We start from the raw sequence: 72,089 nt of genomic DNA, 5'->3' as shown, positions 1-72,089 counted from the left end.
AACCTTTTACAAAAAATAAAATCATCCAAGAGTTTTTTCTTTTTCCTTTTTATTTTTCCTTTTCTTTCCTCTTGATTGAATCAATCATCATTCAATGGTTGAGATCAATCCTATTTGGTTTAGGATTGAATTTGGTTTAATCCTATTGGTCGGCCCTTGCTTGGGCACCAAGCAAGGTGGCCGGCCACAATTAAAAGGAAAGGAAAAATAATTTTTAAAAAATTTTACAAGAAGAAATCCTCTTATAAAATTTACAAGCTCTCTTTCCTAAAGTATGAGTTAAAAAAGGAAAGTTTCTAAAAATTAAAACCATGTTTTAAAATTTAAAAACTCTCTTATAAAATTTCCTTTTTTAACATGGTGATAGAAAATTTAAATTTTAAAACTTCTTTTCCTTTTTTTTTCTTAAACCATAAGGATGGTTAAAAAAGGAAAGTTTTAAAATCTTTTAAACTCTCTATTTAAACATGTGGCCTAATTCAAATAAGGAAAGTTTTAAAAATTAAAATCTCTCTTTTAAAACTTATAGTTTTCTACAAAGAGAAGATTTTAAAAATTCAAAACAACCCTCCCTTTTTAAATTATTATGGTCGTCCCCTACAAGCTTGGTCACCAAGCTATAGGGTCGGCCCCTTCAAGAGGATGTGGCCGGCCATTGCTTGGTCACCAAGCAATGGTCCGGCCCCCTTCTTGGACACTAAGAAGAGCCTTACATTTGGATGGACTTGAGGCTATAATGAGGCTACGACAGGGACCTAGAGGAGAAATTGGTTTTGGCCTTCCGATGAGCTTGAGTATCCCGTGTTCGCCCCGAACACACAACTCAAGTTCATCGATAATAACTCATTCCACTAGAGAGTTATTACCGCACTACCGCACTAATCCCAAATTACATTATGGGCTCCTTCTTATCATGAGTGTGTTAGTCTCCCTGTGTTTAAGATTACGAATGCCCACTAATTAAGTAAGTTACTGACAACTCACTTAATTAATATCTAGCTCCAAGAGTAGTACCACTCAACTTTATTTTCATGTCGGACTAGGTCCACCTGCAGGGTTTAACATGACAATCCTTATGAGCTCCTCTTGGGGACATTCTCAACCTAGATAACTAGGACACAGATTCCTTCTATAATCAACAACACACACTATAAGTAATATCATTTCCCAACTTATCGGGCATATTGATTTATCGAGCTAAACCTCACCCTTTGATAAATCAAAGAAATAAATATTAAATATATGTGCTTGTTATTATATTAGGATTAAGAGCACACACTTCCATAATAACTAAGGTTTAGTTCTTTTACTAAGTCAGTACAAAAGAACATACCTAAATGATCCTACTCAATACACTTAAAATGTATTAGTGTAATTTATTAGTCAAGATAAACTAATACTTAATTACACTACGACTATACTGATAGTTTGTTCCTTTCTATCTTAGTCGTGAGCAACTGTTTATAATTTATAGAGAACCGACAACATGATCTTCTGAGTGTGACACCACACTCCATGTTGTCTACCATATAAATTAATTGAACAATTATATTTAATAAATACAGATATTAACCAATGTGATTCTTTTATTTTAACAAATAAATGTTTACAAAAGCTAGACTTTTAGTATACACTCCAACACATGCCACCATAATCATCCAATCTCTCTTGAGTTGTTTCCCCTTGCTTGTGACCGACACTTCATCTGTTCTTTTCTCTCTTTTCTTTTCTATCCTCTAGGGCCGACGCCCCTCTTCTTCTTCTTCCCTTTTCTTCCCTCTAGAACCGGCACCCCATCTTCTCTTGGTAGCCAGAGCTTGGAGGAAAGAAAACGAAGAGACGAAGCACCTTGGTTGTCGGCAGTTTGGAGGAGAAGAAGGAGGAGGAGGCACTCCTCTTCTTTGCATCTTTTGGTGGTAGGCGCCTTGGAAACAAAAGAGGGTTCGGGTGGTTTTTATCTTGGTAGATCGTCGCCCACACGACGTCCAAGAAGAGGAGAGGAATACGGCAGAAGATCAAGAGATCTTTGTTTACGAATAAAGGTACAACTAGTTGTTTATTCCGCAGCGCAACTAGTTTTTGTTTTCTTTGTATGGATCCTGAAATACCAACACAAGAGGCTAGCAATTTTGTGTTTTCATTTTTGTGCTTCGATTTTATGTTTCAATCTTGTGCTTTGATTAAGGTCGCTGTAGTTAAACCTAAGGTTATTGTGAGAAGTTTAAATATTCAATTTCTTTGAAAGGCTTTGTCTAGGAAGTGGTGGATGATCTCATAACTAAGAAGGCCTAGTGCCCCGCCAATGACCTGGATGTCAATCCTTGAAATAAATATTTAATAAACTTCTTTAATATGATTTAACTTCAGAAGAACATAAAGGTTAAACTTGCAATAAAAATATTAAGTTTCATTTCCAATCCAAGTTTAACTTTGAAGAACGAAGTTGGAGTAAAAAAGTTATGTTTCGTTTCCAATCCAAGTTTAACTTCTGAAGAGCACATGGGTTGCTAGGAAAAGTTCTATACTTGTACAAATTTTTTGTACAGGGGAAACAGAACGGTATACCAAGTAGCACCTAGCACGACTCCGCTTACTTGGGTGATTTCGGCCAACCGAAATAAGGCTCATCCGAACCCAATGTCTGTTGGTGCAGCGGAGGCCGGTAAGAGGGAGGTGAATTGCTTGAAACAATAAAGTATACCCTCCTCGTGCTTTCAACTCAAAAATGCAATAGTAAAATAGATAAATTAACAGAAACGAAAAAAAGACTCAGCTATTTACTTGGTTACAACCAAGAAGGTTGTTAATCCAAGGCAGTAAGAAAAAGTGCACTGAAGAATCTCCTTCTCTGAATGCGGAGAAGCCTTTTACACTTTGGAAGCTTAGAACTATTGCTAGGAAAGACTACACAGTTGATTGTTTGAGTTGTACCTTAATTCCTAACTTCAGGGGCCTTTATATAGCCTCTGGAAAATCTATCTCGAGGGTCTAAGGCGCCTCCAATAGGGGGTCCAAGACACCTCCATCGAGTGGGCGGATAAAACTTTATCCGAAAGCTCAACGACCATTTTGGCCTGGTCCAAGGCGCCTCCAACAACCATTGAAGGCGCCTTCAAGGTGAAGGCGCCTTCAATGCCCAATGAGGGCGCCTTGAGCTTGAACTCCAGCACACTTGTTCCTTCGCTTTAACTTCCGAAGCTCCGTTCTTTTGGGTGATTCAGGTCAATCGAAATAGGGCTCACCCGAACCCAATTTCCGACCTTCTCCTCGAGCAGTCTTCCTCCCCGGCTTAACATCCCTCGAACGTCGCGCACGTTCTTCTCGCCCACTGATAACCCTGATTTTGGCTATATTATTTTGAATCATAATGCATGTTTTTATTAGTTTATTCATAGCTTAATCTCACATTAGCATCATATCTCAATATTGCATTTGATTTTGGACCTAATTACAAATTAGCTAATTTTCATGGTATTTGGTGCTAATATTTGATTCTTATTTTGTAGGCATCAAAAGGGTCATGGACCCGATCAAATCAGACCACACTTGGGCTCAAATCAAGGGCTAATCAAGTTGATCAAGCCTCGGAGCATTATAAGTCGTTCATCCAAGATTGAGTAGATCTGAGCCATCCGTTGAAGATATGGCCGATCCAACTTAAAGGGGAGCAGATCTGAGCCATTTATGAAGATCCAGAAGTTTTGATCCAGATCTGAGTTCATCCAGCCATTGATCCAGCCGGATTAATCTGGACCGTTCATTGAAGACTGGGCTGATCTGGACCATCCAGTGATGATCTGATCGATCCGACCTACAGGAGAGTAGATCCAGACCCTAGATCAACATCAGTACATTCAGATCGGATTTTGGATGACTTTCCACCGTTAATCTAGCCCAAATGAATCTCAGCCGTTGGATCTGAACTGAGGAGGTTTAAAAACCTGCGTGAGAAGCTACAGTAGCTGGGCTCGGGCGTTCGCGATTTCTTCACTGTAGCATCGTCTTCTTCCTTAGCGGCGCCGAGTTCCCGTTCCTTAATTCCATATCTGAGAGCTGGCTTCTTCACCGACGGCGATACCCGAGCTGTCGGCGTCCATCTTCCGTTGATCAGAGAGCTTGAGGGAGGTCTCCCGATTGCGATTTGGGATTTGTTTCATCGCCGCGATTCCGATTGTGGAGGTCTCCCAATCGGCGATCTTCGCATCCACCAGAGCTTAGAGGGAGGTCTCCTGAGAGCTACTGGACCTTTTCCGATCTCCATTCCGCAGCCAAACTGTGTTGAATTGGCCATTCGATCTTGTTTGCAACTTCACAGATCCTGAGCTCTGTTCTTCGGTTGATGGGATTACTAGATGAATGTGAGCTCGAATGGAGGTTTCCAAGAGCTATGAGCATTCCCTGGTAATAGAAGGTAGCTTGTTGGATTGTTGTTGAATGCTTATAGGGGTCCCGAGGGCATTTCTGTTTGTGTTGCAGCAGATTGGAGGAGTTTGAGCTTGGATACGGTTTAAGGAATGTTTAGGGTTTTAGTTTCCTTAACTTTGTCTTTGAATTGTCCATGAATTTGCTCAGATCATCAGATCTGATTCTATTCCTTGCTATCTTATTTTGTTTGAATTTCAATTGCAATTCTATTCTTGATTTCTTGTTCGTAACTTTGATTTCTTTAGATTTCAACAATTTAAGCCCCGATTTACTTACTTGATGTTTATGCAATTTCATTTCTGAGTTTCTTACTTGCATTCTGGATTTGTTGAGTTTTTGGCAATCCAAATCTTGTTCAGTTACTAACTTAGTTTGCAACTTATTTCTAGTGTTTAAGTCATGTTTTGGTTTCAACAAGTTAGAGTTTAGTTTCAATTCTTGAGTTTAGTTTCATTATAAATTCTGTTAACCTTGTTGATTGTGGAGTGAATTCAAGATTTGGTGATCAAGTAAGTGTTGAATTTGATTGTGATAGAGAATGGATTGTTATTTTCGGTTCTTGTAACTTTGATGAGAATTTGAGTTGAGTTATGGCTACTAAGAGTGTCAATGTTAAATACTTGAAGGCTCTATTTCTGTGAACTTGAATGGAAGGGAATTCAATTGATTTATTTGATGAGTTGATACTTAAGAATTTGAGTTTAATTGTTGTTAATTTGATGAGGAGAAGTTTAATCATGTTGAGGTGAGAATGGACATTCTTTGATCTATTTGTGATTGTGTAAGGATTCAGTTTGAAGTGTTAATTAAATGAAAAGTTAAATTGATCTTGTTGATGTAGGAATTTGATTGGAACTAATTCTAGGATACACACACATTCACTAGTTAACCTTGGAAAAATACGACTTGGGACTCCTTATTACACGCATTTTCTTTAGTTTAAATGGGTTCCAATCTTTATTAATTTGGAGCGCCTTGTGACATGCAAAAAGGCCGACACCAAATTTTGGCGCCGTTGCCGGGAAATACCTGAATCTGATTGCTTCGTTGAATATCTGTAGCTTTGAAGCTAAATCAAATTCCAATTATCAGCAGCAATAGATTTTTAAAACTATAAATGATGTATCAACTTTGACATGTGGCGTGCCAAGTTTTTGTGGCAAAGTTCTGATAAGAGGAAGGACCAAGTGAAGTTCTTGCTTACTCATGGATAAATGGCAATTCATTCTCCTCAAGTCTCATGTGATTAAAAATCTGATTCTGGAATTTGAAAACCTAAATTCCTTGCTGTCCCTAGATTCAAATTCCAGAAGCTGTTTGAAATGGATTAAAGTTTAACTCTTGTATGGTTTAAAGCATGCAATTTCAATGGATGAAAATTCTGAAAACGAGGCAGTTTAACTTAGTGAGATAAGTGCAGAAATTTGTTTGTCTAATTTTCCAACAAGTTGTAGTTGTGGAGCTATGAATTGATTTTAAATGTTGTGTGTCAATTTATGGATGCAAGTTCCTTATCAGCAGGAGGTTTAAGTACAAAACCAAAGCATGAAATTTCAGTGATTCACACCAATCTGTTTGTTGAACTTTACAGATTTTGCAGAAACACTAGGATTTAGTGCTGTTATCAGAGGTTGAAAGCTGGATAGCAGTAAGTGTATAAGAAATATAAAGGAGTGGCTGCTAGGATACTGAGTTGATCTGTTGAAGAGTCATTCAATAACCATTTAAAATCTTGAGAAGATAGCTATTGCAGGAATAGAATTTAATCCTTGATTTTGGAACTTGTTGTGTTGTAACAGAATTCTGTAAAACTCTTTGAATTTGATTATTTTGTTATAGAATTGATATCTGTTGATGCTGAATTGATATCTTAATGCTAATTATGAACAGATTAGTTATTTTAAACTGCTGAACTTCTACAATCTGAAAATTTTCTGCTACAATTGTGTGACATCTGTAACTAAGGAATAACCACAAAAAGGAAAAAAAAACTGCAGAAGTTTTTTTTTGGATATCTATGATGCTTTCTATTGTCCGAGACGGCCAACATTTTAAGTGTGGGGGAGGGTGTTGGATACATGATGTGAGATAAGCTTCCAAATGCTGAAATTTAAGTGGAAAATGCAAAAACAGTGAAGAAGAAAATTGAAAAAATGGCACATCAAAAGAGTATCAAATATGGAAGATAGAGTATCAAGATTCTATGTTAGCCATCAAATTGAAGGGGAGGTTAGCTTGATACTTTGAATTGGTAACAACAAATGGTATTCATCTCTTTTTACATCAAATTGGTCAACTCATCAAGTATACTCCTCCAATACTCTCATCTTCTCATTTTCTTCATTAAATACTTTTTCTTTTGCCTATTTCATTCACTTTCATTGTTTTTCTTTTCCATTTCAATTCTTGATGATAAAATCCTTTTGATTCATGTATGCTATGTTTATAGTGGTGGAGAATTAGAAAATAAGCAAGCTTATGGTAGTGAAATGTTGTGAGTGACATTGAGTGAGCTCCACTAATACATGTTTTGAGTGTGAGGGCTAGAATAGGTGAATACCTTGTGAGATTGTAACTTGCTTAATTCTTCAATTGGATTGAAACCACCATACCTACTGATTATTGTTTGAATTATATTCATGAATGTTTGTGATCTTTAAGATGATCTTAGTTAATTACCTTTTACTATCTTCTAGGTATTGCTAGGGAATTTGTGTGGAGATGATTTTTAGTTTTCTTGACTTGAACGGGACGTCCAAGATTAAGTGTGGGGGATTTGATAACCATGATTTTGGCTATATTATTTTGAATCATAATGCATGTTTTTATTAGTTTATTCATAGCTTAATCTCACATTAGCATCATATCTCAATATTGCATTTGATTTTGGACCTAATTACAAATTAGCTAATTTTCATGGTATTTGGTGCTAATATTTGATTCTTATTTTGTAGGCATCAAAAGGGTCATGGACCCGATCAAATCAGACCACACTTGGGCTCAAATCAAGGGCTAATCAAGTTGATCAAGCCTCGGAGCATTATAAGTCGTTCATCCAAGATTGAGTAGATCTGAGCCATCCGTTGAAGATATGGCCGATCCAACTTAAAGGGGAGCAGATCTGAGCTATTTATGAAGATCCAGAAGTTTTGATCCAGATCTGAGTTCATCCAGCCATTGATCCAGCCGGATTAATCTGGACCGTTCATTGAAGACTGGGCTGATCTGGACCATCCAGTGATGATCTGATCGATCCGACCTACAGGAGAGTAGATCCAGACCCTAGATCAACATCAGTACATTCAGATCGGAATTTGGATGACTTTCCACCGTTGATCTAGCCCAAATGAATCTCAGCCGTTGGATCTGAACTGAGGAGGTTTAAAAACCTGCGTGAGAAGCTACAGTAGCTGGGCTCGGGCGTTCGCGATTTCTTCACTGTAGCATCGTCTTCTTCCTTAGCGGCGCCGAGTTCCCGTTCCTTAATTCCAGATCTGAGAGCTGGCTTCTTCACCGACGGCGATACCCGAGCTGCCGGCGCCCATCTTCCATTGATCAGAGAGCTTGAGGGAGGTCTCCCGATTGCGATTTGGGATTTGTTTCATCGCCGCGATTCCGATTGTGGAGGTCTCCCAATCGGCGATCTTCGCATCCACCAGAGCTTAGAGGGAGGTCTCCTGAGAGCTACTGGACCTTTTCCGATCTCCATTCCGCAGCCAAACTGTGTTGAATTGGCCATTCGATCTTGTTTGCAACTTCACAGATCCTGAGCTCTGTTCTTCGGTTGATGGGATTACTAGATGAATGTGAGCTCGAATGGAGGTTTCCAAGAGCTATGAGCATTCCCTGGTAATAGAAGGTAGCTTGTTGGATTGTTGTTGAATGCTTATAGGGGTCCCGAGGGCATTTCTGTTTGTGTTACAGCAGATTGGAGGAGTTTGAGCTTGGATACGGTTTAAGGAATGTTTAGGGTTTTAGTTTCCTTAACTTTGTCTTTGAATTGTCCATGAATTTGCTCAGATCATCAGATCTGATTCTATTCCTTGCTATCTTATTTTGTTTGAATTTCAATTGCAATTCTATTCTTGATTTCTTGTTCATAACTTTGATTTCTTTAGATTTCAGCAATTTAAGCCCCGATTTACTTACTTGATGTTTATGCAATTTCATTTCTGAGTTTCTTACTTGCATTCTGGATTTGTTGAGTTTTTGGCAATCCAAATCTTGTTCAGTTACTAACTTAGTTTGCAACTTATTTCTAGTTTTTAAGTCATGTTTTGGTTTCAACAAGTTAGAGTTTAGTTTCAATTCTTGAGTTTAGTTTCATTATAAATTCTGTTAACCTTGTTGATTGTGGAGTGAATTCAAGATTTGGTGATCAAGTAAGTGTTGAATTTGATTGTGATAGAGAATGGATTGTTATTTTCGGTTCTTGTAACTTTGATGAGAATTTGAGTTGAGTTATGGCTACTAAGAGTGTCAATGTTAAATACTTGAAGGCTCTATTTCTGTGAACTTGAATGGAAGGGAATTCAATTGATTTATTTGATGAGTTGATACTTAAGAATTTGAGTTTAATTGTTGTTAATTTGATGAGGAGAAGTTTAATCATGTTGAGGTGAGAATGGACATTCTTTGATCTATTTGTGATTGTGTAAGGATTCAGTTTGAAGTGTTAATTAAATGAAAAGTTAAATTGATCTTGTTGATGTAGGAATTTGATTGGAACTAATTCTAGGATACACACACATTCACTAGTTAACCTTGGAAAAATACGACTTGGGACTCCTTACTACACGCATTTTCTTTAGTTTAAATGAGTTCCAATCTTTATTAATTTGGAGCGCCTTGTGACATGCAAAAAGGCCGACACCACCCACCGGTGTACTCTTCCGCAGCTCTCTCGTCCTTCGGACGCACCGAGTCTGTCAGCTCCCTACCCGTGCCGTCCTTCTCGCTAGTTGCGTCTTCCGCTCGACTTCCTGCGCTCCTAAGCTCCTGCACACTCAGACATAGGGATCAAACACAAAGCAGGACCTAACCAACTTGGTTGATCACATCAAAACACCACGGGGTCCAACAATCTCCCCCTTTTTTATGTGTATCAACCCAAGTTCAAGTTAGGGTTAAAATAGACAAGTAGTAATTTTTAAATAAAATTACTTAACTAACATGTTAAGCATCAGTTTGCAATAAATAAAATTGCAACTACTTAATTAAGAGTTAACCATAATTTTTCAAAAATATTTTTAATTTAAAAAAAAATTCTCTCCTCCTAAACTTGTACTTTTCTCTCCTCCTTTGATCACAACAAAAATGGGGTAAAAATAAGAGAATATGATTTTAAAAAAATATTTAAGAAATTTTAAGTTAGAAAAATTTCTGAGCAAGATGAATTTTTCAAAAAATATCTAAGCAAAAATGAATTTTTAGAAAAAAAATTTTAAGTAAACTAAATTTTTAGAATTTTTCAAAATAATTTCTAAGTCAAAATTAATTTTTAGAATTTTTCAAAAAAAAAATTCTAAGTAAACTAAAAAATTTCTAAGTCAAAATTAATTTTTTGAAATTTTTTTTTTAAAAAAAATTCTACGTAAACTGAATTTTTAGAATTTTTTAAAATAATTTCTAAGTCAAAAAATCTTTATAATTTTCCAAAAATGTTTGAAAAACTTTCAAAGCATTATTTAATTCTCTTTAATGCTTTTTTAGAAAGTTAATTAAACATTTTATTTCAATATTTTAGCTTCCAGGTCGTGGCGAGGCACTAGGCCTTCTTGGTTATTGGAGCAACAACCACTTCATTAGACAAAGCTTCATAAATAAATTTTAACGTTTAATTTTTCTTCTGAAAGCCTTAAAAAAAAAATTTTAATCTAGCAAGGATTTTGGAATCCAGTATAGATTCCTTCCTACTAGGTTATTCAAAAATTTAGGGGGTACATAATCTCTGGAGACTTTTCTAAGTTGTCCCTGATGTTGTCTAATATACCAATTCAATTTTCCATAAGTTCTTAATTTTGATTTTGAAAATTTATTTAAGCATGCATCATAATTCTTCAATTTCTCAATTTCAACTTTTAATTTTTCATTTTCTAGTTTTAGATTATCATACATTTCTAGTAGACATGCTTTTGCTAGGTTTAATTTCAATTCAGCATTTTTTTTTCTAATTTGAATAAGTCTTTAGAAAGAGACTTAATAAATTTAAACGACTAAGTAGGGGTTAGAGCACGTACCTTACTTACCTGACTTGGTGATGCTCCCCTTCATCGTCGCTTTCTTCGTCTGAAGTTCCTCCCCCTTCATCTTTGCTCATTTATGAGCTTGACTCTTTTTCCAGCTGATGGTTAGCCATTAGTGCTAACCCAGAGAAGGCTTCGACGTCTGATTCGGAAGAAGATGAATCTGACCAAGTGGCCTTCAGGTTCTTATGCTTGGAGGATTCTGGTTTCTTGTACTTTATCTTTTCCTCCTCTTTCTTCTTTTTCTTTAATTTTAGGCAGTCATCTTTGATGTGCCCTTCTTCGTTGCAATTGTAACAACGAACCATTCTTTTTCTTTGCTGATGTTTACTTGACTGCGATCTAAATTTGTTAGATTTAAAAAACTTATTAAATCATCTTACCATTAATGCAGCTTCGGTTTCGTCGATCGAGGCTTTGGAGTCAGAATCGTTTGTTCTTGCCTTCAAGGCAATGTTCTGACTTGCTTTCTCCACTTTATTGGGCTCTGCAATCCGAGATTCGTGAAGTTCGAATGTAGAAAACAAATTTTCTAAAGTACTTACCTCGAAGTCCTTAGAGATGTAGTACGCATCTACTAAGGAGGCCCACTCTGGAGTTCTAGGGAAGGCGTTGAGCGCGTACCGGATCGAGTCCCGGTTTGATACTTCTTCTCCAAGATTACTTAGTTGAGTTATTAGCTCCTTAATTCTTGCTTGGAGTTGCGCTACCTTCTCGTCATTGTTCATCCGAAGGTTCATTAACTAGGTTCGGAGGATGTCGCGTCTTGCTAGCTTAGCTTCCAGGTACCTTCATGAAGCATTAGAAATTTGTCCCAGAGGTCTTTAGCGGAATTATAGCTCCCGATCCGACTTACCTCCTGGGGCGGCAATACACTGAGTAGGTGGAATTCCGCCTTTCCGTTGGCCACGAATTCTGCCTGCTCCTTCTTTGTCCAGTTGAATTCTTCTTTGTCTTTTGGAACTACATAGTCATATTTCATGATTAAACAAATATCAAATTCTGTCTTGAAAAATACCTCCATCCGGTGTTTCCACGTTGCGAAGTCTCCGTCGAACTTCGGGGGATAAATATTCGCTCCGGCCATCATTTTGATCGTCATGCTTCAGTCGGCGGTTAGTCCTTCTGAGGCAGTCTGGCTCTAATACCAATTGTTGGTGCAGCGGAGGCCGGTAAGAGGGGGGGTGAATTGCCTGAAACAATAAAGTATACCCTCCTCGTGCTTTCAACTCAAAAATGCAATAGTAAAATAGATAAATTAACAGAAACAAAAAAGGGACTCAGCTATTTACTTGGTTACAACCAAGAAAGTTGTTAATCCAAGGCAGTAAGAAAAAGGGCACTGAAGAATATCCTTCTCTGAAGGCGGAGAAGTCTTTTACACTTTGGAAGCTTAGAACTATTGTTAGGAAAGACTACACAGTTGATTGCTTGAGTTGTACCTTAATTCCTAGCTTCAGGGGCCTTTATATAGCCTCTGGAAAATCTATCTCGAGGGTCTAAGGCGCCTCCAATAGGGGGTCCAAGACACCTCCATCGAGTGGGCGGATAAAACTTTATCCGAAAGCTCAACGACCATTTTGGCTTGGTCCAAGGCGCCTCCAACAACCATTGAAGGCGCCTTCAAGGTGAAGGCGCCTTCAATGCCCAATGAGGGCGCCTTGAGCTTGAACTCCAGCACACTTGTTCCTTCGCTTTAACTTCCGAAGCTCCGTTCTTTTGGGTGATTCAGGCCAATCGAAATAGGGCTCACCCGAACCCAATTTCCGACCTTCTCCTCGAGCAATCTTCCTCCCCGGCTTAACATCCCTCGAACGTCGCGCACGTTCTTCTCGCCCACCGGTGTACTCTTCCGCAGCTCTCTCGTCCTTCGGACGCACCGAGTCCGTCAGCTCCCTACCCGTGCCGTCCTTCTCGCTAGTTGCGTCTTCCGCTCGACTTCCTGCGCTCCTAAGCTCCTGCACACTCAGACATAGGGATCAAACACAAAGCAGGACCTAACCAACTCGGTTGATCACATCAAAACACCACGGGGTCCAACAATTTCGGCCTTCTCCTCGAGCAGGCTTCGCTCTGGCTTCTCGTCCCTCAAACATCGTGCACGTTCTTCTCGTCCACCGGTGTACTCTTCCGTAGCTCTTCCGTCCCTCAGATGCACGGAGCCTTTCAACTCCCTTCCCATGTCATCCTTCTCGCTACCCGCGTCTTCCGCTCGACTTTCTGTGCTCCGAAGCTCCTGCACACTTAGACACAGGGATCAAAAACCAACAAGACCTAACTTAACTTATTTGATCACATAAAAACAACCTTGGGGTTTCAACAGGTTTGCTTTAGCCAAGGACTTATGAGTAATAATTCTGATAAGAGGCCTTAAAGTATACATCTTCTTTATAAATGGATTGGTGAATCCTCTGTGCGTTATTCAAATATCTTTAGATATATTGACTTATATCTAATATCCCAAACCTACACCTCCTATGAGATATTTTGCTAAAATGTCAAAATATAAATTTACATGACCAAGATGACTTGAATACTTGAAGTCTAAGGAAACTTACACTCGAGTTGTAATGAAATCTTCATTTACATATAAAGAGCCACATTAAATCTCATAGCAGGTCACATATAATAAACTAGTTACCCTTAACTAGCATTCACATGTTAACTCTCAACATCCCAATATTTTTTGTCAATAAGGATCAACTACTTGGTTAAATCAATGAGTATAATATGTATTAATCTCACAGAATTGACGATGTCCAGTCTCATCAATTCATTGACTAGGGAATATTTGAATACGCACATAATTACACATGATGAGACACCCATTAATTATGATCTAATCATAGTTTCTCTCATGTAATGCATTGTATTGTGCACATCATTAATTAAATTTAAGATCAAATCACATACATATAAAAAGCACCTTCAAATAATTAATTTTATTTATCAAATAAATAATACAATTTTTAAAGAGATTGCATTTTGGGCACTCTCAAATATAGCATTTATTCCTCGATATCCTTTATTGGTTGGCTCATGATTAATTCACAGAGCTTCCCCACTTCCTTATCCTAGATTGTGCTTCCTTTGCCTGTATGCATGAATTCATGGCCAATCTTAATTCAACTTCAAATGAGTTTTAATTAGTTATATGAATTCACAAAGAAAACATAAATAGATCTAGTTGAATCAATGATCACCTCCTTGTCCCAGTTTGTTCCCACTGTAATGCCAATGAGCACTAAGGTTTGCAATCCTACTCCTATGAGCATTCCATTCCACATCCCCTACATCCAAAAATCATTAATGACATAAATGAATTAAAAAAAGGACGGTTCGGTGTATAAAGCTCCCACCAATATGACGTCCCGAGGAAGGTTTATTGTATGTAATTTTACCTTGTTTTACAAAAAGTTATTTTTGAGACTCGAACCTATGACCTCTAGGTCACACAACAGTAACTTTACCGTTGTGTCAAGACTCCCGAAGAAATAAATGGGAAGAAAAAAAGGATTATGATATCATATCAAATTCTTATATATACCTTCACTCCCAAATCAAAATAAAATGATAGAATGTAACCAGCAGGAATTCCCACAAGATAGTAACAGCCTAAATTGACATAAGCCACCAATGTTTGCCATCCAGCTCCTACTGCCACACCTGCAAATGCTCAGATAATTAAATGTCGAGCTGTTGCAGAAATTAGGAAATTAAGAATTGATGATTGCCGAAAGAACCTGTAAGAACAGGTTGGATGCTGCTGAGAAGAAGTGTGCAGGCAAAGACCAAAGCAAGGTCAGTGATCGCATGCACAACTTCTGGGCTGTTAGTGAAGGGTATGCCGTAGACATCCCTGAGAAACAAAACCAAGGAGAAGAAGAGGATGCCAAAGACGAGTGATGACACAATGACTACCAGTATCGAGAACTTGGCAGCTCTAGGCCTGCGTGCTCCCAGCTCATTTGAGATCCTAACACTGTATTGAATACCGATTTGTTTTAGAAGGGAAAAAAATAAATATGAAGGATATATATATATATATATATATATATATATATATATATATATATATATATATATATAGATCCTAACACTGTATTGAATACCGATTTGTTTTAGAAGGGAAAAAAATAAATATGAAGGATATATATATATATATATATATATATATATATAGATCCTAACACTGTATTGAATACCGATTTGTTTTAGAAGGGAAAAAAATAAATATGAAGGATATATATATATATGTCAATCACCTGATTGCAGCATTGAAGCCAATGAACACCATAATCTCCCAGCCATATAGGTTCATGCTGGAAGGGGAGAGTCAATTGGTCACACAAGTTAATTGCTAAGAAACTAGAATACTTGAGCAGTTGGAGACTAACCATATTGAAATAGCAGCCACTGCAACTTGTGCGTTCTTCAGGTTGCCTGCTAGGACAATGAGGAACATGTAAAACCAGTACTCCACGCTGCATAAATAATTAGAGGCAAATGCATTACTTATTACATTATGTTGTTGAGTATGGACGAGGCAATTTAACGATCAACTTGGGTGCGCACCACATCATGACTGCAGAAGCTATGGAGAGCCTGGAAAAGGCCGCGAGGTCCCTGAAAGCGCCCCAGCTAAAGCCATTCCAAGCACCAGGGCAATGCCCCATGGCGATGTATGCGAACTGGCCGAGCACCACGAACCACCACGCGACGTTAAGCGAGATGGCCGCCCCCACGAGGCCCAGGTTGAGCTGCGCAATGAGGAGCCAGCTGAGGAGGAGGTGCAGCAGTAGGGCCACTGCAGAGACGGCGGCCATGGCCATGACCTTGCTCTGGGCTTGCAGGAACTTTTGGAGGGGGAAGTTGAGGACATAGGCGAAGAGCTGCGGGATCATGTAGAGGGAGAATTTGCCGGCGAGGAATGCAATTTGGGGGTCCTGGTGGAAGAAGAGGAGGACCGGAGTGGCGAAGACGTAAATGGGGAGAAGGCAGATGGAGGTTGCGGTGAGGATGACCCAGGAGCGCTGCATGTAGACGCCAAGCATGTCTAGCTGCTTGGCTCCGAAGGCCTGGCCGCAGAGTGTCTCCAAAGCACTGCCCATGCCGAGCTGCGTCGGAGAGAAGCAGATGAGATGGTGTGTGATTCTTGAAATTAACCTCAAATAGGTAACATTGTCAAATTTAGTAATTGACCAGGGAGGCGATGCATGGGTTGGATATGACATCACATGAAACAAATACTATATTATTTAATATTTAACTATGTTTAATATTTTTTCTAAATTCTACCATGTTTAATATTTCTATTAACTAATACTATATTATTTATTAATATATTTATATCCACCTTTCTATATGTCACTCTTGTTGCCATAATCGCCCCACGGGGTTATCTCGGCTGGTAAAGGCGTGGAAGTTTGCCACTGAGAACATGGGTTCGAGTCCGCAGGGCAACGGGGATTTATTCCCTATCCCTGTGCAAAAAAGTCTCGGCCCACTGCGTACTTGCCACCGAGCTACCGTGATTTACCTCCCTCGTGATGACCCTGGGCAGGGTGCGGCGGGGGCCCTGAGGGCGAGGGTTTCGTCTTTTTTTTTTTTTTGCCACTCTTGTTGCCATAATCAACAAAATAAAACATAATATTTATTTTTTAATGAAAGGTGGAACCACCATATCAACGGCTCTCCTAGAGTCGATCCCATGGATTGACATATATAAAAGATGTACAATGGTAGTCAAGGATAGTTATTCATATATTATATCTTGAGTACATATCCAAGGATTGGTATACATGAATTTATACTTTCTTGAAAATCACCTCTACATCAAATCTCACACTCTCAAATAAAGAATGGTTCCTTATCATCCATACATAGTGGAGTATGAAGACCATCAGCATCCTACGATATATAGACATCTTCTCTCTCATCTGCAACTAATATATGATCCACCTCCATAACTATTTGAACAAGTTGCATGTGAAGAACAGATGCTCCTACATCTCCTCTAATCCACAAAAGGTGCAGCTCTTGCCATCGAGGTAGTGCAGCCTATCCCTAGTAGGCAGTCTCTTGTATGCTAGCATCTATAAGGTGAAGGCATGACTAGACTGTAAGTAGGTCCTCCATGCTATCTTTACCCATGGCTTTCTCGAACTAGTACCTTTGAAATAATCATATGCCTTCTGTACTCCCCCCTCCCTTGTTCTGACTAAATCATGATGTCAAACTCTGTGCTACAACCTCTTAGAATCTAACTGTGGCTATGAAACTGTCCCTAATCTACAATAATCTCTTGATGAGAGGAGTGTATGTGTGCTTGGCTTGCCAATCCCAAAAATATATATTCTTGAGATAGTGGTGATGGATCCATCTGATCCATAATTTATACTACTTCTCTTGAATCTACTAATAGAATTGTCAGATAGGTCAATCAGTAGTGGGGCAGACCAACCCATGACGGACCTATCATTTAGCGGGGTGGGACAGGGCAGGGTGGGACAAGGTGGGACAGGGTGAGGTGGGGCAAGCTAACCCATCATCTTAGCTAGTTGGGAAATCCCCAACCCATGATGGGTTGCGGGTTAGGTAGGCCAACCCACAAGCCTACCAAAAAATAAAAAATATGTAAAAAAAATTAAAACTTTTAAATTTAGATTACAGATTAAGCAGGTTTAGAGCTTATGGCTTTCATGGAACTATAATCAAGCAAGGTTTTATGTGTTTATTGTCATTGGAGATTCATGTCCATAAAGAAATTACAAAAGGATTAATAATTTGCAATACTTATTTGGTTATGGTATATTAATTTTTTCCTAATGAAGAGTATAACTCATATTTATTTTTTCTAAAATTTAAGTGCACAAAAGGAGCACTTCTAAATTTCTTATTCCTGCTTCTTTTATTTATTTGAGAAAAAAAATTCTTTGGAGAATTTTTTTTTCTTCTCAATCTACTGGCCAACCCAAGCTTATCACAGATTGATCGGCACGAGTCACGAGATTTAACTAGTCATTCCACCTAGATGTAAGTACCCCATGGTAGTTTTGGTATGATCAACCAAGTCAAGTTATGTCCTGTTGTGTTTGATCCTTATGTCTAAGTATGCAGGAGCTTAGGAGCATAAGAAGTCGAGCGAAAGACATAGCTAGCGAAAAGGATGACATAGGAAAGAGTCAACGAGCTCAGTGCGTCCGAGTAATGAGGTGCTGCAAAAAAGTATGCTGGTGGACGACAAGAAAGAGTACAACATTTTCGAGGGATGAGAAGTCGGAGTGAAAGATTGCTTGAAGAGAAGGTCGAAAGATGGGTTCGAGTGAGCTCAATTCTGGATGTCCAAGATCACCCAAGCGACGGAGAAGGCGTTGAACAGTCAGCACAAGGCTAACCAATCCAGGTGCCCGAACCACTTTGTTGTTGAAAGGGCGCCTCAATGCAGTGGATCAACTTTGGGTCCACATCAGCAGCAATCCAGGTGCCTGGAGTGGGTTCGGGCGCCTGGAAGTGAATAAAACTTTATCACTTGGTCGTTGCATGGAGATAGAGTTTTATCATCCTGGGGGCACCCGGAGACTGTCCGAGCGCCCGGATTGTGCCACATCAGTAAACGATCAAATTCGACTAGCAGACTATAAATAGAGCCCTGGTCATAGTGCTTTAAAAAATACACTTCTATATTTTGAAATCCATTCTATTTTTCATTTTCAAGCTTCACTTTCGTGTACGAGGTTTCTCCGCCTCCGATATTTTATTCGAGAAGGAGATTTTTATAGTGAGCATATTTCTTTGGAGTAACAATCTTCTGATTGTAAACCAAGTAAAATTATTTGTCTCATACTCTTCTTAATTCTATTATCTTTTTGTTAAATGTGTAATTATTTAAGCCCAATAGTTTGAGAAAGGTATACTTATTTTTTTTCTGTACATGACAATTCACCCTTTCCTCTTGCCGGCCATATAGGATTTACAACTACTATCAGAGCCCAACCGCTTTGAAAGAACTAACCGCGAACCGAAGCACAGAAGACGATGGCTTGAGCAAGTATCCACCCGCCTAAGTTTCGAGGGAGACATTGCCCACTGGAAGAAGAAAATATAGATATATTTCAAAACAGATTTTGATATCTTTCTAATTTTGAAAAATGGTTTTGCAATACCTACCGATAGCAATGGTGAGCTAAAGAAAGAGGAAAGTTGGACAAAGAAGGAATAAGCCGAATTTGTGGCTAATGGAAAAGCAGAATTCTATCTGCTAATTGCGCTATCACCATAAGAAGTCAACAGGATCAGAGTCTATAAGGCTGCAAAAGATATCTAGAAAAAATTCCTGCAACTTCAGGAAGGATCCTCCGAAATCAAGCTTACAAGAAGAGATCTACTTCGGAGCCAACTGACAAATCTTCGACTAAAGGAAGGTGAAACGATCCCTCAACTGCATGCCAAACTAAAGTAGTCAATAATTGAACTCATAAATCTCAGAGAAAAGGTAACTAATAGAGATTCGCTAAAGTATGCGCTTAACTCTTTTCCAGGAACACCAAAATGGTCAACCTTAGTAGATGTATACTACATCTCTAGAGACTTAGAGGTAAGTAATCTAGAACAGTTATTTTCTAATTTGAAATTCATGAATCTAGATGTACAAATCTAAAGAAAGAGCAAAATCAAAATATTACCTTAAAGGCAAAAATGGATGAACTACATTCTGAAACATCCCTCGACAATGATGAAACGATATTTATGGTAAGAAAATTTTTAAAAAAAAATCTAATAAATTCAGTCAAGTGTAGGCTAAAAGAAGAAAAATAAAAGTGAGATGTTATCACTGTAATGAAGAAGGACACCTCAAAGACAACTGCTCAAAATTAAAGAACAAGGACAAGGATAAAAGACTGACCCAGAAAAAGTACAAAAACCTAGAGGCGGCATAGGATGAAACGTCGTTAGAGTCAGATATTGAAGCCTACGTCGGACTTGCACTGATGGCAAGTCACCAAGAAGATAACAAAGCAAGCTCATCTGAAATTAACATCGAGAGCATTGATGAAGGGGGGGCGGGGGGCGGGGATATTAGAAAGAAGTAGCCCTATAAGGGGAGCATCATATAATGAGATCGACAAGTAAGTTAGGTACAATCTCTACCTCCTGACATATTATACAGGTTTATTAAGGTACAATCTCTACCTCTTGACAAGTTATACAAGTTTATTAAAATACTGTCTAAGAATTTTTGTCAATTAGAAATGAAAATAAAAAATTATTAAAGGAAACAAAGAACTAAACGAAACTTTAGCAAAATATTGTTGATTAGAAGATTTTGACAAGATGAAAGAAAATAAAAGATTGGAAGAACAAATAGAAAATTTTAAAAATTCTGCATGTTCAAATTTTAATACTTCAAATTATTAATGACTAAATTGATATTTTAGATATCATAAGGGCTAAATTAGAAAATTATCATGAAAATATGTTTCTAAAAATTTCTCATTAATCTAGTAGGTAAGAATCTATATTGGGTTTTAAAATCATGCTTAGGTTAAATTTTCATGTATGTTCTAACTTTGATTTGCATTAATATTTTCATTGCATGCTTAAAATTATTTTTTAAAATAAATTGTTTCATTTGATTTTTTTTATAAAATTAATTATTTTATAATTTTTTCTAGAAAAAGGATTTTATTACTTATTTGTTGAAAAATTTTCAATTTTTTTGAACGTTGTATTATTTTTTAAGAATTTTTTAACAAAAATTATATCATTAAATTTAAAATTATTTCACAAAGTTATTTTTGAAAATTTTATTTTTTATAATAAAATATCATCTTCTCTGTAAAATAAAATATTTTTAAAATTATTTGATCATTATTGAATTTTTTTATAAAAATATTAAGTTTTAATATTAAAAAATCTCAAAAAGTGAATCTTCAAAAATTTAATTTTTCTAAAGATGTAATTTATATTTTATATATTGAGAGAAAGATGCAAGAATTTTTTAGCTCAAAATCTACTTGTTATGTATTTTTTAAAAAAATATATATATCTTTCTATAGGAAATAAATTATTATTGCTTATATTAATTTCATTTATTCATGGAAATTTATCACTATTTGGATATTCTTGTTTACCCATTACAAAAATTTTCAAAATTTTTCAATGATTAAAAATAATTTTAAAAATAATTTTTTTTTCTAAAATTGATTTATAAATCACAAAAATTTAGATATTTGAAATATAGACTTCATAATTTTTCTGAATGTTATCACTGTTTTTGTATCTCTTAGAATTTATTTTAAATTTATTTTCAAAGAATATCTCTATTTTTAATATGATCAAAGGGGGAGAATTATAGATTAAGTCTAGGGGATGTATATTTTTTTGTATTGCATAACATGTTTAGTAATTGCAAATTATTTAACTGTTATTTTACTACTTTTTGTTTGATTTTACCCTAACTTAACTTAGATTGCTCACATCAAAAAGGGAGAGATTGTAAGTATCCCGTTGTAGTTTTCGTGTGATCAACCAAGTCAAGTTATGTCCTATTATGTTTAATCATTGTGTCTAAGTCTGCAGGAGCTCCCGAATTGTTCGAGTGCCCAGACAAGATGGTCTGGGCACTCGTACCACTTTGGTGCCGAAAGGGTGCCTCAACGCAATGGATCAACTTTGGGTCCACGTCAACAGCAATCGGAGCGCCCAGAGCGGGTCCAGGCGCTCGGAGCAGGTCCGGGTGCCCGGAAGTGTATAAAACTTTATCAATTGGCTGTTGCATGAAGATAGAGTTTTTCCACACTGGGGGCACCCGGAGATGGTCAAAACTCCTAGATTGTGCCACGCCAACAAACGATCAGATTCGACCAACAGACTATAAATATAGTCCTAGTCACAGTGGTTTCAAGAACACACTTTTGTACTTCAAAATCCATTCTATTTTCATTTCTGAGATTCACTTTCCTGTATTAGGCTTCTTCACCTCCAAGTTTTGTTTGAGATGGAGATCTTCATAATGAGCCTACTTTCCTTGGATTAGCAAATATACCTTTAAAGGATTATGTCGCACTAAGCGCTAGAGGCTTAAGGTCTAGCATCACCAGACCCTTGATTGAGATGAACAACTTTGAACTAAAGTTTGTTGTGATCTCAATGGTTCAACAGAATCAATTTGGTAGAGGACCTACTAAGGATCCCAATCAACACTTAGAAGTATTCTTAGAGAGATGTGGTACCATAAAGTATAATGGTGCCTCTGTAGATGTGATTAGATTGTTTCTATTCACATTCATGTTATGGGATAAGGCTAAGGCTTGTCTAAACTTTCTTTCAGCATACAACATAACCACATGGGACCAATGTGAACAACGATTCCTCGAAAAGTTTTTACCTCCAAATAAGACAATTTACTTGAGGAATCTTATCACCAAATTTATGAAAAAAATATGGAGAATCCTTATTCGAACCTTTGGATAGATTCAAAGGACCTTTACACCAATGACCTCACCATGGATTAGAGAAGTGGCTCATCACCCCACACATTCTATAATGAAATTACCTACTAGATGAAAGTGTCCCTAGACTCCGTAGTTGGCGGTGCTCTAATCAATAGAGGGTTGGATGGGGTTGAGGAGATCATTGAGAGAATAATACTTAATCATCATCAGTGGGTGTTTGAATCACGTAACTTTGCCAAAGCCACTGGTAAGTATGATGTGAACACACTTGACTTGAGTGCAACCAAAATGGATGTGTTAGCTAAAAGGTCTGATATGTTTAATGAAAATTTTTTGAACCTTACTAATGCATCTTATGAGGTATGTGGTGATGCAGGGCATGCAGCAGACATGTCAACTGGGAACTATTACTGCCCAGCTAGTGAAAATTGAACAAGCGGATGCGATAAACAACTTCAATGCAAGGCTGAACACTCCCTACTTAAAAATATATAATCCTAATTGGAGAAATCATTCCTTTTTTTCATACTAGAACAATCAAAATCAGGGAGGGCAGAGAAATTTTGGGCAAGCTATGGAAGTTTAATTTTCCTCCCAACTAGATAGAATGGAGAAAATGATGGAAGGTTTCATAGCCAAGCTATCCCAGAGAAGAGAAGATGTTAAACAACTGAAAGGTATGGTCAATAATTTTAAAAGTCAAATTAAAGTACTTAAAACTTAACTTGCATAGGTCGCTAGCTCCTTGATGAGAACTCTGGGGAGATTTCTAGGACAACTGGAATCGAATCCAATTGAGCATTGCCACGCGATTGTCCACGATGTCCAAGATAAGAAGAGGAATACGACAGAAGATCATGAGGTCTATAAGCTACAAAAGGTATAACTAGTTATTAGTTTTCGCATCATAACTAGTTTATCCTTTTGTTTAGATTTTGAAATACCAAACACAAGAGGCTTATGATTCTAGGTTTCAGATTTATAATTCGAATTTGTGTTTCTTTTGTTTTTCAATCTTGTGATTCGATTGTTCTTATTGGTTAAATCTAGAGTTACTATAAGGAGATTAAATATTGAATTTTGTTGAAAGACTTTATCTAGGAAGTGGTGGATGCTCCCATAACCAAGAAAGCCTAGTACCTCGCTATGTTTAACCTGGAAGTCAATCTCTGAAATAAATATTTAATCGAATTTGTAACATGGGTGGATTTGGACCAATAATATTAAGCATCGTTTGCGATCCAAGTCTAAACCTCTAAGAACAGATAAGTTGAATTTGGAATCAATAATGTTATGTTTCGTTTGCGATTCCAAATTTAATTTCTAAATAACACAATAGGTTGTTAGGAAAGGTTCAGGACTTGTACAAAATTTTTGTACAGGGGAACCGGTACGATATTCCGAGTAGCAACCAACAGCCTCGAGCCCTCTCCCTTGCGTCGTCTCCTTCCTCCTCTCCAAATAGCATCGACCGCCTTCCCTTTGCCCTAGCGTCGGCAACCCAATTCCCTCTCACCTCCAACCGATTGCCACCTGATCTGCCCTCCAACCGATGCTGTGGATCTCCCCCGACGATGAGACATCGACGCAGACACTGTCAGTCGCTGTCGATCTACACAGTTGTCGTTTCCCTGAGCCGTTGCCGAGTTTCCCTCCTGATCTAGCCACAATCAAGCTTACCTTTGGACATTCCCTAGCCTTAGGTCCATCACCTTTCATCTAGTTGGCTCGCCGTCACAGCAGCATTCAGATTCCGTCCGAGGGAAAATCTGTGGATCTAGTTCCAAGGGTAGGTGTTAGATTTGCAGAGGTTGGATTTCATTTTCGATTTTGGGACATTGTGATTAGCTACTTATCTAATTCTTGTAGCTCTGTTACATAATTCCAGTAGTGGTATTCTCTAGCTGTGGATCATCGGCTGAGGCATTATACTCGGGTGAGTTTTTTGGGGATTTGTTGGATGCCCCGCTAATGGTTAATTAGTAGGTTTATGGGTGGATTGTTGAAATTGATTGGATATCAGCCTAGGTGAATTAACAGGAGATTAATTTGATTAAATTGAAGATGGTGTTATGTTTAGTTGAATATGAATTGCTTATTGGAAATGTTGATTGTGGAATAGGGATGAATGGAATTGATTCATGTTTAGCCTAGTCTAATTTGATTATGGAAGGGTTAAGATTTGGCTAAACCTAATTTAATCAAATGGATTGGATTAAAGAGTTAATCAATGATCAATTAAGGTTGATTAATAACTAGGGTTTCATAATTGAATTAGGAATTTGATATAGTTAATTGATACATGTTAGAGTAGCTAAATTATACGTTTGATTTGCAGGACTTTGATTCGAGACGAGAGTCTCGATGCGAGATTGTTGATCATGACCGACAGATTAAGGCGAGTACCTTTGACTTATTTCTTTTGATATTGTCATTCTGATATGTGTAATAGGTTATATTTAGTAGTAATGGTTATGTTTATATTTTCTTAGTATGTCACTACTTGATACCCGTAGTATGCCCATATTGTTATCTGTTATGCATTTATGTTTATGCCTCTTGATTCTTGTCATGCGTACTTATGTTCATAGAAGTAGTGACATACAATGGATTACCGGGTATAGGTCTAGCTACTAAATATACTTGGCATGTGTACCTAGATTTATTACCTGGCATGTATACCTAGATCCTTGTTATGGACTCAGTTTTCCTTTTGGTACATATTATATGGAGGTTAATATTTTCAGGAGTTACATGCTTTAGTGTCATGCATCATTTTGCATGATTGCATGCTGAGCGATTGTTGACTCCTTTATAGTTGAGCACATCGCCAGTTACATGATCTGCACACGTAACTACTCATGAGTTAGTGGTACATCAGGTAGAGTGTGTGTAGTTTACTCTGTCAAGGCTCCGCTAGTCTGCTCATGGGTAGTATGACTACAGCGTGGTAGCGGGCAGGGATCCCTCCTCTTGACTATGACACAGGGAGATGAGAACTTAGGCTCCCCCACTATGTTTGGGGTAGGAGGATAGGTGTACTCCGATATCATCATGTCCACTCGGTCACTCAAGAGTAGTGATGGCAGAGTGCACAATTGTCATAGCCCTACCCACTCGACATCACCATCGCGTGTGAGGTGGCTGACTGGCGTTAGGTGTGACTATGTCATTTGCATCATATGCATGGATTGTATTTATTGCTTGTGATTGCTGTATTATGATGGTTGCATATGATTGACACGCATACAGGAGACATGAGGTATTTGGTCTAACGACCCTTGTATCCGGATAGGAGGTCCTAGTGAGTACAACTTCTTCTATTGTTTAGTTTTACATTTTCTGTTATTATTCAGAAGACTGTACTATATAATTATTACTTATAGTTAAATTTTACTATGCATATTTAAGGTATTTAAATTTAAATTGTCACAAACTTGCGGTAATAGAGAAGTCGCTTTCTCATACATGTTTCATACGTTGAAATCATATTGTAGCCATGTTCCATGATACCCTAAATAATGATTCTCTTTCAGCTCAGTAAGCCGAGCTCACATGGTTCGGTTCTATATTAGCAAATCCAACACACATGTTATCAATCCGCCTCCTGGCTTAACCTAAACCTTTGAGTCATTGACAGGACTCAAGTGTTCAGCATCTCTAAGATGCTCAACAGCCCAAGCATCTGTCTTGACCTCTAGAAAGCTCTGCAGCCCTAGCAGCCTGTAAAGTCCTCGGTAGCCTAAGCACTTGTCTCAGCATTCAGGGTACTTGGCCATCCGAGTGCTAGCTCCAACTCAGCATCCTAAGTGCTCGACAACTTGAGTACCTTGACTTAGTGTCACACATTCAAAAAGATCCGCTCAAAGTATAATCGACCTTCATACGCAACTAATCTCGCAAGCGATGCGTGCTTCTCAAGCCTCGCATGGTGGTCTAGCCCTTTAAAAGGCCACAAGCCCCGATCATCCTTAACCGTAGAGGCAGAACAAATAAATAAGAATTAGACAAGCATTTTGTAGGAGGAAGCTGCCTTGAGATCCAACCAGAACGGGCATACAGACGCCTCTAACAATATATGGTAGAATGGTAGAATGTTTTCTTTAATCACTACAAGAAAACAGGGCTTCAGAAACGGATTTTTAAAACCAAAATAAACTCTGTTTCAGATTTATATAAATTAGAGACAGATTTAATACGGAATTATTAATTCGTTTCATTTTAGTAAATTATATATTTTTTAAAAAAAATTAAGACAGAATTTAAAACAAATTTGAAACGAAATTACATATAAATTTTTATAAACAAAAATAACTATGAATTATAAACAGAATTTGAGACTGTATCATTTCTGTTACAAATTTTATTTATAAATTAATTAAAAGTTAAAACGGAAATAAAATCTGTTTCAGATTTATATAAATCAGAGACAGATTTAATACAGAATTATTAATCCGTTTCATTTTAGTAAATTATATATTTAAAAAAAATTAAGATAGAATTTAAAACAAATTTGAAACGAACATATAAATTTTTATAAACAAAAATAAATATGAATTATAAACAGAAGACTGTATAATTTCTGTGACAAATTTCGTTTATAAATTAATTTAAAGTTAAAACGAAAATAAAATCTATTTCAAATTTATATAAATCATATACAGATTTGTTACATAATAATTAATTTGTTTAACTTTAATGAAATATAATATTTGAAAAGAAATTTAAAACAAATTTTGATACGAAGCTATGTATAAATTGTATTAAAAAAATAAATATGGATTATAAACGGAATTTGTGATCGTTTAAATATTTTTAAACGAAAATAGAATTTGTTTTATATTTATATAAATCAGAGACATGAAATTATAAATATATTCACTTTGATAAAATATAATATATGAAAAAACTTTAAGAAAGAATTTAAACCAAATTTAATATGAAATTATATATAACTTTTTATAAAGAAAAATAAATATGAATTAGGTTTTCTAACCCTTTCTCCTCGTCCTGATTTGGCTTTGGCTTTGTCTTTGGCTTTATCAGAGCAGGTACAAATTCTTTTTCCCCCGCCTCTGATTTTATTTTTCTCGTGCTTGGTGGCTATCTTATACGGCTGCAAAGGTTGCTCGCAGCTGCGAGGTCGACCGTAGTTGTGAGGGCGATCACAACCACTTAAGGTTGTCTACAGTTGCTTCTCAAGGCCGCAAGGTTCGCGGCCTTTTCAATTAGCCCCCTCATGCGACCGTGAGGTCGTCCACCCTACAGTCCCTGAATTCTTATTATTTTTATTGATTTTTACTAATAATTGTGCACTTTTATTGTAAAATACGGTAATAAAAAAATAATAATAATAATTAAATAATAAGGTTTAATTGGGAAATAATCTTAACGGAATTTTTAGATATTTTTTAAGAATTTTTCGGAGCTGTGTAATTGGAGGGGATACATTTGCAGACTTGAGAAAAATTTATTTGGAATATCCAATTTAAGTAGGAGTTGATAAAAGAAATTACTTAAGTTTTAATTAAAATAAACCTAGTTATCTAATTTAATTAATGGTTATAATTCCTCACCGTGCCCTATTCCACCCTAATCGTCGAATCCTTCCTCACCTTATCTCGTCGCTGCCCCGATTCTTCCTCCTCTCTCACGCCGTTTACTCTCTGCTCTTCTTCTTCTCCTCATCTTCTCTAACCGGCGCCCCTTTCTCTTCTTCCGCGTCATCTTCCCTCCTCTGCCGTCGTCTCCTTGTCGCGGAGGTCCTCACCACGCCGATTGTCACGAGAGCACCGCCGGCAGCAGTCCTTCTCTCCGCGAGCCTCACCAACACCAAGCTCTCTGGGCTATCAGGCGGCCCGATCCTCTTCTACTTTTCCCCTTGAGTCTCTGCCCTAGATGCAGCCGATGTCATCGCATCCGACCACAGTACCTGCAATTTTGGGCGGCTAGCGTCGCCGCCATCTCTTTCACCGGCTGCCACTTCTTCCTCTTCCATCTGCCACCGTCGGAGAGCTGAGTACACAGGAGAGTAGGGTTGTTCTTCCGCGTATCAGCAGTTGCGAGGGGTTACCACGCGTTGCCCCCTTCAATTGTGCCGTGGCCATCCGGTCAGCCACAAGGAGGTATGAGATGTTGTCATCTCTATTCCTCTTCCCTGTTTGACAGCCGTCACAACTTATCAACGGATTGGCATCTTCTGGATTGCAGATCCATTGCTGCGGTGACCCCATTTGTGCTTGGATTTGTGCCACTGTCGTGTATCGGTGAATTCTGAGGCGGTGAGGGTTGTTGGACAGATTTACCATCGTCGGAAGAGCCACAAACTGCTGATAAGGGTAGTAATCTGAACCTGATCAGATTTATTAGGTTGTTTCTTTTATCATGTTGGATGTGTGTTATGTTTCTTATTGAATGCTTATATCAAACTTGATCTCCCTTAATTAGAATGCACGCACTTGGCTTTAATTGTTTCATGCACCCAACTTGTTTGATAAAATGTTCCGTAGTTAGGTTCTAATTTTTGCATGTCATGTGTTCATTTCACGTTCGGTGAAATGTCTCTTTCAATAGTTAGGTTCAATCTGATGCATCTTAGTTTACTTAACTCTTGCTTTGTATTGCTCTTTCAATTGTTAAGTTTTATGTCTTCATTTAAATTCAATTAGGTTAAGTTAGATTAGGTTTCTTTAATGCTCTAAGTTTTGTTCCATGCTTAGTTTCGTTAATTACTTCATGTTGACTATTATTTTCTGCAATTGTATTTTATTCATTAGGTTTGATTTCATAGTTGCTTTGCTATTTCAAATCTTAGTCTTAGAATCCAAAATTTTCTATTATCTTGTATTTGATTTTGTTATATGTATTTAGAGATTCTAAGTTTAAGATTCAAATTTGAAGAAAATCCTACTTAAGTATTTGTTCACACTGACCTAATTTTTATGATTTTGTGATGCCTATTGTTTCAGAGCCAAAAGAGTCTTCATGACTTGTTAATTCTTTAGCATTGACAACTATGGACTAATTAGTGGGTGATCATTGATATTGATTATGACTTTTGTATAATTTTAATTTATTTGTATTAAAAATTCTGATATTGTAAGACTTGTTTCATATTTTGATTTGTTAGATTTTCTCAACAAAATTGGTTGGTTCATTAATCTGTACAAGAGAAGCAATTTATCTCATGGAATTCGAAGACAGGGAGGGCAAAAGAAGAAAATGAAGGCATGCATGTTATTAGCTCGAGGATAGAGGAACAAATTATTGAAAGAGAAAAAAAACTTGTTATTATAGAGGGAAGAAAATCTCAAGGAGATGATTCGGAAATGATTCAAGAAATGGAATATACAAATCATTTATATCTAGGAAAATTTGATCTTTATAGTTTGATTATTGGTCAAATTTGTTTGGATAATGTAAATATTTATTTATTTTAATATTAATTGTATAATACATTTGGAATTAGAAGTTATTTCTTTTTAATAATTTTAATTTATTTGAAATGAAGAATTATTTAAATATATTGATGAAAAATATAAAAATGTAATATAATAATATTTAGTGATAAATTTAAAAATAAAATTATATACGGATTTATAAATAGAATTGTAAACAGATTTATAAACAGGATTAATAACAGATTTAAAACAAAATTAGAGACAGAATTTACATTTGAAATTAATTTTATTTTGTTAACTTGAAATAGATTTATAAACAGTTTTTTCATCCGTTTCAAAAATTAGAGACGGAATATTTCCGTTTCAAAATTAGCCACGGGGCTTTCACTAACGGATTTTTGAGACGGAATATTCCGTCTCAAACTTTCTTTAGAGACGGAAAAATGATTTTCAGAGACAGATTTTTTCGTCTCTAAAGCCCTGTTTTCTTGTAGTGAATTTTTTTTTAGATATTTAAAAGTTGCATCTCAATCTCCATAAATTAATAGATAAATTTTTCTTAATAAACGATTGACATAAAAATATTAGGATGATGGATCACTCGTTACGATCGCTTTTTGATTTATCTTAGTAATCGATAAAAAATTATCATAAAATCATATCGATCATCTCTAAAATTAATATAAGCTAAATACATAATTCTAACTTAAAAAAATAAACAGACAATATATCCTACCAGAAAAGGTCACAAGAGGGAGGACATTAATGTTGAGAGGGGACTTAGATCTTTACTGGATAAGCACCTCTAAATCCATATCACAATGATTTCTCACTTAGGAAACAAATAACCATATGGATCACAGGATTAGACTCGACTACAATTTAGAGTCGTCGTTGTCTTGATGGTTTCTAGGATATGTATTCTTAATCTTAACTATTCATGATAGTTATATTGGTTCACGATTTAATTCACCGTTCATGACGATTCAAGGCAGTTCAAGATTATTATTATATTTTAAAATAATATTAAAAAAATATAAAAGTATAAAAAAATAAAAGTAAAAATAAAAAACCAACCATCCAAACCGCGTCCAACAGTTGAAACCAACCATTGACTGATTTACAAGTCTAGGTTGGATCCGATTCAGACCAATCCAAGGATTGGTCTAGATATATATCATATAAGTTATATCTTTTAATTAATTTTATTTGTTCACAGCTTTTAGCTATAGAGATATAATTTTATTGTTAAATAAATTATGTTTATTAGATATATTATATAAGTTAAATATTTTTTACAAATTTAATATTAAATAAATAAAATAAATCTATTGAGTAAATAAGAGTGTTAAGTAAGATTAATAAATTTAATGAGTTAAAATAAAATAGCCTCACATTAAAGAATTTTAGGCAAATAGGTTATAAGATTAATAAATGGAAAATAAATAGTTAACTTTAACATAAAGGTAGAATAATCTCAAATTAAAAAATTTAAGATAAATAAATTGAAATTTTAACTTTAATAAGAGAAGGGTAGAATAATTTCATATCAAAATAGGTTAAAAATATTAATTTTAGTAGAGATATAGAATATCTTAATTCAAGATAAATAAGTTAAAAGTATTAATTTTAATAGAGATATTGAATGGGTTAATTAATATTGAACGACAATATTAATTTTACTAAAATATAATAAATATTATTAAATAAAAAAAATAAAATTAAGAATATCTGAATAAAATTATTAAAAATAAATTTATTTAATAAATCAACCGTTAGGGCTCAATCCGTAACCGACCCATTTAGAGACAGGGTCCGATTAACTTGGTTGATTAACCTGGTTAAAGGTCCGATCAAGTCCAGCCTAGTCTGGCTGGGTCCGATTCAGACCCTGGGTCATGTCTGCACAGGATCAATCATTAGAAAAAGTAGACCGACCGACAACACTAAGAGGATCCAGATTTCATACTCTCCAACTCCTCTCCTTTATGTTTCTATTTTCTCTTTCAAGTTCACGCTATCATAGATTTAACTTAAGCATTAAAAAAGATTTCTGGGATATTTTCCATACCCTTTAACGCGTGCTAATTCATGTAAGTTTATCTAAGAAAATTTAATAGTTTCTGGGATTATGATACCGTGATAAGATATATAGATTGTCACTCAGATATTCATAATTCGATTATAATTTATTTATAAGAATTTTTCTTTCTTTCAAATAGGATTTTAATTAAAGAATGTTGATCTCTTGACCTGTCCACGACGTGCATTTTTTGATTTAACTTGATGATTGATAAAAAAATTTCATAGGACCGAACCAATTTCCTATAGAAAAAAACAATAAAACTAACTGAAATTATATATTTTTTTATCCAACAAACTTTAGTACCAGTTTCACCCAGTAAATAAATTTCGATCACATCATTATTATTTTAATGAGAAAAAAAGAATATTACCATGATTCCGAAGGCGAGGCCGGCGATGACCGAGTTTTCTGTTGAGACGGCATCAAGCTCGAGCGTACTGAGGTGGCCGGCGAAGATCTGGGTAACGGCACCAAGAGAGTACTGTGCGATGGAGGTGAAGATGGCCGGCGCAGCCAAGTACCACAGCTTCTTATTCTCCTCCACTCCATGCCTGAGCAGCTGCCCCAAGCTGCTGATCTCCTCCATGTCTTCATCCTCATCAACGCTCCTAAGCAAACTCTCCTCCATCCGTTTCTTGCCCACCTCTTCTGTGTGTTTGACAACCTTGTCGGGAAGCATCTAAGTTTGGGGTGACCAAAAAACGTACACATTATTCCCATTATATCCCTTTAATTACTAAAGGTTATTATTTTTTTTCGTTTTTCCTTATCCTTTTGTATGTAAGGATCAATTTCCGGTAGCTCAAATCCTTAAATAAAAAATCTCCTTCCCCTCGTAATTAATTTGACGATGAATTATAAGTTGATAGAATAATTTATTTTTCTTTATATAATTTAGACGGATTATGAGAGACGCTTGTATAATCACATTTTTAATATAACAATTTTCTTTTCTTTTTTCTTTTTGAATTTAAATTATTTTATTTTCTCTTATTTGCATAACTACTGTGATACTAATTTTAAAAGTCAACACAACATTTTAATTACGTTAATATATATCACTGTAATGCTTATTTTTAAAATTTAGTACTATGATATTATTGATTTATAAAAATCAACATCAATATCATCTTAATTTTTAAAAACTAGTACCACAATAGTACTAATGTGTTAATATGTAGTGATCCTATTTGAAAATCATGAAAAAAAATTAGTTGAGAATGTGGCTCTTCGGTTGACCGTGTGAAGACCCTGATCCGCTCTACAATACAAGAAACGTCAGTGTCGGGCCAAAGAAGAGGTCCCCAGCGTTAGTCCTTCGACACTCAAGTCAGTCACCGGAATAGTAGAAAATGAAGCAACATAAAATAACACATATCTCCATCGGTGTATGGACCCCCTCTTTATATAGTGCTACAGTAGGCAATATGCGCGTTCCTTAAGGCATTGACACGTTTTTCTAACTGTCCTATGAAATGACATATTAAAAAATTGTCTACACCATATCTTAACAAGACATGCAAATCCCTGACATGATCGTATAAACTTCCATCGTATGATTTGCCTGTTGATCATGCCCTATTGTCAGTGGCATTACCTCCCAAAGAGATATTGAGAAATATAGGAGGGGCCCCATTGTTTGGCAGAGTGGGGGAGCCGCTTGGCTAGGGATCCCCACCCGGTCGATTTCAGTCGTTCTTCTCCGTAATCTCTTGGCTCAGTAGATTGTTTCCGCCCGACCGGACCAGCGCTCCGGTCGCCTTAGCGTTCCTCCTATCTGTGATGAGCATATGATGTTCTTGTCGTAGTGCTCTTGGCCAGACGGGGCGATCTGCTCACACAAGCCGCTTGGCATATCAGCCACTTCAGGCCCGATCGACGGTTGGAGTTGAATTCCGCTCGACCAACTTTAGCAAGACCGTTGACTACCATTGACCATGTTGACCACCTGGACTTTGACTTCCACATCGACTGCTATCTTCGTCCTTAACCCGCACTTAGTGGGCCCCTCTTATCATCGCATCATGTAGTATTAGTTTTTTAAAAACAGTAAAGATAATGTAGGATCGGAAAGACCCTAGAGGGGGAGGGGGGTGAATAACGTTGTTAAAAAAACTCGATTTAAAACTAAGTTATGTAACGGAAAACAAAAAGAAAAAGACAATGCTAACTCAAGTTAGTTTTACTTGGTTCGGAGCCTTCGACAACTCCTACTCTAAGGTTCACACTTGTCGAGTGCTTTCGTTAGGTAGTCCACTATCAGTTCAAATGGTTACAAATTGAGTACAAGAACTATATATGAAAATTACCAACAACAAAGAAAGTAAGAAAATCTTGATCATCGGTTGTCGGAGATACGTCATAGCGTCATAAGAGCTTTTTCGGAGCAGCGAGCAAGAGTGAAAGTCGTAGCAGTTGTTGTTTTGAAACTCCTGGTCAAAGGCTTTTATATAGGCCCATTTCGAGCGCCAGGAACCCCTCTAGGCGCCTAGACCACATGGCTCGGCTAGTGGACATGCTCCACATCAGCTTCTAGATGAATTTTGCGGTCCGAGTGCCTGAACCAACTCCAGGTGCCCAAATCGCCAAGGTGCCCCAGGCACTTGTCGGGCGTGCCTGTTTCAGGCGCCCAGACTAGCTCCAGGCACCCGGACCCCTTTTTCAGCTCCTTTTCCTGTAAAAAATGATTAGTCCTGGACAACAAAAATAGGTTCATCCTGCAAAACAGAGTTAGTACAACTCAACAGATAGGAGTAGTAATCAGATCCTGTCTCCTCGAGACCAGGATCTAGTCAAGATTTCAACATATGTTTCCAAATGGATCTAAATTGGATCGACGCTTATAGTTCCCTCAACGAAGAACGCGTCTTCACTGGATCTCTCCTTGAGTTGCTTATCTTCACTTACCAATGCAGTCACATGACTTGCCTTTGACTCACAAGGTCTTCCTGCCAATTGTTAGGTCCGCAAACTTAACTAGATGTCGACCGGTTGTCAGGTCCTATAGACCCAACCGGACTTCCCGACAAATATCGGGCCTCGTGGACCTATCTGGACTTCCCACCAGCTATCGAGTCTCGCAGACATAACTGGATTTCAACCTGGTGTCAGCTCCTCCAGATCAGTCAACTCCTGCACACTTAGTAGAAGGGTTAGATAAACAACACATCTAACTTTAACCTATTTGTCATACATCAAAATTAGATTATCAGTGCAATTTGCACCAACAGATAATATTTGGAGTCCTAAATACGATAAAAATTCACAATAGTTGGAATGACTCAAATTGAAACTCTCTAGGTCCATTAATGAATTTTGACCAAAATTCATTGATGAACTTATAAGATTTAGATTTTTGAAAAATTAACATATAATATAAGAAGATAGTACTGTGAAAATATTTATGATGTTAATATATTTTTCTAACATCCTTTTATACGTATGTTTCAATTATCTTAAATTCATAAACTTTGAAAACCTTTGAATCACTACTGTTAATGACTTTAAACTACTATATTTGAGCATACATAAACTCTGGGACACTTCAAACTATTATATTTGAGCATATATAAACTCTGGGACACTTCAAAAATATGTAGCATTTGAAATGGATCTAATCGAAACTCTCTAAGTTTATCAATGAGTTCTGATCTAAATTAATTGATGGACCCAATAGATTTAGATTTTTAAAAAATTAACATATAATTAGAATTTCAAATAAGTTAATCTGTGGTGGGGAAGAATAATCCATCAAAAATCTAACAGCTGGTAAGACAGAATGGATAGACCAACCACTCTGATGGACTATAAAATTTTCAATCCAATTCAACTAAGACATCGTGGAAATTAGACCGTCAATCCATCGGTAAAAAAATAAAAAACAAATAAAAAAGCTCAATTAAAAAAAATATATTTACTCATGCACTTTGCTCGGACAAATTAGCACTTGCTCGGACAAATTATAGTTGCTGTGAGACTGTGATGCTAACAGTATGAAAGTAACAGGAAGAAAGACAATGGTCTCATAATTGTTCACATTTATTAGCCTAAAAAATATAAAACAAATAAAAAAGCTCAATTAAAAAAATATATTTACTCATGCACTTTGTACGGACAAATTATAGTTGCTGTGAGAATGTGATGATAACCGTATGAAAGTAACAGAAGAAAGATAATGGTATGATAATTGTTCATATTTATTAGGCCTAAAAAATATCAAACAAATAAAAAAGCTCAATTAAAAATGTATTTATTTATGGGGGTAAAAGATGAATATGTTCATCTTTTATGCCTCTATCAATCCCTCCCAAGATTAATACGGAAGAAATAAATCATAGACGATTAATAACCTTTAAAATAATGACTAACACATAAAAGGAGTATGTACGTATCTCAATTTTATCGAAATTTGAATCCTGTACTTCATGATGATAATATTTTATGTACTAATTACTAGACCGTTCTACCAGAAAAAAAAAATAATAATTACTCATGCTCTTTGCTCGGGCAAATTAGAGTTGCTATGAGAATGTGCTGCATAACAGTAGGAAAATAACATGAAGAAAGATAAGGGTCTGATAATTGTTCACATTTATTAAGAAACTTGTAAAACAAAGTAAATGAATGAATGTCGGCCACCACAGTCGAATCACCCCAAATAGAGTTTGTGTTTCTAGTAAGACACCTTCAGGGATTTCATACCCCACACACCACACAATAGTTTAGAGATTCCGCACAAATTCCACACTACACACATCACACAATAGTTCAGAGATTCCACAACCACGAATCAAAGGTTTGCTCGCCGTTGGGGGAAAAGGTTGGAGTTAATTGGGGATTCCAAGCTTGATAATCAAGCAAACAGAAGTCGCGTCTTGCATGGTGTTTATGTTATGGTGTGTGCATGGGCAGAGAAAGAACAGCATGGTAGTTTTTCCTAGCCGGATCATTGCAGACCAAAAATTTTCCCAACTGGATCATCATAGACAGGAGAAATCCAAACTAAAAATTTAAATCATATAGGATCCTAATCGGAAAATAAAATCATAAAAACAAACACAGATCTGCAAGAATTTACCCCATCTGCATATCAAAATCTAAATGGAAAATCAAAGGTCGACGGATTAGGTAGGTGCGATCGGCTCCGAAGCAAGGCGAGACGAATGAGGATCCTTTGCGTCAATTTCTCGCGAGATGCTAAGGTAAGCGGTGAGGCGGACGAAAAATATAGACGAACGTAGGGTTTTACAGTCTTTACATATAACGAAAGAGGATAGTACAATAAAAGTATATATGATGTTTATGTCTAGTTCACATCTCTATGACAAATTAATTATCTTCTTTTAGAGATTATAATTTTTGATTCAGTTATGAACAAGACATAATTTTTTTTAATTGAAGCTCATTTGAAGAACTACATTTTTTACCGAGTGAAATCCATAATATCCCAGTTTCAAATCTAAAAATTATCATTTACAGTCTTTACAGGTTCATCGAGAGATTTCGATCAAAACTCATTATTAGACTTAAAGCGCTCCGATTAAACTCATTCCAAGTGATACACGTTTATAAAATACCCAGAGTCTATATGTGCCAAAAAATATCAACTTGAAGTCATAACGATAGTAATCAGAATGTTTTAAATATTTATGACTTTAAGATAATTGACACATACACAATTTATTGTAGGGATGTCAGAATTAGATATGAATATCATAAATATCTTCACTGTACTACTCTCTTTCATTACATGTCAACTTTTCAAAAGTCAAAATTTATCAATAAATTTCGATCAAAATTTATTTATGAATTTAGAGGTATTTCAACTCCAGTAAATTTTAGTGTGCTCCGAAATCTAAATATACTTTTTCTTTACTATTTTTAAAAAACCAATACCTCAACTTAATGCACCAACATTTTTTACCTATTTTTAAAAACTAGCACCGTCGTAATATTGATTTTGAGAAATCATGATAGTGGGCACCAGAGTAATACTGGTGTAATTAAATTGTGATTGATGATTTTTAAAAATAGTACCATAATAATGGTTATATGTATGTATAGATGAGAGAAAATTTTAATTTAATTTTAAAAGAATAAAGAAAGAGGGGAAAAAAACAAATTTCTTCATAGGAGTATCATCGGAATAATATACGTGATCCGGTGGTAAGAACGGGAACTCTCGTTGGCGGAAGGTCAATGACACATGGAGGTCAAAGGTTAAGAGATTCAACCCTGAGACCCGACCGACCGGACTGAGAGGGCCGACCGGTCACCCGCCCGACCGGAATGAGATTGCCGACCGGCCGGGAATCCCCCGAGCCGAATAAAAGACAACCCGACTAGGGGTAGGGTTTCCGAGGCTCAAGGTAAAAAGGTTTCAGGGCCGAGCGGGTTATCCGTTCGGCCGAGGCACAAGGCAACAAAGACAGGCAGGAGCAATCTCATCCGAGCATACGACCGAGGCAGAAGTGATATGCTCGCCGAGCGGCCGAACCGCCCGGCCCTGGAACAGACAAGAGACACAAGAGGACAAAGGAGACAGGGGATAACATCATCCTCGAGACATCTACCGCCGACACGCAGCAGAGTTGGCGGCCGAGCCATACACAGGATCATACGGTGGAAGCTTCCACCATCACATCCGGGATATGCTCGGATGATTGCGGAATGGTGTCCTTATAGTATGCATCCCAACAAACTCCCACATATACTAAAAGACTATGCTACCATAAATGCTGCAATACATCTGATTCTCATCCACTCAACATGCCTATCAAAATCTCTCGCTGGAAGGGTCTTAGTGAAAGGATGTACAGGTTATCTGCTGATGTAATCTTGGTGACAACAACCTCTTATCATTTTACGATATCTCGTATCAAGTGGTACTTACGCTCAATGTGTTTACTTGCCTTATAGGCTCGTGGTTCCTTCGAGTTTTCTACAGCACCACTGTTATCATTGTTGGAACCCCCAAGGTTATTTTGGTGTAATCAACAAGTTAAGTTAGGTCCTGTAGGTTTTTAACCTTGTGTCTAAGTGTGAAGGAGCTTAGGAGCACAGGCAGTCAAGCAGAAGACGCGACTAACATGAAGGACGGCACGCGGTGTGTCTGAGGGATGAGGCGCTGCGGAAGAGTGCACTGGCGGACGAGAAGGAAGCGTGCGGTGGTTCCGAGGGACGAGAAGCCAGAGCGGAAGACTGCTCGGGGAGCAAGAGATGCAGTTAGTGAGAAGGTCAGCATGGGGTGCGACCGAGGGATGAAGACTGCGGATGAGTATGCTGGCGGACGAGAAGGAAGCACGTGATGATTCCGAGGGACGAGAAGGAAGCACGTGATGATTCCGAGGGACGAGAAGCCGGAGCAAAAGTCTGCTTCAGAAGACCGGAAGTTGGGTTCGGGTGAGACTTATTCCAGATGGCAGAGATGACCCAAGCGAGCGGAAGAATCGGACTGTGGCGAACGGAGCAGGAGCAGAAGACCCGAGCTGAAAAAGTCAACAGGGTTGACTTTCCTAGTCAGGGCGCCTGGAACTATCTGGGGCGCCTCGAACAGTCCGGGACGCCCGGAACCCTTCCGGGCGTCCGGACCCAAAGTTTATCTAGATCTCAGTCAAAACGAGATCTTTGCGTTGTGGATAAAGTTTTATCTCCCCAGGGTGCCCTGAACACTTCGGGGCGCCCCAACCAAGGCTATAAATACTGCATTGGTCCAGAAGCTTCACAACAAATCAAGAATTGTAATTCCAATACTTGTGTGCTTCTTTTAGAGTTTAGCTTCTTTATTTTTGCGCTTTCATCGTTGTAAGAGGATTCGACGCCTGAAGGAGATACTGTTAGTGCAGCGGAGGCCGGCAAGACGGGGGTGAATTGCTGAAAATAAAAAGTAACTATACCCTCCTCGTACTTTCAACTCAGTTAGTGCAATAGTTAACAAAATAATAAAACAGTAAAAGAAAGACACAGAAGAATTAACCTGGTTACAACCAAGGAGGTTGTTAATCCGGGGCAGTAGAAGCGCACTAAAAGAAACTCTCCTTTGCTGAAGGCGGAGAAGCCTTTTACACTTTCAAAAGCCCAGAACTATTACTAGGAAACACTACAGATTGAATGCTTGAGTTGTTGTTGAATTCCTAGCTCCAGGGGCCTTTATATAGGCCCTGGAAATCTTATCCCGAGAGTCCAAGGCGCCTCCAACAGGGTTCAAGGCGCCTCCAACTCGATCTACGGATAAAACTTTATCCGCAGCGCAAACGGTCAAACTGCCCTGCTCAAGGCGCCTTGAACAGGCTTGAAGGCGCCTTCAAGGGCACCTTCAAGCTTGTTTAAGGCCCCTTCAAGCTACAGTAACTTCTGCTACAGTAACTTTCTGCTACAGTAATTTCCAGCTTCTTTTGACTCCTTTTCTTCTTCGCTTTGGCTTCCGAAGCTCCGTTCTTTTGGGTGATTGCGGCCAACCGGAATAGGGCTCACCCGAACCCAATTCCCGGCCTTCTCCTCGAGCAGCCTTCCGTCCCGGCTTAACATCCCTCGAACGTCGCGCACGCTCTTCACGCCCACCGGAGTACTCTTCCGCAGTTCTCTCGTCCTTCGGATGCACCAAGCCCGTCGGCTCCCTTCCCGTGTCGTCCTTCTCGGTAGCCGCGTCTTCCGCTCGACTTCCTATGCTTCTAAGCTCCTGCACACTCAGACACAGGGATCAAACACAGCAGGACCTAACCAACTTGGTTGATCACATCAAAACTACCACGGGGTCCAACAGATACTAGTGCGACATCTTCCTTGGATTAACAACCTCCCCGATTGTAACCAAGTAAATCTCTGTGTGCCTCTTCTTTTCTGTTTTAATTTACTGCTGTTATATTTTGCAATTGTTAGTTTAAGAAAAGTCAAGAAGGGTTTCTTGTTATTATTTTTGTAGGCTATTCAAACCCCCTTCTAGCCGGCCACCGTGGTCCAACAAGTGGTATCAGAGCCAAGCGCTTCAGGAGGACTAACCGCCGAATGAAGCAACAAAATAATGGTCGGACCAAGCATCTACCCGTCGATGTTCGAAGGGGAATTCGCTAGTTAGAAAAAGCGAATGTAGGTATTTTTAAAACCAATTTTGATTTAATGTTAATTATGGAATTCGATTTTAGAGCTCCAGAAGGAAAGGAGAAATACCACTGGACGAAAAAGGAGCAGGCGGACTACGTGGCAAATGAAAAAGCAGAGTACCATCTACTAACTGTTCTTCCGCCACAAGAAGTCAACCTGATCTACAACTACGACTCCGTGAAGGAACTTTGGGAGAAGTTCCTTGAGCTACACGAAGGAACGTTCGAAGCCAAGCTCGCAAAATAAGATTTACTCCGGAACTAGCTCACCAGCCTATGACTTGGGAAAGACGAGACAGTTGCGCATCTATACTCAAGAATTAAGGAAATCATCACCGGGCTCTCAAATCTCGGAGAAAAGGTAAGTAACCGAGATTCGCTAAGGTATGCCCTTAATTCTTTTCCTAGAAATACAAAATGGGCATCACTAGTAGATGTCTTTTACATTTCGAAAGATTTAGAAACAATTACATTGGAAGAATTATTCTCGACATTTGAAGTGCACGAATCAAGATGTGCAGGAACGAAGGAGCCCAAAAATAATGTCACCCTCAAAGCATCGAGAGATGAACTTGAGTCGGAGTCTTCTCTCGACGATGAGGAAATGGTAATGATGGTAAGACGATTCAAGAATCTTTGTAAATCTAAAAAAACTAACCATCCGCATGGTAGAAAAAAAAGACCATCCGTTGTTACCACTGCGACGAAGAAGGGCACGTCAAGGATAACTGCCCCAAGCTAAAGAACAAGGACAAAGATAAGGGTAAGAAGCCTGCCCAAAAGTGCAAGGCATTAAAAGCGATGTGGGATGATACGTCATCCAAATCAGAAGTCGAAGCCTTCTCCGGACTTACACTAATGGTAAGTCATCAAGACGACGACTGTGAGTCAAGCTCTTCCGAAATGAGCATCTAGAGCATCGATGAAGGGGGAGCCACGTCAGAAGATAGCAGCAATTCAGAGGGAGAAACGGACAATGAGATCGACAAGGTAAGTCAGGTACGATTTCTTCCTCCTGATAAACTATTTAAGTTTATTAAATTGTTAACTAAGGATTGCTGTAAATTAGAAAAAGATATTAAGAATTTAAAAATAATATTAGCTAAATCTTTCCCAATAGAAGAATTCGACAGAATTAAATTAGAAAATAAAAAATTAAAAGTAAAAAATGATAATTTAAAAGTACAAGTAAATAACTTGAAAAACCGTGCATGCTTATCTAATACCAATGTTAGAAAATTTAACAATTTAAATTGGTATTTTAGATATCATAAGGGGAAAATTAGAAACATTTCAAACAAATATGTCCCTAAGAAATTCTTAGTTAATCTAGTTGGTTGGAACCTATATTGAGTTCCTAAGTCATGCTTAATCTAAATTTTAATCAGATTTAGTGCTTTCAGCGAGAAAATTAAACAGTTAATTTCTTTATGAGGCTTTGTCTAAGGAAGTGGTTGTTGCTCCAATAACCAAGAAGGCCTAGTACCTCGCCATGACCTAGAAGCCAAAATATTGAAATAAAATATTTAATTAACTTTTTAATAAAGCATTAAGGTTAAAATTTAATAATGCTATAAACAAAAAGTCTTTTAAACATTTTTTTTACTTAGAATATTTTTTCGTAAAACTTTTACCTAAAAAAAAAGTTAAAAAGTTCTTCTGAAATTAGAAATTTCTACTTAAATTTTTACTTAGAAAAATTTTTCAAAAATATTTTTGCAAAATTTCCTAAGTCAGAATTTTTTTCTTAAAGCTGTACTTAGAAAATTTTCTTACTTAAAGTTTTACTTAGAAATCTTTTAACTTAGAACATTTTTTTTTCATTGAAAATTATTGCAAAATTTTTTCAAAGTTACAAATTTTTTCCCTTAGAGTTTTTTCTTTGAACCCCATTTTTTTATGTGATCAAAGGGGGAGAAGGAAAAGTATAAGTCTAGGGGGAGGTAGACCAAAATTTAAATTTTTTTATCTTTTTTCACTTTATTGAAAAATTAGTTAGTTTATTTTTTATGTCTATTTACCCTAGCCTAACTTGGGTTGCTCACATCAAAAAGGGGGAGTTTGTTGGAACCCCAAGGTTGTTTTGGTGTGATCAACAAGTTAAGTTAGGTCCTGTCAGTTTTTAACCTTGTGTCTAAGTGTGTAGAAGCTTAGAAGCACTGGGAGACGAGTAGAAGATGCAGCTAGCATGAAGGATGGCACGTAGTGCGTCCGAGGGACAAGGCGTTGCGGAAGAGTACACCGGCGGATGAGAAGGAAGTGTGTGGTGGTTCCGAGGGATAAGAAACCAGAGCGGAAGACTACTCGGGGAGCAAGAGATGCGGCTAGCTAGAAGGTCGGCATGGGGTGCGACCGAGGGGCAAAGACTGCGGATAAGTACACTGGCAGACGAGAAGGAAGCACGCGATGATTCCGAGGGATGAGAAGCTGGAGCGGAAGCCTGCTCGAGAAGACCGGAAGTTGGGTTCGAGTGAGCCCTATTCCTGATGGCAGAGATCACCCAAGCGAGCGGAAGACTCGGACTGAGGCAAACGGAGCTGGAGCAGAAAACTCGGGCTGAAAAAGTCAATGGGATTGACTTTCCTAGCCGGGGCGCCCGGAACGGTCCGAGGCGCTCGGAACTGTCCGGGGTGCCCGGAACTGTCTGGGGCGCCCGTAACCCTTCCGGGCGCCCGAACCCAAAGTTTATCCAGATCTCAGTCAAAACAAGATCTATGCTTTGGGGATAAAGTTTTATCCCCCTCAGGGCACACGAAACACTTCAGGGTACCCCGACCAAGGCTATAAATACAGCCTTGGTTCAGAAGCTTTACAACAACTCAAGAATTGTAATTCCAACACTTGTGTGCTTCTTTTAGAGTTTAGCTTTTTTCTTTTTGCGCTTTCATCATTGTAAGAGGCTTCTCCGCCTGAAGGAGATACTAGTGTGACATCTTCCTTGGATTAACAACCTCCCCGGTTGTAACCAAGTAAATCTCTGTGTGCCTCTTCTTTTCTGTTTTAATTTACTACTGTTATATTTTGCAAGTGTTAGTTTAAGAAAAGTCAAGAAGGGTTTCTTGTTATTATTTTTACAGGCTATTCAACCACCCTTCTAGCCGGCCGTGGCGGTCCAACAATCACAATAAATTGTGATAACTTTGGGCAAATCAGGAATCACATCTAAGTCTATCAAGAAGTTTCTGAGCCATGCAGCTTTTTTGGCTGCCTCAAAGGCTGCCACATACTCAGCTTCCATAGTGGAGTCTGAAACATATTTCTTCTTAAGACTCCTCCATGCTATGGCTCCACCTCCGAAAGTAAACAAATACCCCGAGGTTGATTTACTGTTGTCCCTATCTGATTGGAAGCCCGAATCCGTGTAACCCGCAGGGAGCAAATCATCTACTTGGTAAATCAGCATATAATCTTTAGTCCTTTTCAGGTAATTTAATATATGCTTTACGGTAGTCGAATGTCTTGGTCCTGAGTTACTTTGATATCTGCTAACCATACTCATGGCAAAACAGATATCCAGTCTCATACATAGCATCACATACATTAGGCTTCTACAGCCGAAGCATAAAGAACTGCCTTCATCTCCTCTCTCTCCTTTGATGTATTATGACACATCCTTTTAGATAAAGGTACTCCATGCCGAAAAGGTAGAAAATAATTCTTGAAGTTTTGCATGCTAAAACGAGCTAGGATAGTATCGATGTATGAAGCTTGGGATAAGCACAACATCCTTTTCTTGCGATCCCTTATTACTTTGATCCTAAGAATATGTCCACATTCTCCCAAATCCTTCACAACAAACTGCTTGGACATCCATACCCTTACGTCTGACAACACTTTGACATTATTGCCAATGAGCAAAATGTCATCTACGTATAGTACAAGAAATATCACCACGTTTCCGTCACTTTTCTTGTATACACAAGACTCATCCGGACATTGAATGAATCCATAAGACTGGATCACTTCATCAAACCGGATGTTCCAAGATCTTGAAACTTGCTTCAGTCCATAAATGGACCGATTGAGCTTACATACAAGATGCTCTTTGCCCTTCGCAATAAATTCTTCTGGTTGCTTCATATAGATCTTTTCTTTAAGACTTCTGTTAAGGAAAGCTGTCTTGACATCCATTTACCAAACCTCATAATCCATATGAGCACTAATAGATAAAAGAATCCAGATAGACTTAAGCATGACTACTGGCGAAAAGGTTTCCTCATAATCGATTCCCTCTTTCTGAGTATACCCCTTCGCAATAAGCCTCGCTTTAAAGGTTTCCACCTTCTCGTCTATTCCTCTTTTTCTTTTGTAGACCCATTTATATCCAATGGCTTTTACATCATTTGGTGGTTCTACAAGCTCCTAGACCTGATTAGAATGCATAAATTTTATTTCAGAGTTCATTGCACTTTGCCAAGATGCTCCATCTTTATCTTGGAGTGATTCATCATATGTCTAGGGATCAACTTCATGTTCACCAGGGATCAAGTCTGAACACTCTCCCAAAACCATGAATCTTTCAAGTTGTCTAATAACCCTCCCACTATGATGAGGCACTACCTGTAATTATGCATCATTTGTGACACGTGTTGCAGTTACTTTTAGTATCTCATATTGTACCATTGGTACTAATGTAGAAGTGCCCTCTCTTATTTCCTCAAGAACAATTTTACTAATAGGCTTGTGGTTCATTACAGTCTTCTTCTAAAAATCGGGCATTGGTGCTAACAATGACCTTCTGATCTTTACAACTATAAAACAAACCACCTTTCATTCCTTTAGGATATCCCCAAAACGTATTTGGTTATTCTGAATAACTCATCATCGATCTAACCATTTCCATAAGAGTCTTATTCCTTCGTTCTGCGACGCCATTTTGTTGGTGTGTACCAGGTGCAGACAATTGGGATTGTATCCCAGCCTCTGATAAGTAATTTCTAAACTCTCCAAAGAGGTATTCGCCACCACGATCAGACCGTAGTGTCTTGATACTTTTACCATGACGTTTCTGTTGGTGCGGGAAGCATCCGACGATCGAACCTAGGTTTTGATAATGGCAAAGGGATTCAATGTTAAGATTCCTTGTTATCTAACGTGCTTAACTGAGGTTTCAGGAAAGTCCTGACTGCGGTTAGGTAGGTCAAAAATCCTAAGGGGCGGTAACCTTAGGTCCTAGGGGGTGGTAACCCTAGGTGAGGGAAAACCCTAGGGGGTGGTAACCCTAGGTCCTAGGGGTGGTAACCCTAGGTGGAGGAAAATCCTAAGGGGCGATAACCTTAGGTCCTAGGGGGTGGTATCCTATTAGGGGTAACCTTAGGTCCTAGGGGGAGGTAACCCTAGGTGGAGAAAAACCCTAAGGGGTAGTAACCCTAGGTCCTAGGGGGCGGTAACCCTAGGCAGAAAGTCCAGTCAGTCTGGATGACCGGATTGGCACCAGGTAAGCTCTCCTGAAGGGAATAGGTGAGGACGCGTTCCCTGCAGAGGGAACAGTAGGCGTCGGGTCGACCTAGGGTTTCAGGTCGGAGATCCAAAGTCAGACCCGGACAATCCGATGGCTGTCACACTCTATATTCATACTGTTATTTATGTGCTAACATTGTCTTACAGGGTATGTTGTTGTTTTGGAACTAACATGTCTTGCAGGTACAAAAGGAATAAGCTAAGCCTCTAATGAACAGTGACCGAGGTGCCTCTATGGAGCTTGGAGGCGCCTCGAGTGCAGAACGTGAGCTGGCTGCGAAGCAGTGCTGGATGCGCCTCGGATGGAGCTGGAGGTGCCTTGGACCAGAGACTGGAGGCGCCTTGGATTGGCTTGAAGGCACCTTCAAGTGGATGAGTTGCGACCAGGTACGTTCTGATCCACGCGACTGACTCGGCTTGTTCGAGGCGCCTTGGATGGTGTTGGAGGCACCTCCAGTAGTGCATAAAAGGAGCTCTCGAGCATCAAATTAGATCATTAGATTCCAAGCGACCTTTCTGCAACCGGCTGCTAATGAGAAGTTCCGACGAAGCTACAACTTGACGCCGACGACCTAGAGTTTTATTTCTGCCATTTCTTTTATCGTCGGTATATTTATTTGCTATTAATTGTACTTCATTTGTAAATCTTTTACGATATTAGTTGTTGCCCAACGTAAACGCTCAACGAGTGTGGGCCTTGGAGTAGGAGTCGCCACAGGCTCTAAACCAAATAAATACCGTGTGTTTCTTTGTAGTTGTCTCTTATTTTATTCCGCTGTGTTTCTTTGATAAAGTTTTAAATCGTAAACAAATTAGCCACGAGCGCTATTCACCCCCACCCCCCTCTAGCATGATCTCGATCCAATAGTTTCTCCACATCAGCCTTGTACTCTTTGAACTTATCAAAGCATTCAAACTTGTGGCGCATCAAGTAAATGTACGCATATCTCGAATAATCATCTATGAAAGAGACAAAATATTAGAAACCATCTCTTTCTTTGATAGACATAGGACCACACAAATCAGAATGAACCAGTTCTAACACATCTTTGGCTCTATACCCCTTGGCCTTAAAAGGTCTCTTGGTCATTTTGCCTTCCAAGCAAGATTCACAAGTTAGAAAGTTTTCCAACACTAATGAACCCAAGAGTCCATCAGCTATTAGCCTTTGAATCCATACAAAGAAAAACTAGTATGATGCGGAACAAAACAACTAATTATACCTTTCTTTGTAAACAAAAAAAACTCTTGATCTTCTATTGTATTCCTCTCCTTCTCTTAGACGTCGTGTGGGTGACGATCTACCAAGAAGAAAACCAACTAAGCCTTCTTCTCTTTCTCCAAGCTTCAGCCACCAAAGGGATCCAGACAAGAGAGCCTCTTTTCTCTTCTTCTTCTCCTCCTAGTAATCGACCACCAAGACTCCTAGAAGAATAGATGCCGCCGGCCATAAAGTGGAAATCAAAGGAGATGAGAGAAAAGGAGAGGGCCGGTAACCAAAAGAAAAGAGAGAGGAATAATAGAATAGAGTTGTGTCTCATGAAGGCACCCTCCTCCTCTCTTTTATAATCCTTGGTGAATCCAGAAAAGGAAAGTTTTATATCAAAAATAAAACTTCCGTTAATTACTCTATATTGGTCGGCCACCTCTTGTAAAACCAAACAAGGAAAGATTTTAAACAAAAATTAAAATCTCTCTTTTAAAATATCCCTTTTGTGGTTAGCTATAAAAGGAATGTTTTATAAATTAAAACTCTCTCTTTTAAATCCTTTTATGGATATCTATAAAAGATAAAATTTAAAAATAAAACTCCTTTTATATCATTGTTACAAAAAAGGAAAGTTTTGTCAAAAAATTAATTTTTTTTTCACATTATAGATAACTACAAATAAGGAAAGATATCTAATCTCTCTTTTAATCCTTTGTAGAAAATCTATAAAAGAAAAGATTTTAAAATTTAAACTTCTCTTTTAAAACCATGTGGATGAAAACATAAAAGGAAAGATTTTATCAAAATTTTATTTTTATTAAAATCCCTCTTCCCTTTCACACTTGGTCGGCCCCTTTCTTAGGCACCAAGCAAGGCTTGGCCGGCCCTAGCTCAAGCACCAAGCTTAGCTTTGCCGGCCCCTTGCTTGGGCTCCAAGCAAGGATAGGGGTCAGCCCCTAGCATGGGCTAAGAGGCTAGACTTTGGGTGGATATAAGACTTCATATAAGAGGCTACAATAGGGACCAGGAGGAGGAATTGGTTATGGTCTCCCGATGAACTTGAGCTTCCCGTGTTCTCCCCAAACACCCAACTCAAGTTCATCAATAATAACTCATACCACTAAAGAGCTATTATTGAACTAACGCACCAATCCCAAATTACATTTTGGGCTCCTTCTTATCATGAGTGTATTAATCTCCCTGTGTTTAAGATATCAAATGTCCACTAATTAAATGAGTTACTGACAACTCACTTAATTAATATCTAGCTCCAAGAGTAGTACCACTCAACCTTATCGTCATGTCAGACTAAGTCCACCTACAGGGTTTACATGATAATCCTTATGAGCTCCTCAAGGGGACATCATCAACCTAGATTACTAGGACACAGTTTCGTTCTATAATCAACAACACACCATATAAATAATATCATTTCCCAACTTATCGGGCCTATTGATTTAATGAGCTAAATTGCACCCTTTGATAAATTAAAAAAATAAGTATTAAGTATATGTGCTTGTTATTATATCATGATTAAGAGTACACACTTTCATAATAACAGAGGTATTGTTCTTTTATATAGTTAGTATAAAAAGATACTACCTCAAATGGTCCTGCTCAATACAGTCAGAGTGTACTAGTGTAATTTTATAGTGAAGGTAAACTAATACCAAATTACACTACGACTTATTCCAATGGTTTGTTCCTATCCATCTTAGTCGTGAGCAACTATTTATAATTTATAAGGAACTGATAACATGATCTTCTATGTGTGACACCACACACCATGTTATCTACAATATAAATTAATTGAACAACTACACTTAGCATATAAATATAGATATTTGACCAATGTAATTCTTTATTTCAAAATAAATGTTTACAAAAAACTAGGCTTTTAGTATACACTCTAACAAAAATGACGCCAAACCTTGCTTGATTAGATGGATTTTTCTTCTTCATGAGTTTAATCTAGAAATAAGAGACAAGAAAGGAGCAGGGAATGTTGTGGCAGATCATCTATCTCGAGTATGGCCAAATGGGCAGAAAGATGTGGATTTTGATCCACCCATGAATGATGTTTTCCCTGACGAGCATCTGATGGCAATAAATTATGAGAAAGTTCCTTGGTATGCAGATTTGGTTAACTATCTCGCAAGTATAGTACTTACCCCAAACCTCACCTAGCAGCAAAAGAAGAAGTTTTTTTCAGATGTCAAACACTACATATGGGATAAACCACTGCTTTATAGGAAATCCGGAGATACAATTTACCAAAGGTGTGTGCCAGAGGATAAAGTCAAAGAAATCCTGTTTCATTGTCCCTCATCATCATACGACGGACATTTAGGAGTTTCGAAAACAGCTGCAAAGATTTTACAAGCAGGATTTTTTGGCCAAATCTATTTAAAGACAAAAAAATTTATGCAGTCTTGTGACCAATGTCAAAAGACCGGAAACATTACCAGGAGAAATGAGATGCCACTGAATTACATCCTCGAACTGGAGCTATTCGATGTATGGGGAGTAGATTTTATGGGCCCTTTTCCTTCATCATGTGGAAACAATTATATTTTAGTAGCAGTGGATTATGTATCGAAATGGGTTGAAGCCATAGCTTCTCTTACAAGTGATGCCAAAACTGTCACGCCCCGGAGGAGTCCCTGTCCGAAGAAATTTCGGCAGCATCTCCCCTGTACGGCGGACAATCTAAAACTTTCTACATCTCCATATACCTCAGCCATATGCGGCTGGAATAATAACAGAAAATAAAATAAACACACAGACATTCCACGCGGTTTAAGAAGCAATGATAAGAAGACTCAAAATCCACCCTACTCAACTACACTCATAAAACACAAATCCGACGATAAGATCAATTTACCTCTTCTGCCGTCTAGGCAGGCATGTAGTAAAAACAAAACCAAACCAAATCCATCGACATTACAAAATCCATATCATCAAACAAAAACAAATTTAGCATAGTCAATGCAAGAAAACCAAAGACCAATAATATCTTCGAGGTCTGTAGGGACTAGCAACTGGAACTCTCTCCTGATAGCATCAACCTGAAAAATAACAACAATGGAGGCGGGGTGAGTCCAACGCTCAGCAGGTACAACTGATATGCAAAGTAGGGAAATAACATCTAGCACTAATCATGCGTACAGTTTCCTGATATAAAAGGATGGAATGCAACTGAAGTAAACAGGAGAAAAACTGCACTAACCAGGACCTGGGTATAAGGACAAACAGCCCGAGTGGCATAGAAATCCTGTATACATGTCAAACATAGGCGTCCAAACAATATACAGCATATAAATGCGGCAAGCACAAACACAAGCAATAAATGCAACATGCATATGATGCCAATGATGCGTCCTGGTCACCCCTGACGCCAGTCGATCATCTCACACACAATAGTGAGGCCGAGTGGGTAGGGCTGTGACAACCGTGCACTCTGTCGTCACTACTCCTGATGAGTGACTGAGTGGACGGGATGCTGTCGGAGTACACCTATCCTCCTACCCCAAATCATAAATGGGGGAGTGCAATGCACTCAACTCCCAGTACACGATGACGGGGAGGAATCCCTGCTGGCTAACACCTTGTGTCACACTACCCATGGGCGGACCAACGGAGCCAAACAAAGTCCCTGCTGCAACACACTCTGCCTGAATCGACCACTAATCCATGAGTGGTGGTGTGTGCAGATCCATGTAACTGGCGATGTGCTCAACAATAATGGAGCGGACTATCGCACAACATTCAATCATACAAATAGTGCATGTCACTAACCACAAAATATCCTGAGCTAATCCATATGTATATAAAAGTGCACCATAGGTCAACGAATCAAATCAAAGGTACACTGAAGGTATAAAATCTAGGTCATGAACATGGTGAAGGATGGTATATCACTACCCCTATAAACATGTATCAACAGGTAAAGTATACATGAGATGCAAACCAAGCAATCAATCAAGCATGTAACAAGTATTGGGTAGTGATTAACCGAAACAAATAAGAGAACATAATTGTTGCTACTTGTTAAATTCACTACTATGCATATCAAAGACATAAAGTCAAAAGTACCCGCCTCCAATAGGAATGTCCAAATCCGACATCGAGATGCTCGTCTCGCGTCAAAGTACTGTGTCACCAATATAAATATATTTTATTTAGCTGAAATTTACATAAATAGCTAAATAAAATTCTTAAGAACTATTTAGGGCAAAACCCTAAACCAACCTCCTCGACCTGCCTAAATTAAATCCAAATCACACCTAATTCAATCCATACCTCTAATCAACATCCAAATTAGATCAAAAACTCAAATCCTCTACTAAGGGTAACTCATTACCTCTATGGTGGCAAATAGAGCTCGGTGTAAATGAGTAGAGGGTACTGGTGGCCACTGGAAATGGCGGTCACTCCCGTGATCCAGCGATGTCAGCTACAAGCTATCAGCAGTGAGATATCCAGAACCGAAAGAAACCTCTACCTTCAAAATAAACCTCACATCAACACCACACAAAGGCTTAATACCCCAAATAAAAATCTAGGGCAGACACCCACTTTCCAGTTCGCATCGGAGTAACCCAATACCCCCGGCGATCACTGCTAGGGCAGGGAGACAGTGGCACTGAGGCAGGAGACTAGCGAAGGAGTTAGAAATTAGGGCACGGTTCCTGATCAGAAGAGGGGGGTGTTCTGCCGGGGTGCTCTGCCGTGTGGAGGGGGCCGAAGAAGAAAGTGAAATCGCGAGTCGGCGCTGCTCCGTTCGACGGCAGCAAGCCGCGTCTAGGGCAGAGGAGGGAAATCGGCAAAGAACGGCTCTGTGAGTTGCGGCCGGCGGTGGATCTAGGGCACGACTGGCGCAAGCATCGCCGACGCTTGGGAGAAGAGTAAGAAGAAGGCGTCGGCTGCGGAGAGGGAGAAGAGAACACTCGCTTCTCTTGATCCCGGCCTTATGCACGCGAGGGAGAGGAGGAAAACCGCCGCGGCCGGCAGTTAGGGCTCGCAGGAGAAGATGGTGTCGACGCCGAGTGAGGCTCGGGAGGAAAGGCACGCGGGTGAGGGAATAAAAACGAAGGAAAAGAAGAAAAACAAAAATAAAAGAAATGAAAAGTAAAGGAAAAGAAATTAAACTTTTTCTCGTTTAAATGGGTAGCCTAAACAGGCTTTTTCCTTGCCTCGATTTTATCCTCGTTAACTCGTCCGTACGAGCTCCAAAAAATTCTCGAAAAATTTCTAAAAATTTCGGAAATTTTCCTTATTAATATTCACCTATTTTCAGTATTTTACATTCTCCCCCATTAATAAAAATTTGGTTCCCAAATATCGTTATCTACCATCAGCAAGTACTAACAATAGACAGAAAGTATAAATGTTGAACGGTAAACTAAAATCACATACCTCAAGTAAAAAAGATGGGGATATCGAGCTCGGATCGTATCCTCAAGCTCCCAAGTAGCCTCCTCGTCGGAATGATGCTGCCATTCGACTTTAACCAGCCGGATAGTCTTGTTTCGCAACTGACGCTCTTTCCGGTCCAGAATCCGTACCGGAATCTCCTCATAAGTAATGTCAGGCTGAACTGGAACTGGGACATCTGTCAGCACATGCGTCGGGTCATGTACGTATCTCCTCAGCATCGATACGTGGAATACATCGTGAACGCCTGACAGGGACGGTGGTAGTGCCAATCGGTAAGCTACTGCTCCGATCCTCTCCAAGATCTCGAAAGGACCAATGTACCGCGGAGCTAGCTTACCTCTGAGGCCAAATCTCTTCACCCCTTTCATGGGTGAAACTCGCAGAAATACATGGTCGCCAACAGAGAACTCTAGTGGTTTGCGTCTCCGATCAGCATAACTCTTCTGGCGGTCATGCGCCTCTGACATCCTCCGTCTGATAGTACGGACCAACTCTACATCCTGCTGAACTCTATGAGGTCCCAACAACTGGGCCTCTCCAACCTCATCCCAGAGGACGGGTGCCCGACAAGGTCTACCATACAACGCATCAAACGGTGCCATCTGAATAGCCGAATGAAAGCTATTGTTGTAGGCGAACTCTACCAACGGCAGATGGTCCTCCCAACTACCTCCGAAATCCATAACACATGACCTCAACAGATCCTCTAAAGTCTGAATGGTCCGCTCTGACTGTCCATCTATCTGTGGATGGAAAGCTGTTCTGAAACGGAGCTGTATGCCCAAGGCCTGCTGCAAACTTTGCCAGAAACGAGACGTGAACCGTGGATCTCTATCCGAAATGATACTCAATGGAACACCACGTAGTCTGATGATCTCCCGACAATACAGATCTGCCAATCGATCCAGGGAATCAGTCCTCCGGATCGCTAAGAAGTGTGCAGATTTGGTTAATCGATCAACGATTACCCAAATCGCGTCATGGCCTCGTCGTGTCCTTGGCAAACCCACCACAAAGTCCATGGTAATGTGATCCCACTTCCACTCAGGAATAGGAATCCGCTGAAGTAATCCTGCTGGTCTCTGGTGCTCAGCCTTCACCTGCTGACAAACAAGACATCTAGCTACGAAATCCGCGATGTCTTTCTTCATGCTGTTCCACTAATAGGAATGCCTCAAGTATTGATACATACGGGTCCCGCCTGGGTGGATCGTAAATCGAGAGCGGTGAGTCTCCTGAAGTAGCTCCTGTAAGACCGGATGAGACTGAGGTACGCATAATCTGCCTCGGAAATATATAACCCCCTCATCGTCTCGTGTGAACTCGGTCTGTTGCCCGGAAGCTATCTGACTGCTAATGAACTGCAAATGTTGATCACCAGCCTGGGCCTCTCGGATCCTCGTCCTGATCAACAATTGAGCAACCATGGTAACCAGAATACCCTGCTCTGTCAGTCCCTGCTCCTCAAGATCTAACTCAGAGAAACCCTGAATCAAGTCCGTAACTGAAACTCGGTGGCAAGCCAAAGTCCCTCTGGACTTCCTGCTGAGTGCATCGGCAACCACATTAGCTTTCCCCGGGTGGTAGCTAATGGTACAATCGTAATCCTTCAGGAACTCCATCCATCTCCTCTGTCAGAGATTAAGTTCCTTCTGAGTGAAAATATATTTGAGACTCTTATGATCAGTGAGAATCTCAAATGTAATACCGTATAAATGATGCCGCCAAAGCTTCAGAGCAAAGATGGTGGCAGCTAACTCCAAGTCATGAACTGGGTAGTTCTTCTCATACTCCTTCAGCTGACGAGAAGCATAAGAGACTACTCTGTCGTGCTGCATCATAACAGTGCCCAAACCCTGAAGAGACGCGTCGGTGTAAAGTACAAATCCGTCCTCTCCAGAAGGTAAACCAAAACTTGAGCCGACACTAATCTCTGCTTCAGCTCCTGAAAGATGGTCTCGTAATCCTTGGACCACATGAACTTCACACCTTTCCTGGTAAGACGTGTTAGCGGTATAGCAATACGCGAGAAACCCTCGACAAAACGTCGGTAATATCCGGCCAATCCCAGAAAATTGCGGATCTCCTAAACTGACTTCGGCTGCTCCCAACTGGTGACAGCCTCGATCTTTTGAGGATCAACTGAAATACCTCTGCTAGAAACCACGTGTCCCAGAAAACTGACTGAAGATAGCTAGAATGCACACTTGCTGAATTTCACGTACAGCTGATGTCGTCGAAAAGTCTCCAAGACTAAACGAAGATGTTGTGCATGCTCCTTATCGGAACGAGAGTAGACCAATATATCATCAATGAAAACGATAACAAACTGGTCCAGATACTCCAGAAAAATACGGTTCATCAAGTCCATAAACACCGCTAGAGTATTGGTAAGCCCAAATGGCATTACCAAAAACTCATAATGACCGTATCTCGTACGGAAAGCTGTCTTCTGGATATCTGAGTCTCTGACCCTCAACTGATGATATCCGGATAGCAGATCAATCTTAGAATACACTGAGGTACCTCTGAGCTGATCAAACAAATCCTTGATCCGTGGTAAAGGATATTTATTTCTGACGGTCACTGCATTCAGCTGTCTGTAGTCAATACATAACCTCATAGTGCCGTCTTTTTTCTTGATAAATAATATCAGTGAACCCCATGGAGAAACACTAGGGCGAATGAATCCCCTGTCTAAAAGCTCCTGGAGTTGAACCTTCAGCTCGTTCAACTCTTTTGGTGCCATATGATATGGAGCTTTCGATGTCGGCGCGGTTCCCGGAATCAGCTCAATAGCAAACTCCACTGGCCTTCTGGGAGGTAAACCAGGTAGCTCCTCAGGAAATACATCCGGGTACTCACGGACTACAGGAACGTCAGAGAGCTGCGAACTACTGCTGTCTTCAGTACAAATTAGAGATAATAGAAAACCGTGACAGCCATGACACAGCAACTTCTGCGCCTAAATCGCAAAAATAATCGGGATGTCGTCATCTCTGATGCCAGTGAAACTCCACGAGGGTTGGTTCGGAGGTCGGAAAGTGACCACCCTCGTCTGGCAATCAACGGTAGCATGATATACTGACAGACAATCCATGCCAAGTATGATATCAAACTCGACCATCTCCAATACTAGTAGATCTACCGTAAGTATCATGTTGCCAAAGTCTAACGGGCAACCTCTGACCTCCTGGGTGACGTCTAAAGTATCACCAGACGGTAGGGAGACGGTCAATCACTGCAGTCTAAAAGTAGGTAATCTACCAATCTCCCGCATAAAGGTACGAGATATAAAAGAGTGCGAGCTACCAGTATCAATCAATATATCAGCGGAAAATGCATAAATGGAAATCGTACCGCGGAAAACGGATCCGTCGGCTCACTGCGCATCGTCTCTAGTAATCGCATGAACACATCCAGTCTCTGGCGGAGGAGGAGGTGGTAACGCTGCCAGCGACTGCTGCGGTTGGGCAGAAGCCTGCCACTGAGGCGGTGTTGGATAATGTGCCAGAGAAGACTGAGAGGATGGTGACTGATACTGTGCCGATGACTGGGACTGAGTCTGGTACTGGCCTAGAGGCTGAGGCTGCATCTGATACTGCCCTTTTGTCAGATAATAAGGTCCCGGAATAGAACTCTGGGGTGTTATGGAAGCACTGGAGTACTCCTATCCAAGCAGGCCAAATGCCGCTGCTGCAGGTGAAGCTATCCCCTGCTGACGATGTGAAGATTAGGCTTTCTGCCCTCCTCGTTATGCCCCTGACTGACTAGATTATCCCCTCTGACCTGACCCTCCGGAAGCCGTGTGCTGAGCTTTCAGCTGACAATCTCGGCTATGGTGCCCAGGCAGTTTCAATAAAAGCAAACTGGCTGTCCCAGAGAGCAAGCTGGGGTGAGGTGATCTCTGGACCCACATCTGAAACAGTGAGTATCGCTGGAAGGTGGTTGCCGGTTCTGCTAAGAAAACCGGGAACATCCTGAAGAAGACCGCCCTGACTTCTGAGGCCTACGAGATACCCCAGAAGTACCCTGACCTGACCAACTGCGGCTACTCTGCTGTTGTCCTGTCGCCGGTGTCTGCTGGATCTGTCCGGATGCCTGACCCGTATGCTTCCTCTTCCTGTCCGGAAATGCTCTCTGCTGAGCTAACTCTATCATCAAAGCTCTATCCAGTGCATCAGAGTAAGATACGATCCCTAAACCGGCAAGCCATACTTGCAGATAACCATCCAGTCCCTGTATAAACTACATCATACGAGATCTATCCTCCGCAACTAACTTTGGACCAAACTTAGCCAACCGGTTGAATTCAGTATTATACCCTGTCACCGTGCGATTGTTCTGCCTCAAACTCATGAAATCCTGCCGGCGAGCCATATGATATGATAGTGGAAAGAAATGGCTCTCAAAAGCCTCTCTGAACCTAGTCCAAGTGACGTTCCGCTCGCCGATGATAGAACGCTGAGTAATCCACCAGGCGTTAGCCTCATCCCGTAAATGAAAAGCAGCCAGCTCTGCTTTCTCCCATTCGGAGCAAGGAATATAGAAGAAGGTCTGCTCCATAGTCTCTATCCATGAAAGGGCCATACTCGGATCAAGGTCTCCTCGGAAGAGTGTGAATCGAGTCTTCATCGACTATGCTAATACTGGAATCCTAGCTCGTGCTGCGACAATATCAGTGAGCTGTGTCGGGACAGCTGCAAGAACTGGTGGAACCACTGGAACTGGTGCTACAGGTGGTACCGCGGAATAAACCAGAGGAGGAACTCCCGGTGCTGCTGTATAAACTGGAGCATAAGCCGTCGGTGGTGCCGGGTGAACAAAAGTGGCTGCAGCTGGAGGTACAGTAGGTAATGGTACCAGATGTGGAGCAGCTATTGCTACTGTAGGCACAGGTGCCGCTGGTGTCGGGTACACTGTAGGTCCAGGTGGCGGTGGTGCCGAGTACACCGTTGGATGCGCTGGAGCAGATATCGGAAACGCCAATGGTACCCCTGATGGTACCGGAACTACAGTAGTGATAGGTACACTCGGCATAACCGAGGTAGGTACCTCTATAGGAGCCGACGGGGTCTGAGAGCCCGACGCGCCTGCAGTATGCTGAGTCTGTCCCTGACTAATAGGCTCATCAACAGTAGGCATCTCTGGCATATCCAGAGATCCCGTGGTCCTCGTACGTGGTCGTCCAGCACCACGTCTCGCCGCAATACGCGTAGATCTCCTCATATCTGTTAAGTTATATTACATATATTACTACCAGTATAACAATCATAAAATAAACATCATACCTATTTGCTGTCTGGAGGTGTTCCGTCGATGTCAAGTCCCCAATTTGACCTAAAAATTCTGAACGAGAAAATCGCCGGAAATCCATATAAATCCGAAACAGAAAATCGAAACATAACCATAACGAAAATCTGAAAATGCCCAGTTTGAATCGCAAACTTGGCTCTGATACCAAATAAATTGTCACGCCCCGGAGGAGTCCCTGTCCGAAGAAATTTTGGCAGCATCTCCCCTATATGGCGGACAATCTGAAACTTTCTACATCTCCATATACCTCAGCCACATGCGGCTGGAATAATAACAGAAAATAAAATAAATACACAGACATTCCACGCAGTTTAATAAGAAATGATAAGAAGACTCAAAATCCACCCTACTCAACTACACTCATAAAACACAAATCCGACGATAAAATCAATTTACCTCTTTTGCCGTCTAGGCAGGCATGTAGTAAAAACAAAACCAAACCAAATCCATCGACATTAAAAAATCCATATCATTAAACAAAAACAAATTTAGCATAGTCTATGTAAGAAAACCAAAGACCAATAATATCTTCGAGGTCTGTAGGGACTAGCAACTGGAACTCTCTCCTGACAGCATCAACTTGAAAAATAACAACAATGGAGGCAGGGTGAGTCCAACGCTCAGCAGGTACAACTGATATGCAAAGTAGGGAAATAACATCTAACACTAATCATGGGTACAGTCTCCTGATATAAATGGATGAAATGCAACTGAAGTAAACAGGAGAAAAACAGTACTAACCAGGACCTGGGTATAAGGACAAACAGTTCGAGTGGCATAGAAATCCTGTATGCATGTCAAACATAGGCGTCCAAACAATATACAGCATATAAATGCAGCAAGCACAAACACAAGCAATAAATGCATCATGCATATGATGCCAATGACGCGTCCTGGTCACCCCTGACGCCAGTCGATCATCTCACACACAATAGTGAGGCCGAGTGGGTAGGGCTGTGACAACCGTGCACTCTGTCGTCACTACTCCTGATGAGTGACGGAGTGGACGGGATGCTGTCGGAGTACACCTATCCTCCTACCCCAAATCATAAATGGGGGAGCGCAATGCTCTCAACTCCCGGTACACGATGACGGGGAGGAATCCCTGCTGGCTAACACGTTGTGTCACACTACCCATGAGCGGAACAACGGAGCCAAACAAAGTCCCTGCTGCAACACACTCTGCCTGAATCGACCACTAACCCATGAGTGGTGGTGTGTGCAGATCCATGTAACTAGCGATGTGCTCAACAATAATGGTGCAGACTATCGCACAGCATGCAATCATGCAAATGGTACATGTCACTAACCACAAAATATCCTGAGCTCATCCATATGTATATAAAAGTGCACCATAGGTCAACGAATCAAATCAAAGGTACACTGAAGGTATAAAATCTAGGTCCTAAACATGGTGAAGCATGATATATCACTACCCCTATAAACATGTATCAATAGGTAAAGTATACATGAGATGCAAACCAAGCAATCAATCAAGCATGTAACAAGTATTGGGTAGTGATTAATCGAAACAAATAAGAGAACACAATTGTTGCTACTTGTTAAATTCACTACTATGCATATCAAAGACACAAAGTCAAAAGTACCCGCCTCCAATAGGAATGTCCAAATCCGACATCGAGATGCTCGTCTCGCGTCAAAGTCCTGTGTCACCAATATAAATATATTTTATTTAGCTGAAATTTACATAAATAGCTAAATAAAATTCTTAAGAACTATTTAGGGAAAAACTTTAAACCAACCTCCTCGACCTGCCTAAATTAAATCCAAATCATACCTAATTCAATCCAAACCTCTAATCAACATCCAAATTAGATCAAAAACTCAAATCCTCTACTAAGGGTAACTCATTACCTCTGTGGTGGCAAATAAAGCTCGGTGTAAATGAGTAGAGGGTACTGGTGGCCACTTGAAATGGCGGTCACTCCCGTGATCCAGCGATGTCAGCCACAAGCTATCAGCAGTGAGATAACCAGAACCCAAAGAAACCTCTACCTTCAAAATAAACCTCACATCAACACCACACAAAGGCTTAATACCCCAAATAAAAATCTAGGGCAGACACCCACTTACCAGTTCGCGTCGGAGTAACCCAATACCCCGGGCGATCACTGCTAGGGCAGGGAGACAGTGGCACTAAGGCAAGAGACTGGCGAAGGAGTAAGAAATTAGGGCACGGTTCCTGATCAGAAGAGGGGGGTGTTCTGCCGGGGTGCTCTGCCGTGTGGAGGGGGCCAAAGAAGAAAGGGAAATCGTGAGTTGGTGCTGCTCCATTCAACGGCAGCAAGCTACATCAAGGGCAGAGGAGGGAAATCGGCAGAGAGCGGCTCTGTGAGTTGCGGCCGGCGGTGGATCTAGGGCACGGCTGGCGCAAGCGTTGCCGGCGCTTGGGAGAAGAGTAAGAAGAAGGCGTCGACTGCGGAGAGGGAGAAGAGAACACTGGCTTCTCTTGATCCCGGCCTTATACACGCGAGGGAGACGAGGAAAACCGCTGCGGCTGGCAGTTAGGGCTCGGAGGAGAAGATGGTGTCGACGCCGAGTGAGGCTCGGGAGGAAAGGCACGCGGGTGAGGGAATAAAAATGAAGGAAAAGAAGAAAAACAAAAATAAAAGAAATTAAAATAAAGGAAAATAAATTAAACTTTTCCTCGTTTAAATGGGTAGCCTAAATAAGCTTTTTCCCGACCCCGTTTTTATCCCCGTTAACTCGTTCGTACGAGCTCCGAAAAATTCCCGAAAAATTTCTAAAAATTCCAAAAAATTCCCTTATTAATATTCGCCTATTTTTGGTATTTTACAAAAACAGTGATCAAACTATTTAAAAAGGTGATTTTTCCACGGTTCAGTGTACCCAGGGCAGTTATTAGCGGCGGGGGTTCACATTTCATTAAAAGATAGTTTGAAATTTGCTAAAAAAGTATGGAGTAAGTCACAAAGTAGTGGCGCCCTACCATATCCAAACTAGTGGGCAAGCCGAGATTTCCAACCGGGAGATCAAAGCAATATTAGAGAAGATAGTATCCAATTCATGAAAAGACTGGTCATTGAAATTGGATGATGTTTTATGGGCATACCGTACTACTTTCAAGACTCCAATTGGTATGACCCCATTCTAACTCGTGTATGGAAAGCCATATCATCTTCCAATAGAGTTAGAATACAAGACCTATTGGGCAATTATACAGCATAACATGGACCTGAAGTTGGGAGGAAATAAAAGGAAACTCCAATTGAATGAACTTGATGAGTTGAGGATGGATGCTTATGAACATGCCAAATCTTACAAAGAGATGTCATGACCAACATATCCTGTGGAGAGAGTTCAAGGAAGGAGACTTAGTACTATTATTTAATTCAAGATTGAAGCTTTTTCCTGGGAAATTAAAATCAAGATGGACAGGACCATTCCAAGTCAAAAAGGTTTACCCGTTCGGAGCAGTCGGCATTTGGAACGAAGAGCGTGGAGAATTTTAAGTAAATGGGCAACATTTAAAAAAATACAGCCATGACGTGCCGACTGAGGAAAACATGCTGATATACTTCTTAGATCCGCACCCACCTGAATGAGTCAAAAAAGGGGTCGAGCTAAAGACCTAAAACAAGCGCTTCTTGGGAGGCACCCCAAGGATTTATCAATTTGTCGTTCTATTTTTTTTAGTTAGTTCAATGAAGTATTTTTTTTGAATTTATTTGTCGGATCTTTGTTTGCAGGATGTGCATAGCCTCCACGAGCTAGCTGTGATCATTTCATGGGTGTGGGGGTGTCAGAGGTCTCAAAAAGGTGAAGGGCGGGACGCTACGCGCATAAGAGAGTCGTTCGTGTGACCCCACACGGCCGTGTGAAGCTAACAGAGGAAGAAATGCCACTGGCCGTGCAATCCTACAACACCGTGTGGCCTGTACAGAGAAAGAAGAATACACAACCGTGCCGATTGGCACGGTCGTGCATAGTCACCAGAAGGGAAGAGGGCACGGGTCGTGCAGATTTGGCACGGTCATGCGATCTCGACCGAGAGAAGGAAAGAACAGGCTGTGTCAACTGACATGACCGTGCCAAGCAGGGCGTGCAAAGTCATACACGGTCCAACCCAAATTCCACTCCTATTAGGGCACGGGTGAGCAGAGGCTTACACGGTCGTGCCACCACCTTCATCTCCTTCCTCATACCCCCCCCCCTGTTATTTCCTTCCTCCCACAAGTTCCCAAAAGTGCTACCACCCATCTCCCACATTCATCTCATTCAAATCTACCTCTCCCGTCATCCGTGATGTCGAATATCATCGAAGAGAGCTCCTGTCAAAGGAAAGAAAAAGAGTTGTTGGTTGTCTCAAACGAGGGGAATGCACGCTTCAAAGGTATATCTAACAACTTCAACATTACTTTCTCTAGTGATGAACAATTGCATCATTATCACTCTTTATCTAAACGTTCTATTTTGAGCACTAGGTTTATGGACCAAGAAACCTTGGAAGTGTTGGGGTTTAGGAATGATATTGATTAGTTGCTTAATAGAATAGGTTGGACTAACTTAATGACCATGAAGTACCCAACTTATCCTCGTATCATTTTGGAAATTTTAAGATCCATCACTGTTGATAATGTTCAAGGAGGAAAATTAAATTTTCATTTATTTAATGATGACTATGAATGGAGTCTTGAGGATTTTAATGCATGTTATGATTTGCCTAGGGATGGAGCTTACATAATCCTACCTGCTTTTGAAAATTCAAACTTATGGCAACAAATTGGTGGGCAGTCTCACTTTAATCCACATGTTTCTAATGGTACTAGTATCATTAACCCAATTTTTCGATATGTCCAAATGATGATGAGGAACACGATATTTGGAAGGTGCGGTAAAGAAGGGATTGTAAGACTTTCTGACTTGTATTGTTTATGGGAAATGATAGAAAATGTGTCTATTAATTCTGGATATTTCTTTTTAAGACACTTGATAACATTAGGGAAGGCTTCTTCCTCTGCCCCCATTGTTTTAGGAGGATTACTTACTCATATTGCGGTAGTACTAGGTTATGATCTGAGTGGTCTTGAAATGATTGAAGATGTTTATCGAATGAATCTAAATTTTTGTTTAACCACTCATTTGATTCACCGTGAGGAATATGGGTATAGTCTTGTAATTAAGGATAGTTTTCCCCTTAGATTGCCCAACCCGTCTTTGACCACTATCCATGTCAAGGAGAATTGACGTTTGACTTTAGCAAAGCAACAAATTAACCCACCTCCAACCTCCCTTCCTAGAAATATGCCTTCGATTAGTCGAGATATTTTACGATTCAATTTCCAAGAATTTTGTCCTATTATTAACTCTCTTCATCATGACTTGGAACAAACTAATAGATTGTTTACTAGAAATATTTGCATGAAGGACGAGCAATTTAAGCACTTGCAGGACTGTTTTAGGAGTGAGAGAGATTTATGCACACGAATGCTTGAATTCATGGATTCTCATAGGAAGAGAATGGCTTGGAATGAGGATTCACTACAAGAAAATCCTCATTCAACAACACTCAAACGACAACAGTTTTATACCAAATCGTTATTTTTTTCCTTTTAACAACGGGTTTAACAAAAACCGTTGTCTTTTAGCATTTTTTTGGCCTATGACAATGGTTTTTAAAAATTGTTGTCTATTTATGCTTTTTTGGGACTATGACAACAGTTTCTAAAGGCTACGACAATAGTTTTTGAAAACTGTTGTCTATGTGCACTTTTTTTGGGATTACGGTAACGGTTTTTAAAAACCGTTGTCTATTAAGTGTTGTTGAATACCATTGTTTTTTTTTCTTTCGCCGCTTTTTCCCCTTCACAATTTTTTGCCACTGCGTTTTGTCTTTCCCTCTCTCTGAATTTTTTTGCCGCCGCATTCCACCCCTTTACCTTCTCGATCCCTAAAACCTCTCACTTGCTCTCTCGTTTTCTATGGTGATGGTGAGCACGCGGCTGTGGGATTGGAGTATAATGGAAGGATAGAAGAAGGCTTAGAGGTTTTCAATGCTCGGCGATCTCTGTCGAGGCATCCTAAACCTCATCGCATACCTCTGATCTGCAGCCACAGATCATACCAACGACGACCTCGACGACCTTGGAAGACTGTCGCATCCTCCAATCATCCCTAGCTCGACGTCTCCCATAGAGAAGGAAACTCCTTTTTGGTATATTGATTCCTCCTTCGTTATTGTCCGATCACTTTTCTCATGAGATATTTTCCGGTTAAATCGAATAATTTATGGGTATGCAGCCACTTCATGGCACTTGGCTAATACCGAATGGATTTTTTTTTTTTTTGCTACAATGATCATTATCGACGATTCATTGGTGATGAGTTTAGTAATGATTCTTTGGTGATCGTTATCATTATCGAATAATTTTTGTTTTTGCTAGAAAACAAAAATACTTTTCTAGCCAATTAATTCATGTTGTTCTTGATATACGCATGGGTTTAGCAAGTGGAGGAGATACCAGGTGGCTTCCCTTTTGAGATCCAAGATGAGAAGGGTGTTAGCAATTCGAGCCGCAAAAACCGCTTTTTGCGTTGCGGAAACCCCGAATGCTAGCCACGGATCCGTGCAAAAAATTAATAAAATTCTTGTACTTATTTCCTACTCTAGATCGATCTACTTTAGATCTACATGGTGAGTGTTATACCTTTGAAGTGAAGCCATTCGCAAATCCCACTCGTCCAAGGTCCTTCGGATCTCGAGTGTGTTCAAGCATACACACCTCTAGTAGTATCCACACGAACAAGAAGTGTTCTCTAACACTCAAGGATGGAGAAGAGAGCACCACAAGTGTGCTAGCACTCCCTAGGACTCTCGGGTCGGATTGGAAGAAAGGTAGGAGAAAAGAGAAAGATATAATCTCAAACGCTCCTCTTATTTTTCTATGTGACTATCACTCTACCTTTCTTCTTGGATAAACTCTCTAACTTTCTTGTCTTGCTTGGAGCTCTCGGCAAAGAGAGGAGAAGGAGCAAGGAAGAAGTAAGTAAGATGATACAAAATGAATGAATTAATTCAATGCCTATGAATCTTCCATTCATATGGTCGGCCACACAAGGAATGCAATTAATTGCATTCATTGAATCTTAATGAATTCATTTGGGCAGCCAAAGAATCTTCCATTCATGTGGCTAGCCACACTAGGAATGCAATTAATTGCATTCAATGAATCTTAATGCATTCATTTGGGTAGCCAATGAATCTTCCATTCATATGGTCGGCCACACTAGGAATCTTGCTCTCCCTTGATGATTTGGCAAGGATGTGTTGGCTAGGCATGCCATGTAGGATAAGTTATCCTTCATGAGGTGGCATCAAGTCAAACTTGATATTTCCACTTCCATATGGTCAAGTCAAACTTGATAACTCATCTTCCTTGGTGAGTTAAATCCAACCTAATTGAGTCTAACTCAAAAAGCCTAAATTAGATTACTCTTAATCTAATTTTTGATTCATCACATGAACCTAATCCAATTAGTTCATCATATGAACCTGATCTCCATTCACTTGTTCTTTGTGTGTGACCCAATAAGTTCTTGCAACATTGCCAATGTTTCTAAATCTTATTTAGAAACATAAGCAATGAGCGGCATCTAGCAATACATCATTGCTACCCAAGTTGCAAGAATGTTGAGATCCAACATTACCTTCGTGACTACTAATTGTGACTCGCATAATATGTGACAATGTCCTTCTATCCACGATATCTAGATTGATCAAATGAGGCATAGACCGTGTCATCCTCGAATCAATCTATGTCTTGAACTCCAAGTGGACTCACTCTAATCAAATGAGCTCAATATCTCATATCGACTCATTTAGGCATGGCCATGCACTTAGTGGTCTCACTCTATCAAGAACCAAGATATCACTCCCGTCATATAGGAGGGATAGATCCCATCTACATCACTCACATCCCTCCGCATAATTTGTTACATACCCAGTAATCGCCTTTATAGTCTACCCAGTTACGGGTGACATTTGACGAAGCCAAAGTATGTAACTCCTTATGTAAGGAACCATGGTGACATCAGGTCCAAGGACTAATAGCCATACTAATAGCCACATGAGAAAGTATATGACACTCATATAATAATCCATGATACATTCTCATGGTGGGTCATTCAGTATACATTCTCCAATGCATACTTGATATTTCCATATCCATGACTTGTGAGATCAAGTCATCGAGTTGACCTACATTCTAGTCTCGTCGCATTAACATTGTCCCTGAATGTTAATACTTGACTAGGAATAATTAAGAGTAGTGTTCTCTATACCATCTCACTATCGATTCAACTAATCGATTGATAAAGATAAGAATCTTCTACTCAAGGATGCTATTATACTTAGTTATTTGGCACCAATACAAGTAAGTATAATAACCAAAACTAAATACGTTTATATACATAAGAATATGATACAATGAGTCCATACAACAATCATCATATGATTGGCTCTAGGGCTCTAACTAACAAAGGGAATGAACACTGTTACTCTAAAGAGAAACTATCATGGAGAGAGAGTGTCGAGGTCATAGTTTCCTGTTGGAGTGTATACTAAAAGACTAGCTTTTGTAAACATTTATTTTTGAAATAAAAGAATCACATTGGTCAAAATCTACATTTATTTGTTAAATGTAATTATTTAATTAATTTATATAGTAGATAACATGGAGTGTGGTGCCACACTCAGAAGATCATGTTGTCGGTTCTCTATAAATTATAAACAGTTGCTCACGACTAAGATGGAAAGGAACAAACCATAAGAATAGTCGTAGTGTAATTAAATATTAGTTTATCTTAACTAATAAATTACACTGATACACTTTAAGTGTATTGAGTAGGACCATTTAGGTAAGTTCTTTTTGAACTGACCTAGTAAAAGAACTAGACCTTAGTTATTATGGAAGTGTGTGCTCTTAATCCTAATATAATAACAAGCACATATATTTAATATTTGTTTCTTTGATTTATCAAAGGGTGAGGTTTAGCTCGATAAATCAATATGCCCGATAAGTTGGGAAATGATATTACTTATAGTGTGTGATGTTGATTATAGAAGGAATCTGTGTCCTAGTTATCTAGGTTGAGAATGTCCCCAAGAGGAGCTCATAAGGATTGCCATGTTAAACCCTGCAGGTGGACTTAGTCCGACATGACAATGAAGTTGAGTGATACTACTCTTGGATCTAGATATTAATTAAGTGCATTGTCAGTAACTTACTTAATTAGTGGACATTCGTAATCTTAAACACAGGGAGACTAACACACTCATGATAAGAAGGAGCCCATAATGTAATTTGGAATTGGTGCGGTAGTGCGATAATAACTCTCTAGTGGAATGAGTTATTATCGATGAACTTGAGTTGTGTGTTCGGGGCAAACACGGGATACTCAAGCTCATCGGAAGGCCAAAACCAATTTCTCCTCTAGGTCCCTGTCGTAGCCTCATTATTGCCTCAAGTCCATCCAAATGTACGGCTCTTCTTGGTGTCCAAGAAGTGGGCCTGTCCAATGCTTGGTGACCAAGCAAGGGACGGCCACATCCTCTTTATAGGGGTTGGCCCTATTGCTTGGTGACCAAGCATGTAGGGGCCGGCCAAGATTAATTCAAATAGGAGAGGTGTTTTAAATTTTTAAAATCTTCTCTTTGTAGAAAACTATAAGTTTTAAAAGAGAGTTTTTAATTTTTAAAACTTTCCTTATTTGAATTAGGCCACATGTTTTAATAGAGAGTTTTAAAAGTTTTAAAACTTTCCATTTTTAACCATCCTCATGGTTTAAGAAAAAAAAGGAAGATAAGTTTTAAAATTAAAATTTTCTATGATCATGTTAAAAAAGAAAATTTTGTAAGAGAAGTTTTAAATTTTAAAACATGGTTTTAATTCTTAGAACTTTCCTTTTTTAACTCCTACTTTAGGAAAGAGAGCTTGTAAAATTTTATAAGAGTTTTTCTTGTAAAATTTTATAAAAAAATATATTTCCTTTTTCACCTTGATGAGGTGGCCGGCCACCTTGCTTGGTGCCCAAGCAAGTGGCCGACCATATTAAAAATAATAAAATCATCACAAAATCAAAATTGGTGATTGATTCAATCAAGAGGAAAGAAAATGAAAAATAAAAAGGGAAAAGAAAAAACTAGAGGATGATTTTATTTTTTGTAAAAAGTTTTTCCTTATTTTCCTTGGGAAAGTAATATAAAAGAAGGGGTGAGGGGGCTTCATGAGACACAACTCTATTCTTTTGCTTGGAGATCTCAAGTGGTCAGCCCCTCTCTCCCTTCTCTTTTCCCTTTTGCTCTCTTCTCCTTGGTGGTGTTGGTGGCCGGATTTTAGAAGAAGAGGAAGAAGCTTTTGGGTGGTGTTCATCTTGGAGGATCGTCGCCCACACGACGTCCAAGGTGAGGCGAGGAATACGGCAGAAGATCTTGAGGTCGTTAGCTTACAAAGAGAAGGTATAACTAGTAGTTTTCTTCCGCATCATACTAGTTATTTTCTTTGTAAGAATTCTAAATACAAGAGACAATTAGATCTAGTTTTTCAAATAAGTTTTTTGAGTTTGTGTTTTCTTCTTTTTCAAATTTGTGATTCGATTGTTCTTTTTGGTTAACCTAGAGTTATTTAATGAAATTAAATATTAGATTTACTTAAAAGGCTTTGCCTAGGCGGTGGTGGTTGCTCCCATATCCAAGAAGGCCATGTGCCTCGCCATGCAGTCCTGGAAGCCAATTTTAGAAATTAATATTTAATGGAATTTTGAATCAATAGTGTTAAGTTTCGCTTGCGATTCAAATCTAAACCATTAAGAACAGATAAGTTAAATTTGGAATCAATGATGTTAAGTTCCGTCTGTAATTCCTAATTTAACTTCTAAAGAACATAATAGGTTATTTAAGGAAAGGTTCGACACTTGTACAAAAAATTTTTGTACAGTGGAACCGGTACGTTTTCCTAGGACTAACCAACAATTGGTATTAGAGCTAGGGTTTGCCTCTGTGTGTTTAGAATTCAAATAGGTTATGCACATATCATACATAATTTAGGCAAGATAATAGTAGGATGTGCTAACTCTTTGGTTGCAGACTCCAACTATTATGGCTTATTGATTTTGTGTGTGATTAGACCTTTGGACATGTCAAGGGCATTATTTTGTGTGCATAATTGTATGTATCAAATACAGCAGGAGCTGTATTATTTTTAGAATTTTATTTTCAATCTAGATTACATGTACATTCCCTCGTGGAATATAGGATCGATATATGTAAAATTCTATTTTTGTCGTGGATCGGATTCTTGCGAGGCGTGGTACTTTTGGAGCACCAGAGGTGCAGTGGAATAAGAAGCAAGATGGATGCGACGACGCGACCCAATGGCGGTGGTTAAAGATGGCAGCAGCTAGGGTTGGTGCACATGGAGGGTAGTAACAGAAAAATGCCATAATAGTTGGAAAATAATTTCCATATTTATTGCTTTTATTTATTGTGATGTGTGTGTATGCATGTGATGTATGCTAGGGTAGTTTAAAATTCCTCACTTTAAATTACTAAGTGGGAGAGGGATTTATTTTAATAAATTCCACGGTCGCCATTACTGGTTTGTAAGTGATGCAAATAAACTTGCGTGTTGGCTCTTAGTGCCTTCCTCCATATAGGATGAGTTTGTTTACGGATCACTAGATCAAACTTCCATTTTGGATGACTATAGGAAATTAATTAAGAGCGTGTGATCTTCCCCATCGGAAGGGGCACAATCTTATTAATGAACTTAGTGTCAAGTAATGGTATACACTTAGACACGTCTAATAGTATCCTCTCCATTGAAGTCACTGCTATTATTTGTGTGACCGAAGGAAACCAACTATTATTTTTATTTGTCAAAAAGTTAGGTTGACAAGATAATAAAATTAATGGGTCATACCCTCCTTTTAGAAATGTTGAATTTGTATACGTCCACACTATCGTGGCATACAAAATTCACGATGTTTTGAGGTGTTGGTTAATTTAAAATAGTATTGTTGAGGAATCAATATTATTCTAAATTTAGAGTCATGACCTAAGTTATTTTTGTGATTTTTAGGATGACTTTCAACCCACTGGCCATTATACTGAAAGAGAACAAACTTACTGGACCCAACTATATAGATTGGAAAAGAAAGCTATAAGTTTGTACTGACTAAGACTTGCCCTGATGCATCTGACGGTGACTCTACCCCAGAGGAGATTGAGTATCATAAGAAATGGGTAAAAGCTGATGAGATGGCGCGATGTTACATTTTGGCATCAATGTCAAATGTATTGCAACATCAGCATCAAGATTTACAAACAACTTATGATATAATGAACAATCTCAAAGAACTCTTTGGGCACCAGAGTCGAACTGCTAGGCAAGAGGCAATGAGAAAGCTAATGACAGTCACCATGTCTGAGGGGACACCCGTAAGGGATCATATCCTCAAGATGATGACCTATTTGAATGAAATACAAGTTCTTGGAGGAGAAATCAATGGGGAAACCCAGGTCGATATTATTCTCCAAACGCTACCCAGAAAGTTTGAGCAGTTCCGCCTGAACTATAACATGAACAAAAGAGAGTATACGTTGGCGGAACTTCTGACAGAACTACAGGCAGTAGAAGGTATATTTCGTCAAAGTTCTCAGATTCACTATGCTGAAAATGGTTCTACTTCTAATCCGAAAGGCAAGAATAAGAAGAAACAGGTCTTTTTAGCAAAGAGAGTGAATAAATCTCAGGGACAAAAAGCTGGAATGAAGAAGCCAAAGGGAAAGTGCTTCATCTACAAGCAGATAGGGCATTGGAAGGCAGACTGTCCTCGTAGGAATCAGAACAATAAAGGTATATCTCATGCTCTAGTAGTTGAAACATGTTTAGTGGTGTTATCTACCAGCACCTGGTGTGTAGATACGGGAGTCACTGATCATGTCTGCAATTCTTTGTAGGAGTTTCAGAAAACCCGGCGACTAGTTGATGAAGAGATAACTGTCTATATGGGCAATGCTACTAAGGTGGCGGCTGTTGCAGTGGGAGACATTTACTTATCATTTGATAGGAATAGGAAATTAGTTTTAAGAAATTGTCTTTATGTACCCAGTTTTAGAAAGAATTTAATTTCAGTTTCTAAACTGTATTTAGATGGATATTCAGTTTCCTTTAGTAACAATGTGGTTATAAAGAGAAATAAAGTGATTATCTGTTCTGGTGCATTGATTGACAATTTATATACTTTAAATCTAATTTCTCCCACAAAGCAAAATATGGAAATTAATAACACATCTTCTAATTCCAATAAGAGAAAAGAACCTTCGGAGATGAACCAAGCATATCTTTGGCATCTAAGGCTTGGTCATATTAACTTAAGTAGGATTCAAAGGCTTATAGCTGATGGACTCTTGGGTTCATTAGAGTTGGAAAATTTTTCAACTTGTGAATCTTGCTTGGAAGGTAAAATTACCAAGAGACCTTTTAAGGCCAAGAGGTATAGAGCCAAAGAAGCGTTAGAATTGGTTCATTCTGATTTGTGTGGTCCTATGTCTATCCAGGCTAGAGGTGGTTTTGAATATTTTGTCTCTTTTATAGACGATTATTCAAGATATGGATACATTTACCTGGCATTTACCTGATGCGCCGCAAGTCTGAGTGCTTTGATAAGTTCAAAGAGTACAAGGCTGATGTGGAGACACGTCTAGGTAAAAGTATCAAGACACTACGGTCTAATCGTGGTGGCGAATACCACTTAGGAGAGTTTAGGAATTACTTATTAGAGGTCGGGATTCAATCCCAATTGTCCACACCTGGTACGCCCCAACAGAATGGTGTGGCAGAACGAAGGAATAGGACTCTTATGAAGATGGTTAGATCGATGATGATGTTGGTTAATCCTAGGAAAACGTACC

At 39.1% G+C, this 72,089-nt stretch overlaps 1 protein-coding gene and 1 long non-coding RNA gene across 3 annotated transcripts; one reads left to right on the top strand and one right to left on the bottom strand.

Annotated features, from left to right (window-relative positions):
- Positions 1 to 13,528: 13,528 nt before the first annotated feature.
- On the bottom strand, positions 13,529 to 32,303 carry LOC121975017 (protein DETOXIFICATION 33-like). The gene is made up of 8 exons (XM_042526365.1): positions 31,983 to 32,303; positions 15,246 to 15,787; positions 15,068 to 15,154; positions 14,936 to 14,992; positions 14,414 to 14,652; positions 14,218 to 14,336; positions 13,874 to 13,960; positions 13,529 to 13,764 (listed from the first exon to the last, which is right to left on the bottom strand). The coding sequence occupies exons 1-8, from the start codon at positions 32,289 to 32,291 to the stop codon at positions 13,714 to 13,716; spliced, it is 1,491 nt and encodes a 496-aa protein (XP_042382299.1). The 5' UTR covers positions 32,292 to 32,303; the 3' UTR covers positions 13,529 to 13,713.
- LOC121975019 lies at positions 27,731 to 29,614 on the top strand. Of its 2 annotated transcripts, XR_006110191.1 has the most exons (3): positions 27,843 to 28,251; positions 28,337 to 28,464; positions 29,256 to 29,614. It is a non-coding gene; the product is annotated as an uncharacterized LOC121975019 (long non-coding RNA). The 2 variants fall into 2 exon arrangements; XR_006110190.1 differs by lacking the exon at positions 29,256 to 29,614 and having other exon boundaries at positions 27,731 to 28,251; positions 28,337 to 28,924.
- Positions 32,304 to 72,089: the final 39,786 nt, after the last annotated feature.

Source organism: Zingiber officinale, chromosome 4B (assembly GCF_018446385.1).
Source record: "Zingiber officinale cultivar Zhangliang chromosome 4B, Zo_v1.1, whole genome shotgun sequence".
Lineage (NCBI taxonomy): Eukaryota > Viridiplantae > Streptophyta > Magnoliopsida > Zingiberales > Zingiberaceae > Zingiber > Zingiber officinale.
Note: the sequence above shows the minus strand (reverse complement) of the source record. Positions and strands in the feature narration are given on the sequence as shown.

What these genes read in the sequence shown, in the direction of transcription:
- LOC121975017 (XM_042526365.1), bottom strand. Translation starts at nt 32,291, where the DNA reads ATGCTTCCCGACAAGGTTGTCAAACACACAGAAGAGGTGGGCAAGAAA. An exon ending in GTGGCTGCTATTTCAATATG is followed by an intron (nt 14,993 to 15,067) that starts GTTAGTCTCCAA and finishes CTCCCCTTCCAG; the next exon opens with CATGAACCTATATGGCTGGG. An exon ending in CATCCAACCTGTTCTTACAG is followed by an intron (nt 14,337 to 14,413) that starts GTTCTTTCGGCA and finishes GAGCATTTGCAG; the next exon opens with GTGTGGCAGTAGGAGCTGGA.